This window comes from Pleurodeles waltl, chromosome 2_1, assembly GCF_031143425.1.
Source record: "Pleurodeles waltl isolate 20211129_DDA chromosome 2_1, aPleWal1.hap1.20221129, whole genome shotgun sequence".
NCBI classification, from domain to species: Eukaryota; Metazoa; Chordata; class Amphibia; order Caudata; family Salamandridae; genus Pleurodeles; species Pleurodeles waltl.
The window spans coordinates 110,993,363-111,059,788 of record NC_090438.1 but is presented as its reverse complement, the minus strand read 5'-3'; the positions used below and the strand labels follow the sequence as shown (position 1 = coordinate 111,059,788).

The window sequence follows — 66,426 nt, the reverse complement described above, 5'->3', positions numbered from 1 at the left end:
GATCCGAGGGAGATACAGATGTAATACTCAACAATAAGTCTTTAGGTTACTTAAGAGTAATAGGGGGAAATCGGAGAGCAAAACATGATCAGCAAAGGTGGTACCACTTACCAGAGGAAAACTGAATTTAGAGCATATGTGAAGGATTTTATCTCAGAAATAGTGTGCTAATCTATCACAAAGTTCTTGTGATGAATTAACTGTACATTGAATAGGTGGTGTTAGAAATGGGGTCTCCAGTTGGCAGTCAGTCTGCACTCTGTCCAAGTAGTGACCCTCACTGTAGTCAGGGTAATGCACAGCTCAGATAACCCCTGCTCACGCCCTTGGTAGCTTGGCACAAGCAATCAGGCTCATCTCAGAGGCAATGTGTAAAGTATTTGCACAAACACATACAATATCATAGTGAAAATACCACAAAAGTACTCCACACAAATTTAGAAAAACAGCCAATAGGGAAGGAGCCAAGACGGACGCCTGAACATTTGCACTATCACTCCGACTGATGGCACGCATGAGACATCCCCCCCCCCACCCGGGCCCGGACGTGCCTACGCGGTTGACTGGGGTGAGCGGAGTGCTCCCTCACATTGGGCACAGACAGCGGAGACCCCCGCCCTATGGGTCAGCTGAGAGTGAGCGCTGACTTCATCTGCAATAACAGGGCCCCGAGGGCACGGCCAGCCCGGGAGGACAAGCAGGAAAGGCCAGGTGGTGGCTGTAGAGCGCTGAGGCCAGAAACGAGGTGAGCGATCCGGTGGAGCAGGCACGGTTACCGGGCCTGCGGCAGTCTCCGTGGGGGCTCGCTGGAACGCTAGGGATCGAGCGGGCTGGCGCCGACGTGGGTATCCTGCAGGACAGATCGGGAAGAAAGCGGGTGAGATCCCCGAGGCTGATGTGATGGGGGAAGGGCTTACAGCAGTGATGCAGCACTGACCCGCCCATAGATCGAGACATGGGGGGGGGGGCGACTCAAGCCCACTGGATGCTGCGGTCCCTTTGGGGGGCACTGCTTGTATTGATGATGCTGTGAGCGATGTTGGGATCGCTGCTTCTATATGAACTCCCGTTAGCAAGAGCTTGCCGGCTGGGAAGATAGCAGTCCACTGGTGCCCCCGGGTCAGAGGCGCCAGCGTGGAATTGGGGGTGCAACTACTAGCGGAATCTATATAGCTCATGGACTGTGATGATCAGGGATTGTGAAACTGATGCTGCATGCTGCCCATGTATGGATTGGACTGTTTCAGCGCAGAGAGGCCGGAGTGGTTCCCCACGGCTGCGCCGCTGGGTGAGGATAAATTGGTCTGTTCCCAGTAAGTTAGAAGTGATATTGCAAGACTCTAATGCGCCCAAGCCTAGGGTAGGCCACGGCATCATCGCCAAGCAACGCCACACTATTGAGGAAGGCCTGGCCAGGATGTCCCAAAGCACAAACCCTGGTGAGGAGCAGGTCATGGCTGACATCACAACACTCTCATTGCTTGAACTTAAAACACTGATATTGGAAGGCAATAAGGCTATTACCAAGAAAATCGATGGGGTGGCCATGACAGTGGTGCTGATGCGACAAGAGCTGGCTAAGATGAGGGAAAAGGTGAAAGACTTGGGCACCAGGACAACTGGGTTGAAGGACAATGTGACTGCGCACACCTCCCAGCTGACCGATTATGAGCGCTGACTACAGATGCAGGAAGCTAAACACGCGGATTTGGAAGACAGGTCGCGGCGTAATAATATATATATTCTGGGACTGCCGGAAGGGACTGAGACAACGCCGATTAAGCAATTCCTGGAGTCCTGGCTACCAGAGGTACTCCAAAGCCTTGGAGGGGAGAGTTTTGCAGCTGAATAGGGCACACAGAACACCAGGCGGTAAGCCAAAACCGGGTGCCTCGACGTGAATGCTCATAGCCCGACTGCTTAGATACAAGGACAAGCTACGTATCTTAAATGCGGTGCACATACAAGATGTGGAATACAATGGCACTAGGATATCCTTTTATCCTGATTGTGGTACAGCAACACAGAAGAAATGGAGGTCCTATGTGGAGGTTAAAAAGAAGCTACGGGAACGTGGTCTGGCATATGCGTTACTACCGCCGGGCCAACTCCGAGTGGATGTGAGAGGGAAAAGACATTTATTTGATCAACTGGAGGAAGCTATGCAATTTATTGAGAATAACTGAAATACTATTAAGGAAGTAGTGCAAACCACCATGACCACACACACTGGCAGGAAAGGGACACTATGAATGTTTTTCTATACCGAGGGAGGGGGTGCGTACCAATGGACAGAGAGCAGGACGAACATCAAATCTGCAACATGTAACGTAGACAGGGAAGAGATCCATGTGCGTATGAAGAATGGTAATGCTGCTAAGAATGCTTACCCAATTTCGGGGCACACATGACCAGCACACTGTGTTGGGAATGTTTGTTGTGTTCTATTTTTGGGGAGAGGGGTGTACACTACATGTGTCAATTGTGGAGGCCAGGTTGGGGAGGGCCACATTAGTTCAGTTTCAGAAGCATGGGTTGAGGAATGTACAAACTGAACAAAGCAGTCACTACTCTTCGATGGGAAGGGACCAGATTGCAGTACACATGGTACACTTCACATGGAATGTGAAGAGGATACAGAACCCAATCAAACGGCAAGATGTATGGTCATATTTGTAAGCAGCATGCAAAGATAGTAATATTGCAGGAAACACGTCTTGTACCACTTGAGAATGAAAAGATCAGAACTAAATAGGGGGGAGAGAGGGGAACAAATGTGGTATGCTAGTTTTACCTCCTCAGCGTGAGGGGTATTGCTATGGGTAGCTGCTAATATCCCTTCTAGGCCGGACATGACCCTGAAGGCAGTGGAAGGGCACTATATTGTGATGGTGGGTGTGTAGGGTGCACAGTATTGTTCGCTACATACGCACCAAATATAGACACCCCAGATTTCCACAAAGAAGTGACATGAGTGTTTGCACCCTATGCAGATTACGATATGAAATATGGATGAGGGACTGCAATTTTGTGCTAAATAGAGACTTAGATATTTCCAGACCTACGGCACAACCACTGGGTAGGTCATCACGAGCTCTGCTAGAGGGGGTGGACACATTAGACTTGGTGGAGCTGTGGCTGGTGCACCACGGACAAACACTGGTTTACTCATTCTAATCCCCACAAGGAACATTTTCTATGATAGAGCTCATGGTTGTACATCCAGGGCAGTCATCACAGTTTGGAGACAGCCAATACCTGGATCGTACTGTCGGACCACATCCCACGGGTGGTGGACTTGCACAGCCAGGCATTTGCAGTACCAGTGCCGCAATGTCAGTAATAACCTGCTACTCAAGCAGTTGTCAGAGCATTACTTGGTTACTAGTACTCTGCAAAAGGCAGGATTAGTCACAAAACATACATAGGTTACTGGTTACCCTGCAACACAAGCGGTAGTCAGGTAAACATTGTCATTGGAAGACATGTATCATAGTAACACATGGTCATAGTTGCCAAAACATCATTATGGATGAGCAGAACAGGACACCTCACCAAGAATGCACGTGGCCCAATAGGCACATAATCATAGAACAAGACAGTATCATAAAAGCACTAAAAAGGCATGTGAATACCACTATACCCTTTTTCTCACCTGAAATGGTGAGTCCAATCTGCCACTCACCCCAGGCGCCACAGCCAGAAATTATGGGAGCGAAAACAGGGACGTTTGTTTCCCAAGCTCAGAGCTCCTGCAGTCCGATTCCTGTAACAATACAGGGTTACCGTCGGCAGGACCGGGGTTCTCCGTCTAGGGTCGCCACCCGTGGCCTGCTATGGCTGCTCCAACCCCCAGTAGGGGGCCCAACAGGAACAAGGGACCAAGAAGGTTGCCCCCACCCCATCTGCGAGCCACAACAGGTAGGGGGCCCGGCGGGAACTCAAATGAGGTTCCCTCTCAGCCACTCCTCTGCTGGCCAGACACACCCGTACCCAACCTAGTGCGCGAGCCTCTAACTCCTGGGGCAGTGGCAGGGAACGCACCTACATAGGGCACTCCTCACTGGACTCCAGTGCCCCGAGGGCACCTTAACGGGCGTGCTTCGCTCGCGCTGCCTCCACAGCTCCTGATATGGGGGACAGCTGCACAGCCGTCTCTCACAGTGGCACCCTTTAGGCATTCGGGGCCAGGGGTCCAGGCAGCCCTTCTCACGCGCTCAACCAGGCCACCATAGAGCGCTCTTTTGGCGCTCCCTCCTGAAATAAAGCAATTTTCCTGGTGCAAATAAATGGGGAAGCGCTCCTTTGCGTAGTGAAGCGCTACAAGGGACAGGAGGGGGGCACACCACTCAGCCTTGGAGATGGCAGAAGGGAGCACTGGGCAGCAGGGCCCCAGCAATCAGGCCAGCACCAGGTCCCAGAAGCAGTGGCAGTCCTCTCAATGACCTAGCAGGTCATAAGTCAGCACAACAGCAGCAGTCCCAATGTGGTTCCTGGAGAGTCCTGCCAGCAGCATCCAGTGTCCAGGTCAGTCCATGAGTGTCTCTCAACATGGGGGAAAACCCCCTTTTACTTATACTCATTTTGTGCAGTCTATACAAAAGGGGGAGAATAGGTTTTAACCAGTTCTAACTGGTTCTAGAAGTGTCCCCTCTCTCCTCCAGCACAGGCTCCAGACATCAGTGTGGGATAAACGAACCCTTTGTGTGAGGTCAGGGCACAGCCTTTACAAATGCAGGTGTGCCCGCCTCTCCTCTCAGCCCTGGAGGACCATTCAATCTGTAAATGCCTCTCTGTGACACCTCCACCCTTCCGGTGTATAGGCTTTCTCAAAAGTATGCACAAAAGCCCAACTATCACTCTGCCCCAGATGTGGAATGGAGTCAAGCTGCAAAATACCAGAAGCATAAGCACAGAGAAGTGCTCACTTTCTAGAAGTGGAATTTCTATAATGGTAATAAATAAAATCCTCCTTCACCAGTACGCAGCATTTCTCACTATCATTACAATCATACCAAACATGCCTACACTACCCCTCATAGATCAGACAATACCACCTAGACATAAGGTAGGGCATTTCCAATGCAATCCTATGGAAAGGCAACACTCACAGCAGTGAGAAACCAAATATGTTGTTTGTCACAACAAGGACAGGTCACACAACCAGGCCTATGTTCTGCCTTTTATATACATAGCACCCTGCCAATTGGGCTAGCTAGTGCCTACTTAGGGGTGAAAGGGGAGTTCCAAGTCTGGCAAGTAAATTTAGATGCCAGTTCCCTATGGCAGTAAAATGAGCACGCAGGCCCTGCGCTAGCAGCCTGAAACAGGTTTGAAAGCCTACTTCTGTGGGTGGCGCAAGCTACGCTACAGGCCCACTAGTAGCATTTCATTTAGAGGCCCTGGGTCTAGGGATACCACTGTACAAGGGACTTACGATAAATGTGCCAATCAGGTGTAAGCCAATCATATAAAGTTTAGAAGGGAGAGCACGTGCACTTTAGCACTGATCAGCAGTGATAAAGTGCCCAGAGTCCTAACGTCAACAAAAAGTCAGGAAAAAAAAAAAAAAATAGGAGGAAGGCAGGCAAAAAAGTTTGGGGGATGATTCAGTGTTTTGCGGGCCTCATCCAGTTCAGCTCTGTTAGACCTGGCCCTTTTTACAAAGGAAGCATGATTATCATACGTATCTAGAAACACAGCATGAACAGGGTGACACTGCAGGAGGGCTGCTGGCTTGGCTGGTTAATAGAAAGTGGGGGATGGGGGGGAAATGCAGTGGTAGCCCTTAAGTCTGCCAACAGGGACCTATTCGACATCCCAAGATGCGATTTTGCACAGCTTTGCTGAATTTTACATGGCATTCTATGCGAGATAAGACAGGTGAATCGGAGGCAGCTACAGAGTTGCCTCTGGTGGATGAGGAGTTGAGATCCCTGATCAATGCGTCACTGGAAGAAACTGATATAAAGGTGGGCCATAGCACACATGAATACTGGGAAAGCGCCGGCAATGATGGCCTGACCATTGAATTTTATCAAGCATATGTGGATCTTCTCTGTGCGCCACTGCTGGCAATGTACAGAGAAGCTTTTGCGACGGGAGTGTGGCCTGCATCGCTAAGGGAAGCACACATAGTAACTTTACCTAAAGAGGGGAGGGACCTGGAAGATTGTGAATCATACCGACCTCTGTAGATTATTACGGGGGACACAAAGCTCCTAGGGAAAATCCTAGCCCACAGGCTGGCAAAGGTAGCTGAAAGAGTGGTGCATACGGACCAGGCAGGATTTGTAAGGGGATGCAATACTACCACAAACATTTGAAAAGCTTTCCTCATTACAGAGCAGTCGGAGCAGGCATGTGGTCTAGCTAGTCTGGACGCCCATAAGGCATTCAACACGGTTGATTAGTTGTTCATGGACAGAACGCTACACAGATATCGCCTGGGAGAGGGTTACTTCCCATAGGTGAAACTGTTGTATAGGGATAGTAAAGCTAGAGTGAAGGTGGGACACAGATTGTCAGAGGTTTGGCCAATAGAGGGAGACCCAACAGGGATGCCCCCTCTCTCCCTTGATATTTGCTATGCTCATAGAACCCCTGCTGCAGATCATACAAAGAAGACACTCCGAGGATGGTATTTCGATAGGGGGTAAGAGGGAAACTCTCATATGCTTATGATGTTTTACTGGCTCCAAGAAATCCAGTGACTAGTTGGCCAAAACTTAGAGACTATAAAGGAAGTGGGGATTAATTTGGGATTTACCCTGAATGCAGGCAAATCTGGGTTGTACAAAATCACAAAGGGAATAGGGGCAGTGGAGGACACAAACACTATAATAGCACTGACTGCACCGGTTAAATATCTAGGTACATACCTGAGCGCCGACAAGTCAAACCTATGAGGTGAATGGTGGTGGAGGGGTGGGGGGCTGCAGTTCCCCATGTCTTTAATGAGGCGCATAGCTATAAGTAAAATGATCTCTTTGCCCAGGGTACTCTATTTGTACAACATATGCCAATCTGCGTACCGGATGCCTGCTTTCATAGACTGGATGAGCTTCTGAGGCTACTTTACTGGGGGAAGTGCGGGTGAGGATATGCTTAGATAATTTTGAACGTTAGCCATGGGCGATTATTATGAAGATGGTCGACTAGTCAGCTACAGAACCTTTTGTACTGAATGGAGAGTGGGAGGGGATGGTTTCCTGGCATATGCTGGCATGGCAGCACCAGTACGTAAGGCATAGAAAGGGTTTCCTCAGGAGCCAAAGACCCATGCATTAAACCAAACAGTCCCAGATCTGGGAGATAGCAACAGACATCTCACAAATATATGGTTTACTTGTGCCTAACATGGTTACCTGCATGGGTAAGTTAAAAACCCAATGGGAAGATGATTTAGGGACGGAGATAGGGGACAGAGTGGCTAACGATGCTAGGTAACTGCCAAAAAGTTATGAGAAATGCTTGTATGAGGCTGATGCATTATAAATGCGTGCATAGGTACTACAGTACACCACAATGGCTACACAAGCTTGACTCCACAAAATCAGACCAGTGCCCTTAATGTAAGATACCATGAGGAACATTCCTACATATGTGATGGACACGGCCAGGGGTGGGCAACTTTTGGAAAGAAGTGATTGATAAACTGAGGGACTTGACATAGTTGGTGATCCAACAGGCTGCCAAACTAGGTCTACTGGGGCTGGTAAGGCGCTCAAAACAAACTAAATGAATGGTGAAAGTGTTTGAACTGAGATTGACAGTAGCTAAGAAATGTATTGCACTGAATTGGATGTCCCATAAGGTTCCCACCAGGAAACAATGGCTGTAGGAACTAGCAAACTAGACACAGGCGGAGTGCGGGGTTCAACATAAGCTGGTATATTACAGTAGGACCAGAGGGGACTTGCTGAGGGGGTTATGGTGAAGGTGCGGCTGCAGGGCGAACTGGAAGATACTGCATTAACAGGAAAACAACCGATAGGTTGATCGATGGTTTGATTGGGATGGGGAACTTAGATGATTCACAATGCTTCGGTTTTGTGAGGGTAGGAAAGGTAAAATCTGTTGTCGCGTGGGCTCTCATTATTCTAAATGAGACTACTGGATTTCTAGGTAGCAGGATCTATAACGGTGTGGGGGACTGAGTCCGACCCACGTGTAAAGAACTCTGTCACCCTAAATCCGGTTTTTGCTCCGGCTAACTAGCAGTGCCTCATTTCTCCCATGTGGAAGGAATGATTTGGCAGCCGAGCGCATGACATCTTTGGAACTTCTCAGGGAAGTCGTGGTTACTCAGATCCAAACCAACTCTCTTATTTCCAATATGATCTCATATACAAATGACAAAGACAGTATAAGTTTTATATAATGTTTTAATAAAACGACTGTATTTTAGATATTAAGGCGTGAGCCGCAATAACCAGAACGATACAACACAGTAGGATTGAAATAGTCACCAGAAGAATAAAACATAAAAACAAAGCTATCATATTGTCTAACAGTTTCTACTCTCCCTCTGCTTGTTCTATTTAGAGCACAGCATGTTAAGCTTCTAGCTTGCCTATTAGAATCACTGTGGAGACATCAGCCCTCATACCTGAGCAAAGACCTGTGATCTTGGTTCAGCATCTGCAACGAGGCAGTCAGCGTCTAGTTGTGGTTCCCTGGTCGGAATCTCCCTCTTGCGTGTATTGGGACAAGGAAGTGATTTTATAACTAACATGTCATCGTGATCACAAAATGTCCCTACGCAGGAATGCCAAGTCTAAACTCTTACCACGTCTATCGGCAATGTACCAGACTGTATCCTTGACTGAAGCACAGAGTAAATATGTTATGGAGAACTCCAGTGCTGAAGTAGGCAAAACAGTGTGATATGAATAAAAAAACAACACCGTAGAACTGGCTATTTGAAAAATAACAGTACAAAGCCTAATAAAAAGCATGTAGAGCAAAGTGCACAGAGGCTCCAAGCTGTCAGCAAAGGAATAAAATATATTCAGGGCAAAATGCACAAAGGCCTGAAGCTAAAGCGCAATGAATACGTAAAACTAACCACACTACACCCTCCCCTTGTCGGTAGCAAGTGGTTCCAATAATATAAAAGGATGCCCCAAATATAAACAATACCTAAAACAATTATTTCGACAAAGAGAGAAGACAACAAAGTCATAAATTTAGGTAACACGTGACCATAAAGCCAAATTCAATATAGTGTCAATTTCGTAAAAATCCAATCGTCAGATAGAAGCAATAGAACGCAGGAGTTCCTCCACTTCGATATATGTCAATATCGGAAGATCCACGCCACAAAGCACCATGGAGCAGGTGTGATCCAAAGCCCCAAAACCATTCAGGGCGGCACCCCGTGCAGGGCCTATGAAAGAGACAATACCATCTTCCTCCAGGAAGGGAATCTCATAAACTGCCTCACGAAGCAAGCGCATCCGTAGTGCACAAGTCTGGGAATGAGCCCTAATCGGGAACATCAACAGATCAGTATCGACCATTGGAGGACGCTGCAATGAGAGACAGAGAGCCAGTGCATGTTCAAACGAGCACCAAAGGCACCGAAACACGGGTTGCACACAATCCAAAACCGGTCTGAATGACAGAGACCAGTCACACTCCAAATGTCCCAGGAGTGTCGCTCCAAAATGCTGCATCATGCGTTCACGACACAGCTGCGCTGACGGGAGCAGCAATACAGGATCTCGTTGTGACGGGACAGCCATTGCGAAAAAATAGCAACAACAGCAAGACTCCGGCCAATAAAGCCAAAGTCATCGGGAAACCCCCAAAAATGCTTCAGAAAATAGAATGTATAGCCGAAGGTATCAAACCGAATATGGAAGAGAAGGTGTGAGCGAAACCAACACCAACGACTTTGAAAAAATGTGCAATACCAGCAGTGCTGGATGCATTAAATATATGTCCCACAAGTTCACCGAAGTGATTTGGAAAGTTAGTATTCAAAAGGGACTGTATCTCCGCCGATGACCTTGCCACCTAAAGTGCGTAGGTCTCGCTAGCAGATGTAAGGGCCACATGCTTTTGAAACAAAGCTTTTAGCCGACTCAATTTGTCAAAATCAACCTTGGAAGTAGCAATATGAGGCCAGATGTCCGCTACCTCCCTAATTTGAGTGGGGGGAAACAACACATTCCTGCAGCACGTAACGGCCTTGTTGACAACGACGATGTAAACTATTCCGGCACGCATGCCACAGCAGCGTTCGCTGTTAAGGACAATGTAACTGCCGTTAGAAAGCACCTGGAAAGTGTTTTTAATAACCGGGACTGGAACTCCCTTCAGATAACAAGCTAAGTTAGCAATCGAAGCGTTACACGCCCCGTGCAAGGACAGCTGTTTACAAACCATTGAATGGCTGACAGAAGCTTCGCATTCGCTGCTGCTAAGAAAAACCTCCTTCAAACCATTAACACCTCTGTACTGAAAGGGAAGGTCCCACACCTCGTGTATGTAACTGTCTCCCAATAGTTCATATCTTCCCACCGGAATGTGTTTCAAACACGAAGTAAATTGCAAAGTAGAGATAGGCAAATTAATAACCCCATGAATCAACCATTCAGCTGACGGAATCTCAGCTACCGTGAAAGGCAGTTTCTCTAATTTCTCAATATTTAACATAACATATGTCGCTTCCTTTTTATCCATCAGTTGTTGTTGACGAGTCAAATTAAAAGAGATAAAGATCTCTCTGGCACGAACGTGCTGCCATGGAACGCGACCCGTCTTCAAGGTCTGAAGAGTCCAACCCAGCTGCATGATGGACCGCGTCTGACTCTGCCCATGATATAAAGAAGACATGTCCGATTTAATAATGTCAATGGCAGAGGAAACAATGCTGTCAATCGTGTAAACACGGTCAGAAAGGGTATGCATGCCATTATCAACAACAGACAAAGTCTGCATCAGATTTTCTTGATCAATCTGCCTCAACCGGGCTGCAGCCTCCAGTTGTTAAAGCTTCCAAATCTCATTATAAACCTCGTATAAGAACCTTTTCTTTCGTGGTACTTTGGGACCCGACAAAAAATCTTGTAAATCAGTATCATTAGACAGTAACGTGAGATGTGACTTAACTGCATCCAGCGTGGATGACTTCAACCATTGCTGACAAAGCTTCCCCACACTGTATGTAGTTATAATATCAGCATGTTCTGGTGAAACGTAACGAGGGTCTGCCCTACTAGTCCTGAACCCCCCTGAAGAGGTGACAAAACGTTGATGACACATATTAGTGTCCACAGGCCATAATAACCACCCGCCTGGATGTAACGATTAAGTGTTAAGCGTACCATTCTGGACCCAATGTGTAAAGTCACTAAAAGTAGCATTCACATAGTGCTGCCAATTTTTTAATTTAGAAGGGACAGGTATACTAGGCAAAGTCAACTCCCTAATTGTCGCTAAGCCCAAACAGCTAGTCTGTTGTACTGTGTCATTGAGGAAAATCATCTGCACAGGGATAATGCATGCTCTAAATAGCGTGTCCCTGCCTTGCATGTGCCAATTTTTCGAACCCCAAACACTTTAAGTCAACCGTTTTAAACCAGTATTCATATCCCTCGACGGAAAGTTTAGATACAAACAAATTGGAATACAGTAATTTAGTATCGGTCAATAACATTTGCTTATTAGAATACGGTGCAACTTTAAAATAGTAGGACTTAGCATTTCGTTGATCATGCCCAGAAAAATATGCAAATTTATCATAATACGTTTTCGAACTCCCTTGTGGAGGAGTCGAGCAATGTTCCCATTGCACATAATTAAACATGGGCTTAGGGCTACTAGCTTTATGAATAAAGTGGTGTCCATAATAGTTGTAACAAAACATGTCACCATGATTATCTCTAAACTGGTAAGCATCTTTATCGTCATAGACAGTATAATATTGCAAATCTGTGAGCATAGAATCTACTGTCTTCACATCCCAATCATCAGAAACAATACCAGGTATAACAATATCATTCATTGATAATTTGAGGACATACGGTATTTGAATCAATTCAGTGGGACCATATATCAAACATTACTTTATCCCACACAATTCCATCCGGAACTGGTATAGCAGAAATGTTTACTGTGGACAAGTCTCTTCGAACCATATGAGACGAAAAATGCGGTTTTAACACAGTCTCTACGTGCTCAATGTCAGATCGATCAGGAAGAAAATGACCATGTATGATCAGAAAAAAAGTAACCACAAATCCCAACCATAATAAAATAGTCATCACGGCCAAAAACAGCCAAAAATAGTTCCAAGGAAACACAAAATATGTGCGTTTAAGCCAACCCAGCAGCCGTCGTGGACCGTGGACAGAAGACATCGAGGACGAGGAGCCGGACCCATCATTATCAGCGTCGTTGAAGCAGCCAGAAGCAGTTCTAGCAAAAGGTGCAACTGTGAACGAAGAAGCAGATGGAGGCTCTCGCCGTGGCACGCTATAAACCACATGTTCAGAAACGTCAGTAGAACGTACAGCAATTTGATCACAAGATTCCATATTAATCGCCGTCGGTGGAACAATCGCAAGATCATCACCCACCCTCCCCAAGCTCGGAGAGGAAACAGTGTCGGTGAAAATCACCTGCAGCGGGACTTCTTCCCCAGTAGTGAGAGGGATACCGGAACTACTGGGTGTCCCTCTTGGTCTGCTGTGCAGAATCGGCCACATGTTGTAACTTGACATTATCAATGGAAACAAAGCGATTTCCTTTGGCCCCTCGCAGCGGCGGTAAAATCACAGTTCTCATGCCGCTCATCCCCAACACAGGGACAGGTTCTCGATAAGAAGGACCAAATTCTTTTTTAACTGCGACCTTTTCACGCACTAGATCCCCAATCCTGGGTATCCAACCAGTAGGTGTTACTGGCTCATCCTTAATTCCTGAGGAGGCAGCACTGGCAGAAGAGTTATCTTCACGGAATTGTTGTAAATCCTGTAAAACAGTGACACGATCATTTATGTCAAAGGGCGTATCTGCCGCCTCCACACCAGGACCATCTAGATCAGGAACATACATTTGTGTTCCAAACAGGCACTCATATGAAGTACGACCCCCCAGTGACCTTCTAGGCAAGTTATTAAGTGCTCTCTGTACTCCATATAGGTGGGCTAGTCAACCACGACCCGTACCTATAACTCTGGCCGTTAAGGACTGCTTTAAATCACGATTTAAACGCTCCACGACAGAATTTCCCTCGGGATGAAATGGAGACGAGAATTGGAGTTGAACCCCCAACGAAGCCATGGTGTCCCTGAATGCCTTAGAGGCAAAAGCAGGGCCCTGGTCCGAATGAAAAGCCACAACTGCAAATATATCGACAAAGATGCGCAAATCTTTAATAACAGTTCGAGCGTCAGCCGAGCGTTGTGGCCATACCCATACAAATCTGGAGCACGAATCTACAGCAACCAATATATATTTGTATGCACTATCTGGTGTCAGCGGACCACAATGATCCAAGTACACACACTGTAATGGTTTATTTGAAATCAGAAGGGGCATCTGCTGCGGGCGTCTAGCCGACGATGCTTTAATTTGTTGACAAACGTCACAACAAAGGACATATTGCTTCGGCTCTTTATAGAGACCAGGCCACCAGTAATGAGCCTGTAAAAGTGAAATCGTGGCAGCCACCCCAGCATGTGCAGAAGCCACCCCCTGCAGAACCCCTGCCACCCCTGTGCTGCAGAAATCAATCGAGGTCTCTCAATTTTATTGGGAATTCCACGTACACCAATGCCTGGAATTGTAACAGTAGCATTCAGCGCACCATTCAAGTAACTATATTTTGAAGGAAATCCTTTAGGAAAGGGCGTGCCAGCAGCCGTAGCCTTTATGGCAGCCGAAATTTCTGTGTCTGGTTTGGAACTCGAACGAGTCACTGCGGCCACAGTGGCGACAGCCACTGCCGATTTCGCGGCTTCATCAGCCAAAGTATTCCCAGCAACGTGAATTCCAACGCGCTGGTGTCCAAGTGTATGCACAACATGGACGTTAGGAAGCGTTTCCTTCAGATCCGCAACCTTACCCCACAACATTTTATGTTTAATGGTGTTGCCTTTAGAATCTCTGAACCCATTCATCTTCCAATAGTGTAGATATTCGTTGAAAGACTGCACACAGATAGTAGGAGTCACAGACCAGCAAGGTTAAAAGCGCCGGATCCGTGTGCTCCAACGCTAACAATAGAGTTTTGAGCTCAGCCAGCTGTGCCGTGCAATCTCCCAAGGTTTTAGTATAAGTATGTCGGGGGCAGAACACTTCCCCCTCCATAGTGCCGCTCACCACCGCACATGCAGCAGAATACTGTTTAGTTCCAACCGCTGGTTGCACAGAGCCATCGGTATACATGACCACTTGATATTGGTCAATAGGCAACGTACCAGCAGGAACAGGGTATTCCATTTCATATTGAAGAAATTCTTGAGTCTGCAGTTTAGGGTCAAATACATAATCTACATCAGTGGCTGTCAAAGACGTAGCCCATTGTATCCATCGCGGGTGTAAAGCTTTCGAATTAGGAACACTCGCTTTTGTAACAGCCTCTAAGGCCGGAATCGGGGAAACGACAACGATGCGTTGACCCTGGGCCAGCGGTCTTTCTTTAATAACAGCCATCTGTACTGCAGTGAGAATTTTCTCAGTTTGTGCAAAACGTTGCTCTGCAGCAGAATACAAGTGAGACTTGTATGCAATCGGGACTGTCTCCCCTTCATTAAAGGTGACATAAGTAAACCCAACAGCCCCAGGTATCACCCTGATGACTAAATGTGTCTTATTGTCCCGTGTGTGTAAGTGTTTAACTGCTAAGAGATCACTCTGTAACTCTCGCAGTATGTGTGTGTGTTCAATCGTCCAAAATCTACTCGAAAAATTCGGGCGAATCAACTCGTATAAGGGCTTTATACGCGTCGCATATTCAGGAATGTAAGTTCTGCCAAAATTCAGAAACCCCAACAATGACTGGAGCTTCCGAACTGTATTAGGAGGCTGCAATAAAGCACATTTCTCCAAAAAATGTGGCGCTAGGCTCTTGCCCTCACTCGACAACTCATATCCCAGGAAAATGACGCTGAGGAAGGCAATCTTTGATTTCTTAAAATTAAACTTATAGCCAATATCAGCAAACCCCACAACAATGCGCGATACACGCCACCGATGTTGCAGAATCTCATCATCTGTCAGATATATGTCATCAACATATGATAATGCTTCAGGGTCGAACTCATGCAGCATTTCAGTAACACGAGCCGAAAACAGTCCTGGGCTATTCTTATACCCCTGAGGCAAACAACAACATTTTTTCTGAGAGCCAAACGCACTGAAACAGGTATAGTCCCGACTCTCGGGCGCTATATTCTGGCAGAAAAATCCATTCGAGATATCCAATGTTGTCTTGTATTTTTTACGCACTATATTATTCATAAGCGCTGCGCTGTGTGAATTTTGTATTGCATATGTGCGTGTATGACTATTCTAATGTCGGTAATCCACCACTATCCTATAGGAATGGTCTGGTTTAGCAACCGGAAACAAGGGATTATTCATCGGCGAGACACAGGGCTCAATTACACCCTGGTACTCCAATTGTGTAAGAATTTTCCTAACCAATGCCCTTGCTTCAAATTTGATAGGATACTGCGGTTGTGGCTGAGGTTCGCCCTTTATTGGAATTACATGATAAGGTGATTGTCTGTCCCACCCCACATTATTTCTATACAAGGCGGGAGCTTGTGCTAGAGCCCATGATTTACTATAGGACTGCGCTAGTTCTCTCGGAACAAGTGGTGAGAAGGAAGGTGTAATAACCTCCTCCCCAACTGGACAGTCGCGAACAAAGTCAGGTGGCCAATCTTGTTCGGCCAGCAGAACATCATATGATTTTACCACATGGTCCCAAAAAATGGCGTTTATAATACGGTCAATGTCCCCTTCCAATCGTAGAGTCACTTCATATACTCTATCAGGATCAGAGACTCGCATATCCGCCGTCTCGACTTGTATGAAGTCATCAGTTGCTTTCACCTCCAGATGCTCTAGAAGACTCCGGCGAACTATTGTGACCTCTGCCGCGCTGTCTAATAGTGCTAACGCCCATGTCTTGTTCGTCAAGAGAACTCTCTTCTTGAGCGGCATGTCTGACTGAGACAGCCGCCACTTTCTTCTTTTAAAATTGCTGTTTCTGTTGCAGCGGTTTCTCTTCTTGTTTAATAGAAACCTCCGCTGAGCGTTGTGAATCCTGTCTCGGTTTCACGTACTCCGTCCTTCGCTCTGACCGCCCACCTCTCTCACTTCTCTTTTCCAAGGAGTCCTGAAAGGAACGAGATTGGCGTGTATCAGTATATTGATATCTATCGGGCGTCTTCAAAGTATCCCTATTCCTGAGATTATACTTATTCTGTGGGGTCTCCGGTTGCGGAGACTGCCCACCATCTTTCTTAGGTGTTTGCTGTTTCTTCTCCCAGCGCTTTTTTGAACCCTCAGGTTGTTGCTGTTTAGCATTATCTTTATTATTTTTACCCTGTAACTGGGGTTTTTGTGGCCTAGCCCCCAGGCTATCACGACCAATACTAGAATATGTTTCCGCTATTATTCTCGGAAGTTCTCGCTCCTGATTAAGCAGCGGAACATCCCGAAGACGCATTCGCACTGCTAGTGCTACTGCCTCTCCCTTGAGATTACTCAAAATAATAGAAGAAAGTGTGGCAAAATTGCCCAGCAACTGCATGCCCAAATCCAAGGCAGGGGCAGCCCCATATTCATCCTGAATCTGTTTAAGTACGTCCGGTAAATTAGCTAATGTCGGTGTACCGTGTGCCGTAGTGTAGAGCGCGGCAAACTCCGTGCCCCAGGTATTACAAAGGTCCACCGGAGGAACCATCCCGTACGGCAAACACATCGTCAAAATTCTATGTTTATCCTGAGGTCCCGTATGGGGAAATACTGCTTCCAGCGTATTAATTTTTTGCGCCAGCCAAAATGGAGTCTCCTCTCGTTTAGCCGGTACTTTACCCATAACCGAGTGCACAGTGGCCGGATTAATACCCGGAACCACAGCCTGTGGGTGCGCTGGAGCAGCACGCGCTGCATTCGTATTTAGTGTCTGCATGACAAACTGAACTAATCGTCTATATGTAGCCGTTAATTCCGTGTATAAACGACGAACTTCAACCACTGCCAATTGAGCAACCGCAGGATGTGGCGTATATGTAGCCAATAAAGGCCAGGTAGGACCATCATTACTCAGTGGACCTAACCTGTGCTACTGTGTGTGGGAGGGCGCCATCAAGCCAATTATGGTGTTCCTGATAAGATAGAGGTATTTCTAAATAAGTGTAAGCCCTGTATTGTCCAGGGACATTCGCAACAGTGTATTCGTGAAAAGTATTTGTTCCCCCATCCACTGCTGGAAATCCGACCCAAGAATAAAATAGTTCTGTTCTATAGGCTGCATGGGCGTCCACCACAAAAGTGACTGGACCCCTCTGGACTGTCAGTCCATGTGTCAACAGATGTCCAGTGAGCGGGTGGCGCATATTAATTGCTATATTCACTACATTAGGATTCGCCATTATATATAAAAAATAGCTTCAGGTCAGAGAAGGCACACCAATATCGGGGTTTTCCTTTTCAAAGTTCAAGCTTGAACAACCAACCACTAAGCAACAGGAAGCACCTATGCCGTGGCGGCGGAAACCCTCTGCCCCACGGACGTCTCCGTAAACGGAACCGAGGAGTCAAAATATATATGAGACCAAGAGAGTCAGTCGGACCTAATCATTAGAGCCAGACCAAACGTTGGCGGCGCCATGTCGCGTGGGCTCTCATTATTCTAAATGAGACTACTGGATTTCTAGGTAGCAGGATCTATAACGGTGTGGGGGACTGAGTCCGACCCACGTGTAAAGAACTCTGTCACCCTAAATCCGTTTTTTGCTCCGGCTAACTAGCAGTGCCTCATTTCTCCCATGTGGAAGGAATGATTTGGCAGCCGAGCGCATGACATCTTTGGAACTTCTCAGGGAAGTCGTGGTTACTCAGATACAAACCAACTCTCTTATTTCCAATATGATCTCATATACAAATGACAAAGACAGTATAAGTTTTATATAATGTTTTAATAAAACGACTGTATTTTAGATATTAAGGCGTGAGCCGCTCTAACAGTTTCTACTCTCCCTCTGCTTGTTCTATTTAGAGCACAGCATGTTAAGCTTCTAGCTTGCCTATTAGAATCACTGTGGATACATCAGCCCTCATACCTGAGCAAAGACCTGTGATCTTGGTTCAGCATCTGCAACGAGGCAGTCAGCGTCTAGTTGTGGTTCCCTGGTCGGAATCTCCCTCTTGCGTGTATTGGGACAAGAACGTGATTTTATAACTAACATGTCATCGTGATCACAAAATGTCCCTACGCAGGAATGCCAAGTCTAAACTCTTACCACGTCTATCGGCAATGTACCAGACTGTATCCTTGACTGAAGCACAGAGTAAATGTGTTATGGAGAACTCCAGTGCTGAAGTAGGCAAAACAGTGTGATATGAATAAAAAAACAACACCGTAGAACTGGCTATTTGAAAAATAACAGTACGAAGCCTAATAAAAAGCATGTAGAGCAAAGTGCACAGAGGCTCCAAGCTGTCAGCAAAGGAATAAAATATATTCAGGGCAAAATGCACAAAGGCCTAAAGCCTGAAGCTAAAGCGCAATGAATACGTAAAACTAACCACACTACACCGTGTACCACTACGCTAAGTAATATGTGATATTGATCAGTAGCTGCTAAAATTTGCTCCTGAATAGGGGGTGGGAGGGGCTTGATTTGCTGTAAATGTATATTACTTATGTTTGAAATTAATGAAAAGTTAAAAAAAAAAAAAAAAAAGCCAATATTTATCTAAATCAAACAAGACCAAAATGACAAAAATCCAACATACACAAGTAAAGATATCAAATGTTAAAGAGTCTTAATCCATAAGAACCAATGGATGAGGAGTTGTTTTAGCACAAAGTACCTGGTATGCCTAAAAAATGAAGCTGCAAAGAGGGCGTGGGGGGCGGTGAAGGTGTGTCAGAAAAATCAAGCAGTGTCTCTATTCCTTACTCGCAAATGATGCCATGCGTGGATTCTTTCCTCGCCGGGTATGCATTGTGCCAATTCTTTCCTTGCAGGGAAGGGATGTGTTGACTACCGGGCAAGCAGCCTCGGGTCAATGTGGTGATGTTGAAGAGTTGAAGCCCACGGAGCATGCGCGGAAAATCCTGAAGCACAGCAATGATGAATCCGCGCGGAGCTCATGTGTTTATTTCTGCAGCTGCGAGGCAGGCGTGGTGTCGATTTTACAGCCATGAGGTGGTGCGGTGTCTATTTTTTTGCCACTCTGCTCTGGTTTTCACTCAGGTTCTGCCAGCTTCTTCTTCCAGGGACTGGATTTGGCATCACTTGGCAAGTCAGGGGTCTCGGCAAGCAAGCCCCTGTGCTTTCAGGTGAAGTCTTTGAAGTCTGTGAGACTTCTTAACAGAAGGCACGCTTATTCCAAGCCCTTGGAGAAACTTCACAAGCAGGATACACAGCAAAGTCCAGTCTTAGTCCTTTTTAAGGCAGAAGCAGCAACTGCAGGTGAACCCAGCAAAGCACACACAGCAAAGGGGCACTACTCCGCCTCACTCCACTTTTCCATGGCTAAGGTTCCTCTTGATCCAGAAGTGTTCTAAAAGTCTGGGAGTTTGGATCCACTACTTCTACTCAATTCTGTCTTTGAAGTAGGCAAACTTCAAAAGGAAAGTCTTTGTAGTGCACAAGACTGCCTCTTCATTGCCCTGGCCCAGACACAGCCTGGGGGGTGGAGACTGTATTGTTAGAGGACAGGCACAGCCCTTTAAAGTGCAGGTGCCTGCTTCTCCCTCCTACTCTAGCTCAGGAAGACTCATCAGGATATGCAGGACAACTCAGCTCCCTTTGTGTCACTGTCTAGAGTAAACACTCCCAAACAGTCCAACTGTCAGTCCGACCCACATGTGTATTCAGCAGCCAAGCAGAGGCACAGAATGGTTAAGCAAGAAAATGCCCACTTTCTACAAGTGGCATTTTCAAACAGACAATCTAAAAAACAACTTTACCAAAAGATGTATTTTTAAACTGTGGGTTCAGAGACCCCAAACTCCACATCTCTAGCTTCCCCCAACGGGAAACTGCACTTAAAAGATATACAATCCTCATGTTAACCCATTAGAGAGATAAGCCTTGCAATAGTGAAAAACAAATTCGGCAGTATTTCAGTACCAGGACATGTAAAACACACCAGTACATGTCCTGCCTTTTAAAAACACTGCACCATGCCCATAGGGCTGCCTTGGGCCTACCTTAGGGGTGACATATGTAGTAAAAGGGAAGGTTTATGCTTTAGCTTCACCTATGGCCTGATCCTAGCAGGATAAAAGGGCTTTATGCTTCTCTTTTTCTGCATGAGCCAAATTTGCCCATTATTTCTGCTCGTCTGCAGCACTGCTGTCTTAAGCACTTATGGTACTCTGAGAACCAAGGAGCCGTACATTTACTTTTAGTTAAGACATTAACTTTCAAAGGGACTATAATATCTAGAGGTGCATTAATCCATTCCTGAAAGCCTTCTGCTGTGTGTCCAAAAGAACAGTGAGAGCTAGACTTATGTAAGACAGGACTCAACCTTACAGCTAATTGCAGAGCGTAAACCTGAAAAGAAACCACATAATGATCTACCCAGCTAAGACGAACTAAGTTATCAATAACCAGATCATAATTAGTATTTAAAAAAAAACAAATCTAATGCGAAATAATATATTGCTGAACTTGGAAAATGTGTTGACAAAACCCACAAGCACATTTTATTTAAAAGTTTACCAACTGCCAGCTAATTTCAGAGTGATGGAACGAAATTAATAGAATAAATCCGAACCAAAAATGTCAATTAAATTATTTTCAGTGATACAGTAAAACTGACATTTTTAGGGCCTGGAAAGAAACACCTATGGCTACAGAAATGTTTCTAGTGGGAGAGAAAAAAAGGATATTAAAAACCTTATACAAACAGAAAATGTTTTGCTCAAATTGAAACGTTTTAATCTAATTCAGAAAGAATTTCTATATCTATATCACAATGTATGACTGACATTTTAGAAAACCCATCTGTAGCATACTTGTAACGCAATATAGTTTGATGTTATTCAATAAAGGAATCAACAGGGAGTATTTATGGAATTGTAGTACCTTATGTTCTACTAATACTTTAAATGAGGTATGATATGGGTTTTTGTTTAATTAGTTCATGTGCATCCCTTCGAATCGCTGACCAATATGTTATTTTTTTATTATGCCTTTTACATGAACGGGAGATAGTAATATTCTAATTTTACAATTACAAGCACAAAAATATATTTGTATGAGAAACCTAAAGCACTCTTGTACAGTCTGCAGCAAGCCAAATTAAATCTGGGAAGGGATTTTCTTATCTTTAAAGTCTAAATACAGCAATCTACGGGTGAAATGTAGGTAGAAATCATCTGCCACGTCAGAAACTGTATTTCACTTTGTATTAAAAAGTTATGTTTGCCCCTTTTATGATACTAGTAATATTTGTTTCAGTTCAAATATGGTGAATCTACAGTAGTGGGTGATCTAATTAGAAGTGCACTGAATGTAAAAAAAGTAAGATTCCAGCAGTTCTGATTATGGTACTAGAGGGGAAGTAGATGAAGGGAATATGAAAAAGGAAGGGATTTATGAAGCAGCATCATGGATCATATGCTAACAGTTACACACATGGAACTGCATTGCCAATAACGTACTGTACAAACCAGGATCTCAAATTTGAAGAATAAAAAGGCACGACTGAATAAAACAAACGGAAATGAAATTTTGCGTTATACATTTATTACATATAATATGCCATATCAATAATGGCTAGAATCAGAACGGATCATGCCTGGGTGAGGCATAAGCAAGTTCAAAAAGGCGGCAATCAAGACAGTTCCAATTTGATAGCAGTGAAGATGTCAATCATTGGTCATTCCACGCCTTTGGGGTAATTCGGCCGACAGGTGAAAAATTCCATGTAATCCCAGTCTGTGTTAATACCTGTATATTTAAAAAAAAAAAAAAAAGTTAATCTCTGGTTTTAGAAAAGTGAATCAGTAAAGTCTACAAGGAGTATAACATGATTAAAAACCTGCCATGCATAAAATAATTTTTTTAAAAAAAGACTTAATACTTTATTACAGAAAGGATCACTCCTGCCACAAACCACATCCCTTCGCACTGAAATCAGTGCCGTAACTGCCCACATTACTACTGATTTCCCAGCTTTGTAATCAAAAGTTTCCACATGCCCAATGTTTGGGGGAACAGTTTTTTTTTAAATTTCGGGGGTGTTAAAACCGATTTTCTGGGTTAACAATTCAGCTTGCAGCATACAACGAAGAATGCAGGGGATAAAAGAGGTAGAATGATGCAACAGTTTGGATGTGTGCGTTTGTGCAAAAGTCATTATAGCCTTCGGAGCTTCCAAGTAAGCGGGTGTTCAAACAGTTGGAACAGCCAGGGGGCTAGGAAATCCAAAAAGGGACTACTGGTTTAACAGCTCCACAACTATTAACTATGCCAACAGACAAGTCACAATACAAATGATGTTCCTCGTTTAAGGATACAGTCGGAGGGTTGTTTTTGAATATTAAGAAAGTACCTAGGATGGAGTGTCAAAATTAGGTTTAAGTAACGGTCTTCTCCATTACAGGATTGTCTCCTTTTTGGGTAGGTTGTTGTTATTCAAATCCCATACTACAAATACACATTAAACCCCCACATCTGGAAGGTGTAAAGAACCAGATCCGGATGAAGACGCCACTCGTGGTCGACCGAAATGCGTCGACTGGGAACATCCACATGTACATTCAGAACCCCGGCCAAATGACTTGCTACCAAGCAAATCTGGTGATCCTGAAGCCAGGACCAGAGTCGAAGAGCTTCTCTGCAGAGAAGATACGACCCCACTCCTCCCTGCTTGTTTATATACCACATCGCGGTAGTGTTGTCCGTCAGAACCTGGACTGACTGACCGCGAAGGGAAGGGAGAAAGGCCTTGAGTGCCAGACGTACAGCCCGCAACTCCAACAGATTGATGTGAAACCTCTGTTCTACTGGAGACCAAAGGCCTTTGATCTCCAGGTCCCCCAGATGAGCTCCCCACCCTAGAGTGGAAGCATCCGTTACAACCGTGGCCACTGGAGGAGGCAGCAAGAACGGCCTTCTTTGCGACAGGTTGCCGACCGCAGCCCACCACTGAAGATCCACTGCAGTGGATCTGGAGATCCTGATCGAATCCTCAAGATCTCCTTTGTGCTGAAACCACTGCCTGCGGACGCACCACTGAAGAGCCCTCATGTGCCAGCGTGCATGAGTGACGAGCAGTACGCAGGAAGCAAAAAGACCGAGCAGACGTAGGACCTTTAGGACTGGAACTACCGCTCCATTTCGAAACATTGAAATCAACGCCTGAATGTCCTGAACCCACTGGGGGCGGAGGAAAGGCCCGATTCAATGTTGTGTCCAGTACTGCCCCTATGAACAGGAGGCGATGCAAGGGCTCCAGGTGAGATTTGGGCACATTGATCGAAAATCCCAGGTCGAACAACAACTGAGTTGTCGACTGCAGGTGAAGCCGCACGAGGCCTGGAGTCTTGGCTTTGATCAACCAATCGTCCAGATAGGGAAACACCGTTATCCCTCTTCTTCTGAGCTCTGCCACAACCACCGCCATCACCTTTGTGAAGACTCGAGGTGCTGAAGTAAGACCAAACGGGAGGACCGCAAACTGATAATGCTGCGACCCCACCACAAACCGGAGATACTTCCTGTGCGATTTGAGGATCGGAATATGGAAGTACGCATCCTGCAAATAGACAGACACCATCCAATCTCCTTCGTTCAACACCAAAAGAACCTGTGATAGGGTCAGCATCTTGAACTTTTCCTGCTTGAGGAACCAATTCAAAATCCTCAAGTCCAAGATTGGTCTCAACCGACCATTTTTTGGGGGGGATCAGGAAGTATCTTGAATAACAGCCCTGACCCCTCTCCTGCTCCGGGACCAATTCCACTGCACCCTTTGACAATAGGGATAACACCTCCTGTTGCAGTAACAGAAGATGGTCTTCCGAACAGAAGGATGGGCGCGGAGGGAAGGTAGGAGGGAACTCTCAAAAAGGGAAGAGCATACCCCTTCTTCACAATGTCGATGACCCAGGAGTCTGTTATAAACTCCCACATGGGAAGAAATTGGGCAAGTCTCCCCCCTACCGGAGACACGTGAACAGGGAGTGGTGGAGGACTAAGGCTGCTTTCCTTGCTGCACCCCTCCTGAGGAAGTGGCAGAGTGCTGCTGGGTAGCCCCTCTCGTACGTAGTACTCTACCCCTGCCCCTGAAGGATCTGTAAGGCAGGGATCCTGCAGATTGCTGTGGCGTCTGGAACCTGCCACAAAAGGGGGAGCCACGTCCAAAACCCCTAAACTTCCTATAGGATCTGAAAGTAGAGGAAGTGGCTGCCTGAAGTCCCAACGACCTCGCTGTGGCTCTGCTCTCTGAAACACTCAAGGGCAGAATCTGCTTTTGTCCCAAAGAGCTTTTCTCCGTCAAAAGGGAGGTCCAGGAGAGTAGCTTGCAGATCCGAGGAGAAACCTGATGAACGCAGCCAAGCCTGACGCCTTGACACTATGGATGTACCCATAGCTCTTGCCACGGAGTCCGAGGTGTCCAACCCAGACTGTATCACCTGGGTAGCCACTGCCTGAGCATCCGTTAATAGATGCAACACCTCTTGTGGCAATTCAGGATGACCCTTTGCCTCCTGCATTAGGGCATGAATGTAACGCCCCAAAATGCAAGTTGCATTGGTCGATTTCAAGGCCATGCTGCACGAAGAAAAGGCCTTCTTTGCTGCCTGGTCCAGTTTCTTAGACTCCCTGTCCGCAGGGGTCCCGCTGTTAGCCTTGAAGAAAAACCGTTACTCGAAGGCATGGAAAAAAGGGAACTGGCGTCTGCACGTCGAAGAGGGCTTCTTATTGCCTGGATGGTGTCATACGGCGTCGCATGGAGTCGGGCAATTGTGGCGTCATCGTCGAAGTGCAGAGCTAGAAGAAAATTTCCGTTGAAGCTGGCGCGAGGGGGGGAATTCTTTAGGTGAGGAATCCACAGGTAGGTGTATCCATCAGAACGTGCTTTACTTCTTCTTGGGGCACTTGAGTGGACAACCAAAATTCTCAAATAGAGATTTTTTTATCCATATATTGCTCAAGGTGTGATGTTATTTGAACATCACTGGGATTTTCCTTGTGTCTATTGTTCTTTTGATATATATTTATATATTTTTTTTATTTTCACTAGATTTCTCTCATTTCTCTTCATATCTTTTCTTTATGTATTTTTTAGTATTGCTGGTTTCTATCTTGGTTCCGTTTTCCCCATATTTATGGTGACTCTGATGGTGTCAATAAATCTTGAATAGGACCGGTTATTTGGTGGTGGTGAATTTTTTTGGGAATTGAGTCAGTGGTATCATACGCACTATGGTGGCCATTTAAATTCATTTGTTAATCTGTATTCTCATCGATATCTCACTCATCGATTTGGAGGCAGAGTTCAAATTGTGTTATTTTGCAACCCCAAGGAGCGTTGTGGCTTGTTTTCAAATATCTTGTCCTGGAAGGTACAAGAGTTATTGTCCGGTAATCAGTGTGAACGACTATCGCTGTGTTCCATAAGAAATTATATGACTTGTGGTCCTACTTTTAGGTTTTGTAGTTTTGTCCGTTCTCGATCTCTGTGACTTTCATGGCATTTATAGTGACTTCCGGGTACTGAAATCGCGGTCAGCGTACACGCAGCTGTGGCGTTGTGAATAGAATATGCCGGGAACTATATATATATATATATATATATATATATATTGGTGAGTTGCTGATTCCAACTGTGTGTTTAGAAAATGGATAGCCATTTTTCTACTAGTGTGGATTATTTCTGTAGGGCATTTGGTCACTTATAACAGATTCATTGGGGATTTTCTTTTGTAGTTCTCGGGTCAGTGACTGAGGAACTTGAAAATATTAGGAGTTCACGGAGATATTATTTGAACCTCATGAAACTTGATTAAGGTATTACGGACCATACATTTATTGTATTGACTTAATGATGTTTTGTCTTTATTAGACACTTATAATGGTTGAGTGTTTGTAATAGTTGACACCACCATCATTCACGCTTATGTGTTTACTCTTTCATCAGACTTGGACCGTGTTGTTCAGGATTAACGGACAATAATGGAACAACATGTACACAGATATTGATACACGAGTGTGTTGTACTCTCGTTGTAAATAAGGTATTCTAATCAGTTTCGGGAAATCACGCGGGTGGCGAGTACGGTTTGTTCACATGGTGCTTTGTATGGTCGACTCATTTCTTCATAAGTATGGACACCCTATAATCTTCAATGTGGCATTAATAATCTCTCTGGTTTAGATGTAACAGTATTTGATTTGTTCACGTTTTTTCATGGGATATTTGGCATCATTATGGTGATTTGCATAAATCTAGTGGTTCCAGAAAGGGATTACGTTTTTTTGGCAGTAAAACAACTTCTTTTGGTTGGTGTTGCCTTTGTGCGTTATAGTGCACTATGATTAGTTTGTATGGATAGTTTTTTCACTTGTGAGGCGTTCAGGTGTGTTTCTTGGTGGTGAATACTTTCTCTTTTCTTACTTTATCCATGTTCTTGGATCTTACATGGTAAATATGGGTCTTTTATACCCAGTTTATTATTTGAGCATTTTGGTTTCTAACTCAAGTGTAGGAAGTTGTCTCTGTATGTGCTATTTCAAAGTAAGGAATAGCATGCACAGAGTGCAAGGGTTCCCCTTAGAGGTAAAATAGTGGTAAAAAGAGATAATACTAATGCTCTATTTTGTGGTAGTGTGGTCGAGCAGTAGGCTTATCCAAGGAGTAGTGTTAAGCATTTGTTGTACATACACATAGACAATAAATGAGGTACACACACTCAGAGACAAATCCAGCCAATAGGTTTTGTTATAGAAAAATATCTTTTCTTAGTTTAAGAACCACAGGTTCAAATTTAACATGTAATATCTTGTTTGAGAGGTATTGTAGGTAAGTACATTAGGAACTTTGAATCATTTCAATTGCATGTATACTTTTCAAGTTATTCACAAATAGCTACTTTAAAAGTGGACACTTAGTGCAATTTTCACAGTTCCTGGGGGAGGTAAGTTTTTGTTAGTTTTACCAGGTAAGTAGGACACTTACAGGGTTCAGTTCTTGGTCCAAGGTAGCCCACCGTTGGGGGTTCAGAGCAACCCCAAAGTTACCACACCAGCAGCTCAGGGCCGGTCAGGTGCAGAGTTCAAAGTGGTGCCCAAAACGCATAGGCTAGAATGGAGAGAAGGGGGTGCCCCGGTTCCGGTCTGCTTGCAGTTAAGTACCCGCGTCTTCGGAGGGCAGACCCGGGGGGTTTTGTAGGGCACCGGGGGGGGGGGGGGGGGGGGGGACACAAGCCCACACAGAAATTTCACCCTCAGCGGCGCGGGGGCGGCCGGGTGCAGTGTTAGAACAAGCGTCGGGTTCGCAATGTAAGTCAATGGGAGATCAAGGGATCTCTTCAGCGCTGCAGGCAGGCAAGGGGGGGCTTCCTCGGGGAAACCTCCACTTGGGCAAGGGAGAGGGACTCCTGGGGGTCACTTCTGCAGTGAAAGTCCGGTCCTTCAGGTCCTGGGGGCTGCGGGTGCAGGGTCTTTTCCAGGCGTCGGGACTTAGGTTTCAGAGAGTCGCGGTCAGGGGAAGCCTCGGGATTCCCTGTGCAGGCGGCGCTGTGGGGGCTCAGGGGGGACAGGTTTTGGTACTCACAGTCGTAGAGTAGTCCGGGGGTCCTCCCTGAGGTGTTGGTTCTCCACCAGCCGAGTCGGGCTCGCCGGGTGCAGTGTTGCAAGTCTCACGCTTCTTGCGGGGAGTTGCAGGGTTCTTTAAAGCTGCTTCTTGAAACAAAGTTGCAGTCTTTTTGGAGCAGGTCCGCTGTCCTCTGGAGTTTCTTGTCGTCGTCGAAGCAGGGCAGTCCTCAGAGGATTCAGAGGTCGCTGGTCCCTTTGGAAGGCGTCGCTGGAGCAGAGTTCTTTGGAAGGCAGGAGACAGGCCGGTGAGTTTCTGGAGCCAAGGCAGTTGTTGTCTTCTGGTCTTCCTCTGCAGGGGTTTTCAGCTGGGCAGTCCTTCTTGTAGTTGCAGGAATCTAATTTTCTAGGGTTCAGGGTAGCCCTTAAATACTAAATTTAAGGGCGTGTTTAGGTCTGGGGGGTTAGTAGCCAATGGCTACTAGCCCTGAGGGTGGGTACACCCTCTTTGTGCCTCCTCCCAAGGGGAGGGGGTCACAATCCTAACCCTATTGGGGGAATCCTCCTTCTACAAGATGGAGGATTTCTAAAAGTTAGAGTCACCTCAGCTCAGGACACCTTAGGGGTTGTCCTGACTGGCCAGTGACTCCTCCTTGTTATTCTCATTATTTTCTCCGGCCTTGCCGCCAAAAGTGGGAGCCGGGGCCGGAGGGGGCAGGCAACTCCACTAGCTGGAGTGTCCTGCGGTGCTGTGACAAAGGGGTGAGCCTTTGAGGCTCACCGCCAGGTGTTACAGCTCCTGCCTGGGGGAGGTGTTAGCATCTCCACCCAGTGCAGGCTTTGTTACTGGCCTCAGAGTGACAAAGGCACTCTCCCCATGGGGCCAGCAACATGTCTCTAGTGTGGCAGGCTGCTGGAACTAGTCAGCCTACACAGATGGTCGGTTAAGTTTCAGGGGGCACCTCTAAGGTGCCCTCTGTGGTGTATTTTACAATAAAATGTACACTGGCATCAGTGTGCATTTATTGTGCTGAGAAGTTTGATACCAAACTTCCCAGTTTTCAGTGTAGCCATTATGGTGCTGTGGAGTTCGTGTAAAACAGACTCCCAGACCATATACTCTTATGGCTACCCTGCACTTACAATGTCTAAGGTTTTGCTTAGACACTGTAGGGGTACAGTGCTCATGCACTGGTACCCTCACCTATGGTATAGTGCACCCTGCCTTAGGGCTGTAAGGCCTGCTAGAGGGGTGTCTTACCTATACTGCATAGGCAGTGAGAGGCTGGCATGGCACCCTGAGGGGAGTGCCATGTCGACTTACTCGTTTTGTCCTCACTAGCACACACAAGCTGGCAAACAGCGTGTCTGTGCTGAGTGAGAGGTCTCCAGGGTGGCATAAGACATGCTGCAGCCCTTAGAGACCTTCCTTGGCATCAGGGCCCTTGGTACTAGAAGTACCAGTTACAAGGGACTTATCTGGATGCCAGGGTCTGCCAATTGTGGATACAAAAGTACAGGTTAGGGAAAGAACACTGGTGCTGGGGCCTGGTTAGCAGGCCTCAGCACACTTTCAATTGTAAACATAGCATCAGCAAAGGCAAAAAGTCAGGGGGAAACCATGCCAAGGAGGCATTTCCTTACATCAAGTGATTTACTTATAATTTCCAGCCCTGAAGAAGTCATTTCCCTATGACGAAACACGTGTTGCCTTGGAATACTGGGTGTTTTTTCCAATGAATGGACTTTTGGACGACTTTCCTCAATAAATCACGTGGACTGGATCACATATCAAGAACTGTTCTGACTTGGATTGAAAATCCTTTTGTATAATATTTCTTTATAACTGCGAGGATGTATACTTCATCTATATACAAAAATATATTGAGTGCCTCACGTAAGTGTGTTTTACTTAACTATCATAGTCCGAGTCAGAACGCAAGCAATAATGATGGTAAAAAAGTGTTAAGACCTCTAGGTGTGACCTCTGAAAAGCTCACCAAGAAAGGCAGCTGTGATAACTGTAGCAGTGATCACTTTACCTCCAGTGAAACAAGCCTTAAATTTACCTGTAAGGTTTTCAATACATTTATGGTGGGTCTCTGGTCTTAATATTTTTGCGCACTACCTACGTCAAGTCTGTGAAATAACCTCTCAGTTCAAGGGTGTAGGTTGGAAGTGCAACAAATTAGTCTAAATTTAAACCCAAATTGGTCTTTGGAACAAAAGAGATGCGTTCACAACGAAAACTTGGGATTAATCAATACAGTACACATATACACACACAAATAAAACGAAATTGCATGTAATTACACAAACGAAAAGGTGGGGAGCTCGGAACCTTCCAATGATGGCACCAGGGAGTGAAAAAACATGATGGAAACATTTGGCTGACTTGTTTTAGGATAATCTAGTATGAGTATCTCCATGTGCATACTCTGCTGTACTGTTTAATTGTAATGATTGTGCCAAAACGACTTTTTTTTTTAAACACATGCTTGCACTTGCTGCAATTTAGCTATCTAGTATTAGCGGAGTGGCTTAGCTCCAGGGAGAGTATTTTGTACAACTGATGGGGCACGTCCCAGCACTAATATGGATAAGGTGATTTTAGATTGGGTCACATTGGATACGATTAGTGACTTCCTGCAGGCCATTTTCAGTAGATGCATATGTATACTTTACAGCATGGATACTCAAAGTACGGCCTGCAGGCCTCATGCGGCCCCTCTGACCTTTACATGCGGCCCTTCGAGAAACAGGAGCACTGGGCAGCTGCATGCTCGACTCTGCACTAACAATAAAAATATAAAATACACGCACAATGATTTATTTCAAGCTCAATTGGTCTTAAAGAAAGGAAGTAACTAGGGACTCCTGCGCTTAACTTTAGAAACGCCTTATTTTTTAAAGAGATCTTGCAACACAAGTGTAAAACTAAGACAGCCTCTTCAAAATTAAAAATGTGTATTTAGTTAACATGCAGAACCTTTTCACCTAAGTAGAATTTATTTTATCAGTGCATTGAGATGTATCCATTTAAAAGTGATAGTTTTCAAAAATAAATTTGGAAACAGAAATTTGGAAACATGAATTATTTCCTTTACCCTGAGAACACCACCAATATTAAATTAAAGAGACAAGTCACTTGGTATGTGCGCTTTATGGGTGGCCTGTGTTCCTATCATACATGAACAACATTACACTTTAATAAATTAAACATAGAAGCAGGTTTTGTGCAGCGCACACCATGAATCATGTATTTCGAGGTCATCTTAAATGTGATAATGCAGAAAAAGGAGGGAAAGTGAGACTAAACAATTGCCTAGGATCACACAATTTGGAAAAGTGGGTAAGCCGGGATTAGTTCCAGGTTTTCTGGTTTCCCATTGTTTATTTCAGCCATTAGATGTGTATAATTTGCTTCTCCTACAACTTGCCACCAATCCCCCCAGCCACCACACCGACCGCCACTGCCCTGGCATCAGTGCAGCCCCCAGGCACGTCACAGACCAAACATTTTGGCCCCAGAGAAAATGTTTGCGAGTACCCATGCTTTACAGCTTTGGGAAAATAAGAACTAGCTGCTCTTACTGCTGCAGAAGAGCTCTGGGGGGACTTAGCCTGCACTGGTAGCAGAAGCTGGACAACACCAAAACAAAGTATGTCTGGTGGCTCAGGTCACAAATGTTTTCAAAGGTTCAAATCATGGCAGGTCCACTTATCTTTTTGAAGTCAATAAAAGTAGTATCACTGAGATGACATCTGTTATTCAGAGCCAATGTGGTCTTTGGATTTTGGGTAAGAGTGCACTATAAATACAAATGTGTCATACATAACTATCCTCTCCCAAGTGACATCTTGCAGCTATAGGAGAAATAGAGAGGGGGCACAGAACCAAAGGACTTGGAAAGATTACCTTGTAAGGCCTTAAACACAAACAGGTACTTACTCATAGCAGTCCTGCCTCCCTTGGCAGGAGCAAAATATATAGAATGCTAAGTTGTGTATTTGTATAGAAGTGTCTTGATGGTAAACATCACAGTAACCTACACTAAACAAGCATATACCTGAAACATTTAATTAAAGTTTTAAGCTGGTTCCTGAAAGGTTGACAGGAGGAGAGTGGGCGTGGTGTTAACGGAAGGCTGGTCCAACCTTTTGCTGCCAGGAAGGAAGAGGATCCTCTACCTGTTCACGTATGGGCGATACTGCGAGCAGACGCTACCTCAGACCGAGACTGTGTAAGTAATATGGCCCCAGATTATGGAATGTCTTGAGTAATCAGAGTCCTGAACAAAGCGCTCTTCTGTATTGATGGTGAATGGTGGTCAATGCAGATTCCTTAACTGATTGGAGCGGAGGCCGGGAAATTCAGCGCAAGGCTGAATTTGAAAAGATTTGAGTCTATGAAGCAAAAAGTGTTGCCATAGTTCAAAGATGGTGCAACTTATATGTGAATGACCGTTTTATGAATGTTACTCAGTAGCCATGGAAATAACTTCCTTAACATCTTCAGGATAGAAAAACAGGTGCCTATTAGTCGATTCATTTGAGGAACCGTGGAAACAACCTAGTCAATTAGAGCTTGGTTGGTCAAAGGACAGGTCTAGCGCCATCAGCCATCATTGTGAGGACAAAGTTTGCCAAACGCGACTATTTCTGTTTTATTACTATTTTATGTCAGACACTCATCTTGCATCCAGGAATAATGAACCTCAAACACGTGCAGAAACTGGTTTGGGTCTTAGCAACACTATTGCATACGGAGACAATAACATGCCTATCACCTACATATGATACAATGTTCAATTCATAGATTAATATTTGCCACCTTTTGGTTCAAGTTGTAAACAAGTATTGGCAAAGCCAATAGGTCTCGCCTATGCAAGAGCTATTGGCTTTGCCAATGTATTTTAGCCGTGTTGTACACCAGCGTGGTTGCTGTTCAGCATGGGTAAAAGTTAGTGGCGTAGAAAAGAGCAGGGTAAAGTGTCGAAGAGAGGAGTGGAGCAGAGGGGCGGAGAGTGGACTAGAGCATCAGAGTGGAATGGTGAAAAGTAGTGTTGTGGAGTGGCAGAGTGTCTTGTTTTGCAGTGGTAGCGTAGAGTGGATTGGTGTAGACTGCATTGGTGTTAAGTGTTGAAGAGTATGGTGGCACTGAGTGCAGTGGCATTTAATTCTGTGGCATATAATGAAGTGGTGTAGATTACATTAGTGCACAGTAGAGGGCAGTGGTGAAGAGTGCAGAGTAGAGTCTCATACAATGAAGCAGCATAGAGTGGAACACTGCAGAGTAGAGTGGCATAAAATTCAGTGGCAGAAGGCAGTATTGCAGAGTACAATGTCAGAGTGGAGTGGTATACAGTAGAGTGGCGTTGAGAGCAGTGGCAGAGTACAGTGATACAGAGTGCAGTGGTACAGAGTGCACTGTCAGAGTACAGTGGTTATGAGTAGAGTGGCATAGAGTACAGTGGCGTTGAGTGGCACAGAGAAGATTATTTTAGAGTGAAGCAGCCTAGAGTGCAGTGGCATAGTGTGTAATGGTGTAAAGTGGTGTAGAGTGCAGTGGTGCTGAGTAGATTAGAGTGGCATTGAGTGAATTGGCAGAGTGCAGGGGCATAGAGTTGGTGTTGCAGAGTAAAGTGGAGTGGTGTAGAGTGGACTGGCAAAGAGCGGCACAGACTGGCGCGGAGTGGCTAGAATGGAGTGGCATACAGTTGAGTTGTGCAGAGTAGATTGGTGTGGCATAGACTGGAGTGGTGTAGAGTGCAGTGGCAAAAAGTGCAAAGGTGTAGGGTGGTAGAGAGTAGAGAAGCGTGAAGTGCCATCGAGTGCAGTGGTGTGGAGAGGTTTAAAGTAGAGTGGTGGAGAGCTGAGTGCAGTGGTGTAGAGTGGCATATTAATCTTGTGGAAGCACACTGTCATTACAGACAACACATTTTCAAATGAAACTACCATAACATTTGAAGACATAGTTTTACTAATAAAACTATTCAGTGCACAGACATAAATATGTGGAAATTGCATTGCCTAGTGTAATTATTTCTTTGATCATAATAAAGTATTTGTTTCCAACACTTCAGATATAAAAAATGTGCTGCATTTGCGTTTCTAATTCGGATATCTTCTGAAAAAAAAAAAAGTACAGTTCATTTAAATATTGTGTGCAGCAAAAAAAAAAAAAAAAAAAAATACTCTTTGCTCCATCCAGCAGACTGTCAGATATATCCCTTCACTTTGAAGTCAGAGAAAGAAAACTAAATAAGCGCCCTTGGAAGACAGAGCCTAACATTTGACCTCCGTCTCTGAATGCACAGCAAATAAGACGAGATAACAAGATTTACAGGCCTGTTTACAGAAAGGAGGGACTCTGTGGATACTGTAATTAAGGTTTTGGCAGGGTAAGGGACAAATTCATGCTGGACAGCCTAAAACAAATAGTCTTGCTTTCCATTTGTTGGCTTTGAGTTACAAGCCACAGAGCCAATGGCAAGCAACGGGCAGAATGCATTCCTAGGTCAATTTTCTGGATGTCCAAGATGTCTTTAGCAAACCAGACAGCTGTGCGGTCTGGTAGGCTGCGACCTGAAAAGGGCTGGACTCAAAGATAATACCTGTGGTACACCACATCATAGTTTGATGGCTTTGGACTGACAGAGGCACGGGTTCTGCCAGTAGTAAGAGTGCAGCCAGATGAAAGTTCACCGGCAGACACCCTAGTTATAAAGACACTCACGAAGAATGGCTTCAGAAATTATGTAAAAAGCTATCCAGGTCAAGACTGATCGGGTTTGCTGATCGACCCTGATCCAGCATGAGACAAAGTTAGTCTGTGACATTCAATGGTACAGTTTGTGCTATGGGCCGACCGAAACGTAACCTGAGAGGGGTCCAATTAACTGCTAGATTAAATGTAGTGCTAAACTTGTGGATGAATTAATTTTTCAAGATTTTTCACTGGATAGTGTAGGTGATATAAAGGTTTGTAGTTTGTTAAATCATTCGGATCCACTGAGGAGAAAGATTGACCATAAAGAACTGTAAAAGGTGGCCTAAGATCAGACCCCTTGTGAGAATGTGCAAGGATGGATAGAGGTGTATCGGCAGTGAGACCTTAAGTAATCTTTGCAGGTGCATGCTGACTATATGGACCAGAGGTCCTGGCACTGGGCTTGGTTCAGGAACAGACCAGACACAACAGCATCAACATCATAGCCCACCTGATGAGGAATGTAATAGCTGGGTATTTGAAGCAGAACCTGTTCAACTGAGGCACTTGTACTTGCTAGTACTTGATGAAAATTATCATCTGGTATTTTGGGGGACTATTCCTTAAAAATGAAAACTGATATTGTGAAGGCAAAAGTTAGGTTTTAACAGAAAACGCGTGGTTTCTTCTGGACAGCTAAGTTTGTGTGTCCAAAATGGATCTTGGATATTTTAGAGAAAATATATTTTTATTTCCAGAAACAGATATGCTGAGGAAGACAAAAGGTTGCAATTTTAAAACACATTTCAAGTTAATAGATGAATAATAATTTTGTTTGTGGAGGGGGGAACCTACTGCTGTGCTTATGTCATTTGTGCAAGAGGGTATGTAATGTTTTGGCAGTTATTTTATTAGTAAGATGTAAGCACTTAATATTGTAAAACGATTTTATGGAGTTTATGCTGCTAACCTCAACTGAAATGTTTTGAGGTGATTACTGATAAATCCTGTTTATGGTGTTCACTTTGAACATGTAGTCAATATTTTAATGTGATAAAATTTACTAGTAGCTCTGGAGGACTTTCCTTGATCAAAGATAGCTCTCACTAAGAAAACGGTTGGCGACCCCTTCCATAGACTAAGGCTGTGTGGTGCCTGGCCCCAGTTTTATTGCAACTAAATACAAGAAAATAAAGAGGTATGGAGGGCTACAAGATTGTCCTAAGTTGCTGAATAGTCTTGTTCAGTCAATCTGCAGCACCGATCTAAAAAACTACAGACTTAAAGCACAACTGTACCATGGGCCATTTTTGCTGTCATGTTTTATCAGGTTGGCCACTGAAGCGCCTCACGATAGGAGGTGAAAATTCTATCTTTTGCTAACATATCTCACAGAAGCTTAGCACTAGTCTTGGGGCGTGGGGGTGTGTTCCCATTTTCCACAGCACTGTAGCCAACCGAATAAGGGCTTTGCAGCAAAAGACTGAGAAAGCACTCATTTGGCAGTACTCATCGTCCTATCTAACAAACGTATCAAGGCTTTAAGGTTTGGAAGCTAGGGTAGGAGAGTGCCCATCACTACTTCGGACAGGATTGGAGCCTCAGAACTATTAAATATTCACCTTCAAGAGCAGGAATTAACTTGAGAGCTAGCTAGGCAGATCTCTCATAATGTTTGAGCTGTTAGTCTAACACAATGGTCGTCAAACTTTGTAAATCCGACTCCCTGGGGAAAAAAATAATCTGGCCTCCCTCCAATTTTTTCCCAGTTATTCTAATAAATTGGCAACGTTTAATTGTGTCTAGGCTCAAACATTGCAGTTATGTTTTGTTAGCGTTTTGAAAATGGAATCAAATACATGATGCCAAACATACTACTCTGGTAAGGCAGGCCTTACTAGCACGTAAAAGTATGCACAGCTTGATTATTAGAAGTGAGGGAGGGTTGGGAATTTTGAATAATATTTGGAGTCCTATTCCTTTTGACATATACGACCAGCTTGGATATAGATGACTAAACATGATAGTGAAGGCCGATTACAGAGCAGCTTACTGAGGTTCGTTTATTTCAGCTTAAAACCGAGCCATGTTATGAGGCGCCTCCCTGGGATCATCAGAGGTACCGCTAAGGCATTCTCTCCCTCTCCCCACTCGTTTGAAGACCCTTCGTTTAACATTTCTAGTGAACTAATGTTAAGCATAAGCACAAGCACATGGGCATTCTCCCGCCAGCCTAATGCCCAGCAATTAATAACAATATTATTAGTGTAACCTGTTTCTAGGCAGTGCCACCTTCAGCAGAAAGAACTGAGATTGTCTTTGACAATTAGTTGACATCAGGATAATCCCAGCCTCATCCACAGTGGAAATGGACCTCACAAACTTCTGATCAGTGAGTAATCCCACATCTCCTTCAACGACCAATAGGCTAATGCTGTGAAGTGATTACAAGGGGACAAGCTATCACTATAAATAACAACAGAGGAAATAAGCTTATGTAATAAAAGGCCTATTTACACCCATCATTCTTAAATATAAACACTGAGTAAGGGAGCCACCATGTTTTAGTATGTGGTGTAAACAACTACTCAATATATATTGTGTGTCTAAATATATATATTTTTTTTAACTATCATTTTATCCAGCACAGATTTAATCTTTGCATATATGATTGTAGCCTTGCCTACTGTAAAAGAGTAGTCTTTATTACATGCTGTGCATATTACTCTGCATCATGGTGCTATGCTGCACCATAAAAACATGTCTTACACCTTAATTAGGTGACGCTTTCAGCTACAGTATAAATAAAGACTTCTACTTGCCAGTCTTTCCATCTTCAGCTGCTCCATCCAAGCTGAAAAAGTTATAGGTTTCATTCTGCAAACTCCAGTCAATCACATTCAATGATTATCTTTGGACGACTCCTCAATCATTCCCCTAGTCTGCCACTGTATGCATCACCCATGACCACTGCAGAGTATCATCCAACACCTTATCATCCACCCTAACCATTCTCATTCTAAGTTCCTTTGCCAGAGACCATTCCAGTAAACCCCTTTCGCAATAAGCTACCATCAGGACTCCTGGTCAGATACAATGAATTGATATTTAAAACAGAAGAAAAACATCAGCACCAACCCCTTTCCTAAAATACCTTCTAAGAATAAACCAACCCAGCATCTACAGTCCTTGAAACAAATATCCCAAGGTGAATTTATGGATTTGGTCCAAGTAAGCAGACCTTCAGGTTGCCCTTCTGACCCTTGTCCACCACACATCTTCAAGAACATTCTTTTATCTAATTCTGCTGCCATACCTGTAAGAAGAATCATCAACAACTCTAACTACAGGAACTTCCTGTAGACCTGAAAAAGGCATACATATGACCGTTATTAAAGAAAACAAACCTAGACCCGAAAGACCCCAACAACTACAGACCAATCACAAATGGACCTTTCCTTGGCAAACTGATAGAAAGAGCAGAATTCGCCCAGATGTCACAATTCATTAAAGAATTCTATACTTTCAGACTTCCAAACTGGATTCCGCCCAGGAAGAGGCACTGAATCTGCACTCATAGCAATCTGAAATTATCTTAAAAAAACACAGTTAACCGCAATGGAGTTGCTGCACTACTTCTCTTGGACCTCTCGGCTGCCTTTGATACGGTTGACCATGACACCCTAAAATAAAGACTCCACGAAGCCGGCATAGAAGTGACATCCTACCTTCAAAAAAGATCTAATATCATCTCTCCTCCCCCCTTCTCGTCCAAACCCTACCTCACAAAAGCAGGGGTCCCCCAACGATCAATCATCTCACCTTTGCTTTTCAACATCTACATGATATATTTACCAGAACTGATCAATGATTTTCATCTCACATGTGTTATGTTTATTATTAAACGCGTTCCACAGTTGCTACGCGCTGTGTGGAACGCGTTGTGAGAAACGAACGGGAAAGCAGTTGAAGGAGTCACTTTTCCCAGTGGCTCCAGGCAATAAAGTGTTTAACACCAAATATCTTGTGGTGTTTTCACTACAATTTGGCGACGAGCACCTGGAGCCTAGGACTACGCGTGCTGTGGCGTTAGGAGTTCTGGGATGAAGCACAGCATTCATTTTGGGCTGACCACAGAGCGATTCATCGCGTTCTGAGCTGCGCTTTGCCGATTTCCTGGTGGGCTTGACGTTTTGAGCTGCGCAATGCAGATTTCCTGCTGGGTTTCACTGAGTGTTTTTACTGTCGTTTTTTCACTCGACTGCATAACGGAGTTGTGTTGGTTGTGAGCAACAGTAGCTTGACGCGACGTTCGCGCGCCAATGTTGTCATGACAACTTGAATGCCGGCTATGTATTTCGTACTGCGGCCATTTTGAAGGATCAGAAAGCATTCTTGAGTTTCGTAGCAACAAGTAATTTCTGGATGTGAACCTTTTGAGGATATCCTGCCATTTGTAACTATTCTTTGTGCTTCAAAACGTGCTGGAATTCATACATTCAACTTAACAAGTGTGCTTAGCGGTCATCTTTATTTGTTTGGAAATCTCCAGGGAAACCACGGATTACTAGCTGCATTTGGACTTTACCTCATAATATTATTTTTATTTTTGGCTTTCAATTTAATTTGAGAGTAGTTATTTATAATGGCAATGCAGAATTTCAGCATTTCTCCACCACAAGCATTTTGGCCAACAGGTTCTGAACCATCTATTAAGTGGTTAGAGTGGAAGGAGTACTTTATAAATTACATTGATGCAGTGGGTGATTCAGGCAACATGTCAGCAGACCAAAAAAAACGTATTTTGTTACATTCTTTGGGTCCTTATGGGTTAAGAGTGTACAACCAAATGTTAAAAGCTCCAGTTGTTGGGGATCAGAACGTTTTTGAGGCAGCATTGAAAGATCTTGACACTTATTTTGCACCGAAGGTTTGTATAGGTATTACTAGATATAAATTTTTCCAACGTAAGCAAAATGAGAATGAGTCAGTATATAATTATGTTGCGGAACTTAAAAAATTAGCCATTGATTGCAAATTTGGAGCATTACAAACCGACTTAATTAGGGACCAATTAGTTATGCATGTTCATAATCAGAGTATTCAAGAACGTTTGTGGGTGAATGGTGATTCATCACTTGAGGAGGTTATGAACATTGTGCGTAAAGCAGAGATGTCTGGTAGATGTGCCAAGGAATTATTGTCAAAAGTTAAGGAGTCTGAGTTTGTCTGTAAAATAAACTCCAAACCTGCCAGTAAGTCTTATAATGCCACCCAAACTTCCAGTAAGTCTTTCAATGCCCAATCAAAATCGTTTTCTAAAGAAAAAAATAGATGCTATAGGTGTGGTAGTAAGGATCACCTAGCGTATAGCAAGACATGTCCAGCTATCCAAAGGAAGTGTGGAAATTGTGGTTTAATTGGTCATTTTGCGAAGGTTTGCAGGAAAAAAGATAACGTCAAGTGTGTGTTGGAAAATTCTGAACAGGATGATGAAGAGGATGGAAAGGGTCATGGGTTTGGTAACGATAGTGTTATATGCTCTACAACAAATTTGATTCTGAATGTCAATGGGAAGCCAGGGAAAAACAAGCCTGAGTGTCAAATAAGCATTGGTGGAGTTATAATGAAAATTTTTGCTGATTCTGGATCACCTTATACCATTGTGAATGAAGAGGCATGGAGAGATAAATTCATAGGGAAATTTGGTATGGAGTTATGTGAACCTGATATACAACCACAAGGGTACAGTGGTGATAAAATTGATATGTTAGGTTATAGATGGTTAACCTTTAGATTTAAAAACAGATCCACTCGTGCTAAGCTGTATATAAGTAAGAAAGGACCACCAGTTCTTGGCTGGATTGATCAGGGTAAATTGCACATTGTCCTGGATCCAAACAGTGAAGAACAAGTGAAGGTGGTGGATGAAGAGTTGGACTTTGCAAGGGATCTGTTACGAAAATTTCCTTCAGTGTTTGACACAAACCTGGGAAATTTAAGGGGTTTTTAACACCGCATAATTTTGAAAGCAAATGCAGTCCCGAAGGTACACAAGGTTAGGAATGTTCCTATATTGATTAGAGACGAAGTTTCAAAGGAACTGGAAAGATTGGTGACTTTGGGAGTAATACAACCTATCGAAGCGTCAGAATGGATTTCTCCATTGGTGGTTACCAGACGCAGAAATGGAAAGATTCGGTTATGTGTGGACCTACGCCATTTGAACAATAATATTGTTATCAATCGTTTTCCTTTACCTAGGATTAATGAAATGGTTCTCTCTTTAAAGGATGCAAAATATTCTCCACTATAGATTTATCTGCTGCGTATCATCAGATTTCCCTTACGACTGATTCCAGAAAGTACACAGCATTTATTACACCTTTTGGCTGTTTCCAATTTAACAGGATGCCTTTTGGTTTAGCGTCTGCTGCTGCAGTGTTCCAAAGACTTATGTTTCAGTTATTTGGAAATAAATCTGGTGTAAAATTCTTCCAGGATGACATTCTAATCTATGGGAAGAACAGCATTGAACAGGATTCAAGATTGAAGGAGGTAATGAACATATTGGTGAAAAGTGGTTTAACTGTGGAACTTTCAAAATGTAAATTTGCAAGGGACAGTGTCACTTATTTGGGTCATGACATTGGAGCCCAAGGTGTCAGACCAAAAGAGTCTCTTGTGAATGCTATCAAAGATGCTTTGCTTCCAAGTTCTAAGGATGATGTTAGATCTTTTTTAGGTCTAGTTGAATACTGTGCTAAATTTATTCCACAATTTGCTGACAAAAGTTTCCATTTGAGACAACTATTGAAAAACAAAGTCAAATTTGAATGGTCTAAGGAATGCCAGGAAGAATTCAATTGCATGACTTCTGAAATTGATAAAGTCCAAAGCTTATACTGTTTTGATCCTAACCTGGATAACTGTATCTCAACGGATGCCAGTGGTAAAGGTTTGGGTGCGGTATTAAGCCAGAAGGATAAGGATGGGAAGGAATTTATAATATCCTTTGCCTCTAGAGCCTTGTCGCCAACAGAAGAAAAGTATCCCACAATTGAGAGGGAAGCTTTGGCATGTGCGTGGGCTCTGGATCACTTCAGGGTTTTTGTGTGGGGAAAACCTGTAACAATTTTATCTGATCACAAGCCGTTGGTGAAATTATTGACAACGGGGGGAACTGTTAATGCTTCTGCGAGGATTGCAAGATTGTCAATAAGAATGCAGGATTATGTTTATAAACTTGTATATTTACCGGGCAAGGATAATTTAGTAGCGGACTTCTTATCAAGAATGCCTACTAAATTGGAAGAGTGTGTGGATGAATGTTGGCATAATTTCCAAGTAGCTTTTGTTCATGCAGATGGTAGTCATGCTGTGTGCAGGGAAGAGTGGATATCTGAATATGATAAGGATACAGTACTAGTTGATGTAAAGACATTTTTGCAAGGAAATTGGCCGGATAAAAACAAATTGCAGGAAGAGGTTGGGCCTTTTTGGGAAGTGAGATCGCAGTTGTCCGTGGAGAATGGTACAATCATGAGGGGTGAGCGGATTATTCCTCCCAGAGCTCGAGGGAAGTAATTGTGGATCTATGTCACCAAGGACATTTTGGCATTGTAAAAACAAAGGGTGTGGAAAGAAGTTTATTTTGGTGGCCTAATGTGGATGTTGAGGTTGAAAGATTTGTGAGGAATTGTTCCAAGTGTTCAAATGCCGACAAGACGTTACAAACATTAAGACCGCCAATGAATTAACATTTTTTGCCGAAACAACCATGGGAATGTGTGGCAATTGACTTTGCGGGACCGTTTGGTGATGAACAAAAATACGTAATAGTGTTGATGGGTCTCTTTTCTAGGTGGCCTGTTGTAGAAATTGTTGAGAGGGTAGACACAAGATGTATTTTGGAATTTTTAGATAAAGTTTTTGTGTCTGAAGGTTTACCTACAGTGGTGCTAAGCGACAATGGTGTTCAGTTCTTGTCCAAGGCATCGAAAGATTACTTCAAAAGAATTGGCGTAAAACATAAAACTACTTCCCTTTATAATCCTAGTTGCAATGGCATGGTGGAAAGGTTCAACAGGGTGGTTAAGGGAGTTATTCAAGCAGCCTGTGCTTGTGGTACGGATTGGGAGGTACAGTTGCACAAGGCTGTTTGGGCATACAGGGTGATGAAGAATGAGGTAACAGAATTATCGCCTTTTGTAATAATGAGAGGGCGGGAGCCTAGGACCAAATACAGTTTAAACTGGTTGCATCAGCGTAATGTGGTACAATGGTCTTTAGAATCAGTTCAGAATAGGATGAAGGAAAAACATGCTGTTCTGAAAAAACGTTACGATGAGCAGCATGGTACAAAACCAGTTGACATTGTGGTTGGCGATTGGGTTCGTGTTAAGAAACCGTTTAAGGTCAGGAAAGGATATAGTCAGTTTTATGAACCAGAAGAAGTTGTAGAGGTTTTGAACAATGCAGTCAGGTTGAGCAATGGAAAGGTATGGAATCTTAAACGGGTGGCCAAGGTGCGTAGGGAAGCTAGGAGTCACAATAGTCACAATTCCTCTACGTCTAATTTTAGATGGTTGGAAGAGGAAGAAGGTGATACTGTAAGTAGTGAAGGACTATGTATGGAGAGTGTTGAATGTGAGAATAATGCAGAGGTTTGTACGGGTGGAAGTGAGAATAGTGCTGAGATGAATGAGGAGATTGGTGGATATGAGGCTAGTGCTGAAGCGAACAAGGATGTAGAAGGCGTGGTTAGTGAGGCTTTGGATGGAGGGAAAGGAAGAGTGAGGAAACCACCCGATTGGCTTAAGGATTTTGTGTGGGGGGGAAAAGGTTGTTGAGTTCATTAAGTAACTTATAGGAATTGTATGTACTCATAGGAGTTGTATGTATATAGTATATTTTTAGTACAGCTGCTAGAACTTCTTTAGCACTTCTGTTAAATTTCAATGTTTGGTTTATGTTCATTTCAATCATTTATTTTCTTATTTGTATTCATTATTTTTTTTTTCTTTTCTCTGTATTGAAAGGAAGGGGATGTGTTATGTTTATTATTGAACACGTTCCACAGTTGCTATGCGCTGTGTGGAACGCGTTGTGAGAAACGAACGGGAAAGCAGTTGAAGGAGTCACTTTTCCCAGTGGCTCCAGGCAATAAAGTGTTTAACACCAAATATCTTGTGGTGTTTTCACTACAACATGCTACAACTATGCAGATGACACAAATACTACTTAAATTAGAATGCCCCAAAAACATTGAAAACTCACAAATCTTTAGTCGCCTCAGAGCCGTTAATCAGTGGATGACCTGGAGCCATCTCAAACTAAATGCCCCCTAAACAGAAATACTCACATGTGGTGACTGGAAACGTTATGGCCCACTGTGCGCCTGGCCTGACAATCTCGGACCACCTCCTCCATTATCCAAGGAAGTTAAAAACCTTAGAATAACCATGGACTTCAAGTTAACTATGAATGCCCAAGTGGACAAATTAGCACGAACAAGCTTCATCAACTTGAAGACTCTACGACGCATCTTGCCCCACCACGGATTTCCAAACAAGGTGCAAGCTACTATCTCGCTTGTACTATCCAAACTTGATTATGCCAATGGCTTCTACCATGGATCTACTACAACGTATTAAAAACTCCATAGCCAGGCTACTATTACATGTGAAGCCACAAGCCCACATCTCCCCTGCCTTGAGAGCACTACACTGGTTACCAGACGCCAGAAGGTGCACTTTCAAGCTGCTTTGTATCACCCACAAAGCTATACATGGAACAGGACCGCTTTTTGATCAAACAAAATAACCAAATACATTCAACAAAGAAACCTCTGATCAAGATTGACACCCCGTCTTAGAACACCACCATACAAGAAAAAGACTATAGGTGGTACATCCTTCTCCGTTCAAGCAGCCAATCTATGGAATTCATTACCCCCAACTTCAGAAAACTACTCAAAAGTTGGCTCTTTCCTTCATAACCACCATATTCAAACAGCTATGGACTGCATATGCCTATGTTGATAAATATTTTTCTGATTATGTGTATATTCTAGTTATATATAGTTCTTTAGAAAATATGTATCGCTACTATGTCATAACAATAAACTACACACATACTCTTTAAACCTGTTTAATGTATAGTCACTCATGGTTTAAATATATAAATGTATGTACATATAGGTGTGCGTATGTGTGTGTATTCATGTGTGTGCGTATATATATGTGTGTGTGTTATTCTATGCTTAACATGTTCATAGGTCACTGCATAACTCCTAGATATGTTATACTAGATATTTATGAATCTCTGCTCTCATCTTATATCACACTTATCTACCCATCACGTCATGTCTCATTTATCTCACCCTGCTACTATGATCTCCCTAACCCTTTCCACAGACTCTTCCCTCCTCCACCCCTCTTTACTCACCCCAAGCCTAAATCCTATTACCATAAACTCCCAATTAACACTTCTGGATTCTTCCCTCCTCCACCCCTCCATTACTCCAGTCAAACTAACAAACTCACATATCCGCGGCTCAAATTAACTCATAACAATACTAAAAGTGTACTCATATTTCCCTATACTAATCCACCAATTCCTTTTGGGTTCCGGAGTAGCATGCTACTCGCAGAAAAGCGATTCGACGCCTCAGAGGTAGTAAGCGCTATATAAATACTATTACAATACGAATCTTTTTGCCAGTACTAACGCCAGCAGAGCAACTTTATGTTCAATTTTAATGCCTTTGAGTTTATGTATGATCTTTAACGTACAACATTTTATCAATGTCTTTATGGTTATATGTTATTGTTGTCAGCCTGTTTGTTGCCGCTAGGCTGTATTTGCTGACCTTGCATGCCCATGCCCCTAGATTGTATGACATTACTATGTCTGGCGGGGGGGGTTAGGGGGGACCAAAAAAAACAAAAAACACTTGTTCCATAAAGTACATGCTGTTATAAAATTCTCTCCACAACATAAGCTTTGTTTTGAGTGGATTCATTTTCATATGGGTGTTCTATAGCAGGGATCTTGTGTTTAGTGTTTCACCAACTAGCTTAAGCACATTTGGACAGTTGCATCAGTATTCTGGTCATACGAAACAAAGAACATCCAATTTGATTCTATATAAGGTTAGCAACCAGCTCCAGGTGTACACATTCCTTGCATTTTAGGAAGTAGCCTTGGACAGGAAACGGATTACACACCTGTACCTTTTTAGTCTGGTCACTAATAAGCAAAGTAGTAGAAGGTCCTTTTATTTAAAAATTACTAATCATGCAATTCCCCCCATACAATCCGACACATTGGGAGCATATTTCCTAACGTGATAAGGAAGTTCCCTACAACAAACATGGAACTATGCAACGGATAGTCATATATAATAAGTAACAAGCATCTTCAATCCTGGGGGGCAGTTGTACAAGAATGGCCTTACCAAGAGGCCAATGTCTAGTTAGGGATGTCCAAGCTCACAAACCATAGATCTAACACTCAGCCACATTTGATGGATGCATAGTCTTTGCACCACAAGTGCCCTTGGTTCAGACAGCAAGTCAATGGAGCATCATTAAAACATCGTACTTAAAATAGGGGAGGTAATCCTAAATACAATAAAAATTGCTCAATACCCTTTTTAAGAATGCTGCTACATCTCATACTGAAGTGTTAAAATGTCTACCAACAAAAATAATTTCATCAAAAGAGAAAGACATAATCGTGCAAAACATTTACACCACCAGCAACTTTACATTTTCACTTCACCGTGGCATGCCTCTGCTTTTCACACCATATAATCATGAAATACCACACTGAGCTTCGAAAAAAAATACATCTGCAACAAGGACAATCCCACATGCATAACAAAAAGCATCCTTTCTTACTTCCTAGAAGTGGGTCAAACAAAATCTCTGATGAAGGAAGGCATGGCAAGCTACACAACTGCCACTCCATTACCCTCCTCATCTTAGGAAACTCACTCGACCCCCCCAAAAATACAATCCACCGTTTACTTCCTGTGTCACCTGCATGCCAATCAAATTCAATCAACCAGGTAATTTACTATGGAAGATCCACATAAACGGCGACAGACACACAAAACCTTGCTCTTCTAATTTAATACTGAAATTTCAAAATACAAACAACTTATTAAAAGTAGGCTCTCAGTGCTGTCCCAAGACCTTGGAGCCATCTTTAACACCTCAGATCATCCTTGACTGTCCATACACTTACTACCATCATCACAGAAACATCCACCCTAGAACTACTCACCATTTCCACTCCAATGCGTGTTTTCCTTCTCTCCCAGGATACGTATGTGCTGCGACATGCATTCTGCAACCTCACAAGACACACACAGTTGTTTTGTTTTTTTATACTTTAAATGCTCTTTTCTCTATTGAGATCAGGCCAGGCCTCTCCTTGAGGGGAAAAAAATCCTAAAAACAGACATGCATGCGTTAAATCGAGGGGAGCTGGCTTAATTAAACTAAACGATACTTAAAAATTACTTACATAACTCCATATGGAGACACAGAACACCAGTCCAGAGGCCAGGACAGCATTGCCATATTTATCATGGAAATCGGGTCCAGCTTTATGATGGCTCTGTCTTGCTGCAATCCTCTGAACGCCACGAGCTAAAATATGTGGAAAACGATTTATCTACAATTTTGAAGGTGTAAATATCTTCTCAAAGCAAAAATATTAGAGCAAAACAAGTGTATAAATGCATCCATATTCAGCATTTTGATTTTATGGCAAGAACAGAAGCAAACATAACTTATTTCCTTCTAATGCTTACGGCTAACATTTATAATAAAGCCTGCAGATATCCCGGTGTGTGCAAAACTTAGAAATCCATGGGTGGCAGAAACAAACCTATCCTCCTTTGTTGCTCCTCTTTCAAATTATTTTTTTCATCCTCAATTTAAGTTTAACTCTTCACTTTAACAAGGTCTCTATCATTGTTCTTCCTTGTGAATAAAAAGGATTTGCGTTTACATACCTTGTCGTACATTCAGAGTTCATAACGAAGGTTATACCCGATATAAGAATTCTCTTTCTTGACAGAAGTCACTATCTGTTAACTGTTTCCTAGTACCTTTCTCTTAAACAAGAACACTAACCCTGCTAAGTAAAGCCAATGATGGCATCTCATGCTCTGAGCCTCTGACCTGCACCCAGCACATTAAACGTTGCCTCATTACAAGCACTCATTATAAGTTAATTAACGTTATGCAGGGAGCTAATCCTATGGAGGGCTATAAGAGTATGGTATCCAACACAATAGTAGTACTAATCAGTGGTCATCTTCAACATTTGAAGCATTTTCACTTCACACAAGGCAGTCTACTCCAGCACTAGAGGAGTAAAATCTGACACGATATAGGAGGTGATTCAGGATTGCAGATATACAGTCATGGCACTAATGACAGGAAACGGGTAGGTTGACAAACGGGCTGGCTAATGTGAAATGTGGGGTATAATCTTTTATACAAGCTATAAAACTTATGTTTTCTTCTCATTGACCTGGTTAGTACGAGGACTCGCTATTGGCGTTTTGCAGCCCAACTATACTAATATAGTTCTTCTAAAATGACCGAAAGTTCATTAAAATACTTTAAAAGAACACCAAGGCCTCATTTAAGATCGAAGCAATTTAAGGGCTAGTGTTTGATCTTCAGCCTCTGTACAACTGGAGTAAAGGGCCAGAAAGAAATCTGAAGTAGACGTATATTGTCTGGGGCAGTTTGTCAATCAAACCGATTACTGACCTTTTATGTCTATGTATGATTCAACTAATGCCAGCCTAGGAGACCCCTCCTGAAGGGAGGAAGTCTAAGTGCCCAAGTCCCCAAATGACAGCCTATAAACTACATCTCTGAATGCATTAACACGTGGATTTATAGTTTAAAATAAATATCACTTTTACTAGAAAAACAATGAAAGACCAAATATTACACAGTGATTATAGGTAAATCTTCCTTTAACACCAAACGACATTGGTTGCCATGATGTAAATTTCTGTAAATGTAGCAAACGTGACCAAAGAAAATGAACGAGAGAAACATTTTTAGCAAGGCTGCAAATCATAAATTCATCGAGTGCTCGGGATAACAACAGCGACAAAGATGACTGAGGAACAGCAGTGTACAAGTTCCAAACAAGCACTGGAAAGCCAATACGTTTGGTGCTGGCTGCAGATTCTGCAAAACGTTATAATTGGTGAGGAAAGAAGTCGGGCCCTCCTTAACAAAAATAATAATAATAATAAATTAAATCAATCACGCTTCAAGCAAAACTATTTTTGGTAATTTGATTTCACAAAATATCACATTTTGCCATTGCAGCTGCTGGCACTTAAGGAACTACGTTGTGCGAGGATGATTTTCACAGCCATTGGCTGAAATGGGATAACCCACTTGTCTCTGTTGTGCTGAAATAGGGGGAGGAATAATGTGAATAACAAACCAACGGGTGAAGAGGATGGTTGAAAGTCCCTTAATATGAGATTATACATATAATAAAAAATGGGGGTGGAGAGAATGCAGGTGAGACCCAGAGCACAGCTAAGGATGAAACTACCCAAAGTGTGGTAATGTGGACCGGTCCATAAAGCTAAAGGTGAGACGGGCCTACAGTTGAAGTGTCCAGAGAGCAGAGCCTGTTTTATTTTATCCAAGTGAAGATCGGAAAAGAAGTTCCTGAGTGGGGCGAGGGGGGTGGGAGGGGAAAAGGTAGAGCAAGGCAAAAGGGGGCAGACATGCAGAATGTGACTTCTGTCCCCGGAATGGTCCTGGCACTGAATTTGCCAAAAGAAACCTAATGTGCATGAAAGCAATACTTAATAATAAGTCCACAACTACATTCGCTAAAGACTACATTCGCTGAAGGCTGAAATTAAAATGATCAATAGAATTATGAACATCAAAAACATTAGAGGGAATATAACCTTCCAATGTAGCATACATAGAGTTCATCTAACCAGACATGCCCAATATCAATATAAAATCACATCACCTATTAACAACAATGATGCTCTGCTGAAAGGTGGTGAGGCTTGGGCCCTGGTAATATGGGTTGCAACTTGAGCCACTGCATTTCATCTGAAATTGTCATCCTGGTAAGACTGCTTCAAATCCCTGGGCCCAAATAAAACACACAAAAAATTCTACACATCCATGGTTACGAACACCACTTTGGTTTATTTACAAATATTTGGAATTCTTAGAGAAATCCAGGAGTACTCCGCAGAACCTGAGAAGGTTGCAACCTTTAAGAAGTACTCACGCGGACAAGACATGACACATACATAATTACAAATGGCGAACAATTACAAATATGAAGTATTTGTGATTCAGAGCCTTCTCTTCATAGGTAAAAAATTATTCCTAGTAGAGAAAATCCTCAAACCGTCTGGGAATATCAACAAACTTTTAAGTCTGTGCATGTTTGCTAAATTTCCAAGGCATTCCGTCCCTGAACACCCACTCCGGCCAGACACACCCACAATGGGTTTGTAAACAAGACTACATGCGCCTAAAATTGTAAATATGTAATTCTAATGGTGAAACCACAACTTTGCACACACATTGTTAGACCGTCTCCAAAACCAGCTATTAAGTTAATGTACAGCATTCTTTTGCTCCACAACTAGATTCAAGTCCACAGTAGTAATACCATATTATCTTGTTGGGTCCATTAAAGATTTCAGTAATTTAAAACAGAGCTCAATCCAAATAGTATGGCACAGAGCAGAGAGGCTTAACTTAAAACGTGTAAAGCATTTAGAAGAACCAAAACAGTTAAAAAGTGCCAAAAAAATAGTAAACACTAATGCACGTCAACTGGTCACAGTAGATGAGGCCCTAGGTGTATGATTTGAGGTCAACCGGAATGAAGTGCAGGACAGATACATCAACCAGGTTTGATCCAGTCAGAGACTTTACCTTCAGACTTAGTCTTGAATTGGAAATTATAGTCTTTCGGAGGGGCAAGTCAGTAGGCTGTATCTGAGACTGGCTGAAAAATCCAAAATGTGTGTCCATGGAAGTTCTCTCACTAGTTGGGATACTCTTAGCACCTTTGCACGGTCAAATCTTCTACGTTCGGACTTAGTTCCTTTTTTGGAGGTAGGAATTGTTCAGAAGGGCAAGTATGCAGCCTTCACAAGGTCAGATACATTCTCTGCAAGATACCAATGAGACAGATGTGCTGCAGACAAAATTCTGAGCAGAAGAAATCTGAACCTTCAGCCCAGAGGAAATGCAACTTTGTCAAACAGACTTGACCGGTATGTTGTGGTCCAAAGTTGCAAAGTCCCTGGTTTTTCAGGCTGTTAACAGGAATACATTTAGACAAAGCCAATGGCTCCAGGATCTCAGAAACCACAGTTGGGGGGGTCAAGACTCGCCCAAGCAGGTTCCAGGGCAGCCCCAGTTGGAATGGGTCAGGCTGGGCTGTTAAGGTTGAATGCTTCTGGTGTGACCCAATAGCTTAATAGATCAACCACTTGACACTTGGAGTGAACATCTCTGTCCTGGGTACAAGTGAGAGCAGGTTCAGCCTTAATGGTCTCAAACACCAGGTGACAATCCTCCTGTTCTTCCACAGTTGCGGAGTGTTCCTAAGGAGGAAAGTGCACAGTGGCACACATTTAGGCCTGGTACTAGCTTGTGGGTACAGGTCACCCGGGCCCCCCACCCCCAAACTAAATACAGTCAAAGTTCCCATTTCCCTACTCAGATCTGCAGCAGGTCCTGTGAGCCCTACTGCAAACAATTCCACACTGCCCCTCATTCCGTAATTCCAAGATAATGAACCTCATCGCTTTGCGCAGAGCTTGAGTGCCCACCCAAAGGCGTGGCCACAGTAATTTGCAACCCCTCCTTTGCGGTAATTTCAAACTAGTTATGGGACAGCTCCTTCCGCACTGGGATTGAATCTTGCCTGACTGGGGGGGCACAAGGAGAAGAGCCAGTGCAGGTATTATATGAAACCTTAGCAACACAAAAGGATGATGGACGGAGTGCTGACAATGCAAACACTCACCCCCAGTCACAGATCTGGGTTTAATCCACTGTTCTTTTGCTCACCATGCCACCCCAGTTTGGACACAGCCATATGCAAATCAGTCTTGACTCATGGGAACAGTCCAGCCCTTTTGTTTTACTAAAGTTGCCCTTAGTGGGAAGGGTATGCCCAGACGTGGGTCCCTTGCTCACTGTGCCACTGGATTCAAGCTAGCCTGGCTGATGAAGGGTGAAACCCTGAAACCGGTCCCAGGATGCTTGTTTCCGGTCCAGTGAGGACCTGGCTTGGCAGTCCGGGCTGGACTGTTCCCATGAGGAACAGGGTCAAGACTGATTTGCATATGGCTGGGTCCAAACTGGGGTGGCATGGTGAGCAGAAGAACGATGGATTAAACCCAGATCTGTGACTGGGGGGGTGAGTGTTTGCATTGTTCAGCACTCCGTCCATCATCCTTTTGTTTTATTATATGAAACCTGTCTGTTACAGGAGAGGCCCCTTTGAAGTTAATTAATAATTTCCTGGGCACTGTCAAAGTGTTCATCTTGCCAGACGAAGAGAAACACCTCCCCAACACCCAGCGGTGGAGCAGTTTTCACACCTCACTCAGGCACTAAGAGAGCTGGAGAGTAAGGCAAATTAGTATTCAGGGGCTCTAGAAAGGAAAAAGGCAACTTTCTAAAAGCACTGTATCCTTAATATGTAATTAACTTTCTGCACGTCACTTTTAAATAAAATGTATCCTGTCCTATGGGCTATAAGGCCTACTTAGAGGTGACATTATTATTTAAGAGAAAGGTTTAGACTTTTGGAAAGGGATTATTTGGCAGGATAAATTGCAATTTTTATACAGCCACAGTCAGACTACAATGGTAGACATGCAGCAGTGGTTACACTTACAGTGGACGGCACAATGGATGCAACAGTCCAAGTTTGGCATTTAACTTACAGGCCCTGGGTACACTTTGCACCATATATTAGGGAATTGGGTAAAATGAATATGCCAATAATTTAGGATAATAACCCATTTCAAATTGTTTTAGGGGTCAGAGCACATTCTCTTGACAGCAGTGTCCCATTGTGTGGATTCTTAAAAAAAAAAAAAAAACAGCAATAAACTTCAGCAACAAAAATGAGGGTGACCACACAAAAAGGGCTTTTGCTCAACAATAACATACGTAAAACCCTTAACAAGTATGGACCCCCTTCGGTCAATGAGACATGATGAATATGGGCCTGATTACGATCTTGGCAGATGGGGTTATATCGAATATCTGTCACATTTGTAACTGAACATTCCAACTGCCAAGATCGTAATCAGGCCCTATACGACAGCTAACAAACATCTAAAAAAATATTTAGAGGCATGGAAATTGGACATGTATCCATTTGGGTCCCACTGACATACAATAATGTGTGCTACATTCTGATGTGATCATGCCCTGTGAAAATAAAGCTTTTCGTTTAAACTCTAGACTACCAAACTCTGAAAAAACATCCTTTCTTTGGTCCACTGTTTTGGAGAAAAAAATGAACATCCCATCATATCTGCCCATCTCGTTAACAGGTATTACTCTTTTTGTCCGGTGTGATGATGCCACCAGGGCACTCTGTTACCGGGTAACATGGACTGCAAGTGAATGCAATTATCTTTTTAAGTGGAATTCTCTTCATGTCCTCTTTTAAAGTGACTTTTGGCAATACGTTTTGATGCAGTTCACAAGTAATACTGAATTCCTAATGTATTCATTGTTTCAGGTTTCTTAAAGTCATCACAATCAGTAAAATCTGAGTGCTACAATAGAAAGATAGCAAGGAATCCCATAAGATAAAAAAATAGAAATCAAGAAATATTATAGTTCATAAAAATACAACAAGCCATGGTCTCTTAAACTAAGGCCTTCTTTGCTGTCACTGTGTTCCAATGTTACATTCCTCTATTCACAAAAATGTTTACCACTGAATATTCAGGTATTGTTATTCACGGAATATTCAAATGTAACAGTGTCTATGAAAGTGTACTTCCTCTTCTGGTTTCTGCTTCAAATTGATAGTTGTTTCGATGTTTGGGTAAGTTATTGTTTATTAAACGATTAAAAACGATACTCATATTTGCAAATCGAGCTCTCTCAGACGTAATGCGGGTATTCAAGCAAAAAAAATGAAAACCTCTGAGAAAGTGACTATCCCTTTTTAACTTTTTCAAACATTGGTTTAAGAATAGTTTGGCGTGCTAACGTGAATTCTGGGCAATGGTAGAGTAGGTGGGAAACAGACTATCTTCTATAATTGCAGAATATAAAATGAGGAGTTGCAATGGCATTGTTCCTCCACCCTTAAGTACTGTGAAGCAACATGGATCGGTAAGTTAAACACCTGCCACCGACTTCCATCCTTCAGGTGTCGATACAAAGATTACCTTTAAACGGGAGAAGCAACAGAGATATGGGGCGTTTACACATGGCAGAAGTACATTACGTATCGCTATAATAAATAAATCAGGCATTAGATACGAGTCATTGTTACATCTCAGCGGGGGGGGAGGCACATCAGAACTTGCCAAATGTTTGAAAATAGAAGTTAAAAGCATGCCTTGGTGCATTTAAGGAGTTGGAGTGATAGTTGACACACTACATTTTTCGTTAGTAAAGTCAACTTGGTGCTCAAGGGCGCGACTTTCCTCTGGCAAATGACATTACAGGTTTAACAGGCCGCAGGATTTGAAAGACCTTTTTGGGATCACTGTAACGTAGGATTAGTCTTTGCGTAACAAGGGTATCTTTAATTGACTACAGGGACACATTTTATTGTCAACAGATCAGAAATGTCAGGAGAGTTTTCCAAGCGGTGGGGTTGGTGCAGAAAAGGACTGTACGCTTATCTTTTAGACTGGTCAGCTGTCTAACAAAAACTAGGTCTACACTAGGAAGCAAGGTTGGACTACATCGTTACTACGCGGATAAAACAATACATTTGTAACATTTGAAAACTGCAGTTATGCAAACGTACCCTTCTTCCATTAACCTATTTGCATAAATTATAGTCCGTCAGTGAGAGCACGAAGAACATGCACAGAGGAAGGCTAGTGCCCTCTTACACTGACAGAACGAACCCCCGAAAGCCCATCACTCATGTTGGAAGAGACAAAATACCAGCCACGCTGTGGATTTCAAACACCACAGCGAGCCCGTCACCAGAATATCGCCCGGTCCTTACCAGACAGCGAGAGCGCAGTTCTAGCCAGAGGAAACATGACTGCACGGAGAGCAGGACACCGGGTGCACTTCCCACTACAGTACCCTTGAAAGGAGTGAAAAACAAAATGGCCACTTATCCTCCACCGGAACTTCCGGCGAAGGCAATAAAGGCCGCGGTGGAAAGCGGAGGGTCCTGCCTACGAATCCGGCGGCCATGTTGGAAACAGGGAGGAACTGGTCTTTCTAATAGCGGCGTGGAGATAATCAGATTTATTGTAAAAGTAATTTGCAACTATGATGTAAATATTTAATATTCTGTAAAAACAATTCATTTCGCATTTGTTTTAGTAATTTAACTTGCATCACTCAAGTTTGACTACGTTTTAAGTTGAGCAGAATTGTTATCCATACATAGAGGCGGTCGAATATCTTAGACAGGAGAATAGTTTATTGGGGTTAGAAGTGAATTAATTGAAGTATTACACGTATTCCTAGCCCCCATGTATTTTGAGAACAACGGATCTTTAACAATAATGCCAAGATCCGAGCGTCCTCGGGTACACGTGTTCTGGGAAATGTAGTTTCTCTGACGCTGTGACACTACTGCTTCACCGAGTATGTTGTCTATAATAAGTATATATTAGATTTTACCCTTAAGATTAATCATGTTGTATGTACATCGTGTTGTACACTCCGACACTGTGATACACGCATGAAGACAATCCCAAAAATGGAAGGCAATCAATAATTTTTTTCGCTCCATAAATTATCGGCAGGCGACATGGAAGACCACCTATACAGCGATCGGTGATCATTCACAAAAAACACGAGATTCCATTACCACAAAGTGCACACATGTTCATTCAGTCTTTAATTAGATACATTTCCCCATTGGCGTCAGAGTGTCAGGATGGCCGAGTGGTCTAAGGCGCCAGACTCAAGAGTAAAATCTTCCCCCGATGGGTGTTCTGGTCTCCAACTGGAGGCGTGGGTTCGAATCCCACTTCTGACACAGTCAAATTTTTGCAATGTGATGGTGAAATATTTTTTCTTAATAATTAACAGCTTTCTTTTCCATCTAATTTCATATCACATAAATATTTTAATTTCAGTAACACGTTCTGAGTAGTTTATTCAATAAATACCATGTTTTTCCTAAATGCAGCACATAATTGACTACTTGTTGTAAGTCCAGCACACATTCAGCTGTACTATGAGTTTCTCAGACTTCCGAACTGCCCCCTGTCCTCTAAACTGTGATCAGCCTCAGTCGGCAACATGGGTAAAACTAGAAACAAATGTAGCTGCCTTTTTCTAGTTATTCACATGTGAAATCGAATCTGAAAGTTGGTGCTAGTATAGTTTTTCTCACACTAAGAAATCATGACAATGCTTCCAAAAATACACTCTTCATATGTGACGACGAGCGGCTAAACCATGCATGCCAACATTTTAGAAGAGGCAAGTGGGAGATTAAAAAACATAACCTGGAGAATGGATTCCCCCCATATGGAAGCAGAGGTAATTTCAGGCGGGAGACACCCAAAATAAAGCCTTTTTTTGGCATAACAATCGTGAGTCTTCCGCCTTAATCGTGTCTATTGGCATGTATGGGCCAAACACACCCATTTAGTTCAGTGATAAAATTACAATGAGTTATTGACTTTGTGGCCCTCGCATAATCATTACAGGAAACCTGGGCCCCAATGAATCTTTATTGGAGTCCAGGGATCTCTCAGTCATTACTGAAAGCCTGAGAACATAGCCTAAGCATTTTCGATGATTTGTACTGCAAAACACTACGCAAATAATACAAAAATAAGCATAATCAAACAAATACATTTTTTAAATTCAGAAATAAATATTAAAAAACTAATTTTTTTTATTTTAATAGGAAGGTCGGAGCTTTTCTGAATGCAATTTAGGCAACTCATCGTCCATAGGGTGACCACCTGGCATTGAGGCAAATTCTGGACAGGACTGGAAAAAATTGAGGACAAAGAGTCAAAATTCAGGACAAAAATTCAGGACGAAGGGTCAAAATTCATGACAAAAATTCAAGAACAAACGTCAGGTTTACAGACACACCCAAGAAAGGCCATACCCCATTACGTCACCAGTGCATTTATTTACTCTTTTTTAACATAGCACTATTTATTCACTGTGGCCTTTTTGTGATTGCCTCCTAGTATGCTACATTCAGGTGTCACATTACGTCCTTGTTCAGTAGTAAATTAATATCCTACAGCACTGTGTCAGGGCCATCACCTCTACCCAAATCTACACAATCTTTCAAAAAGAGAAAGTAACAACAACATTTTGATTATCTTTCTGAACATTTTAAAACCCCTGGCAAACAGTTTGGGAAACATTAAGGTAATTAACCTTTAGCTAGTATAAACAAATTGAACAAAAACATCTGACTCACCCCAACCGCCCATGTACTTTCAACCTAAAAAAGAATAAATGAGGCAGGGCAGTTGGTGTGGGTAACAGTCTCACACCTAATGTCAGGATGTGAGGTACGGACAACTTGTCTGTAGTCTCACAGCACTAGAGTGTATGCCTGGGACTCTACATTTATCTCAGAACTGGGAGCCGGACTACCAATGAAAGACAATAAAAGAGGAAAACTCTTCTGGTGCAATGGTCCGCTGTTCGTGCTTGTGAAGGGTAAGCAGGGGCCAGACTCATAAAAGGTTGTGCAAGGCAATTGCACGCTTTGTCCATGTGTAGGAAGTTGGCTCTGTATGCACTATTTCAAAGTAAGGAATAGTATGCACAGAGTCCAAGGGTTCCCCTTATTGGTAAGATAGTGGCAAAAAGAGATAATACTAATGCTCTATTTTGTGGTAGTGTGGTCGAGCAGTAGGCTTATCAAAGGAGCAGTGTTAAGCATTTGTTGTACATACACACAGGCAATAAATGAGGAACACACACTCAGAGACAAATCCAGCCAATAGGTTTTGTTATAGAAAAATATCTTTTCTTAGTTTATTTTAAGAACCACAGGTTCAAATTCTACATGTAATATCTCATTTGAAAGGTATTGCAGGTAAGTACTTTAGGAACTTTGAATCATTACATTAGCATGTATACTTTTCACATAAAACACAATAAGCTGTTTTAAAAGTGGACACTGCAATTTTCACAGTTCCTGGGGGAGGTAAGTTTTTGTTAGTTTTGTCAGGTAAGTAAATCACTTACAAGTCTCAGGTTTGGGTCCAAGGTAGCCTACCGTTGGGGGTTCAGAGCAACCCCAAAGTTACCACACCAGCAGCTCAGGGCCGGTCAGGTGCAGAGGTCAAAGAGGTGCCCAAAACACATAGGCTTCAATGGAGAGAAGGGGGTGCCCCGGTTCCGGTCTGCCAGCAGGTAAGTACCCGCGTCTTCGGAGGGCAGACCAGGGGGGTTTTGTAGGGCACCGGGGGGGGACACAAGTCAGCAGAAAAAGTACACCCTCAGCAGCGCGGGGGCGGCCGGGTGTAGTGTGCAAACACGCGTCGGGTTTACAATGGTTTTCAATGAGAGATCAAGGGATCTCTTCAGCGTCGCAGGCAGGCAAGGGGGGGGGCTCCTCGGGGTAGCCACCACCTGGGCAAGGGAGAGGGCCTCCTGGGGGTCACTCCTGCACAGGAGTTCCGTTCCTTTAGGTGCTGGGGGCTGCGGGTGCAGTGTCTTTTCCAGCCATCGGGAAATGGAGTTCAGGCAGTCGCGGTCAGGGGGAGCCTCGGGATTCCCTCTGCAGGCGTCGCTGTGGGGGCTCAGGGGGGACAGCTTTGGTTACTCACGGTCTCGGAGTCGCCGGAGGGTCCTCCCTGAGGTGTTGGTTCTCCACCAGTCGAGTCGGGGTCGCCGGGTGCAGTGTTGCAAGTCTCACGCTTGTTGCGGGGAGTTGCAGGGGTCTTTAAGTCTGCTCCTTGAAACAAAGTTGCAGTTCTTTTGGAGCAGTGCCGCTGTCCTCGGGAGTTTCTTGTCTTTCTTGAAGTCGGGCAGTCCTCAGAGGATTCAGAGGTCGCTGGTCCCTTGGAAAGCGTCGCTGGAGCAGGTTTCTTTGGAAGGCAGGAGACTGGCTGGTAAGTCTGGGGCCAAAGCAGTTGGTGTCTTCTGTTCTTCCTCTGCAGGGGTTTTTCAGCTCAGCAGTCTTCTTCTTCTTGTAGTTTCAGGAATCTAAATTCTTAGGTTCAGGGGAGCCCTTAAATACTAAATTTAAGGGCGTGTTTAGGTCTGGGGGGTTAGTAGCCAATGGCTACTAGCCCTGAGGGTGGGTACACCCTCTTTGTGCCTCCTCCCAAGGGGAGGGGGTCACATCCCTAATCCTATTGGGGGAATCCTCCATCTGTAAGATGGAGGATTTCTAAAAGTCAGAGTCACCTCAGCTCAGGACACCTTAGGGGCTGTCCTGACTGGCCAGTGACTCCTCCTTGTTATTCTCATTATTTCCTCCGGCCTTGCCGCCAAAAGTGGGGGCCGTGGCCGGAGGGGGCGGGCAACTCCACTAGCTGGAGTGTCCTGCGGTGCTGGAACAAAGGGGTGAGCCTTTGAGGCTCACTGCCAGGTGTTACAGCTCCTGCCTGGGGGAGGTGTTAGCATCTCCACCCAGTGCAGGCTTTGTTACTGGCCTCAGAGTGACAAAGGCACTCTCCCCATGGGGCCAGCAACATGTCTCTAGTGTGGCAGGCTGCTGGAACCAGTCAGCCTACACAGATAGTTGGATACAGTTTCAGGGGGCACCTCTAAGGTGCCCTCTGGGGTGTGTTTCACAATAAAATGTACACTGGCATCAGTGTGCATTTATTGTGCTGAGAAGTTTGATACCAAACTTCCCAGTTTTCAGTGTAGCCATTATGGTGCTGTGGAGTTCGTGTTTGACAAACTCCCAGACCATATACTCTTATGGCTACCCTGCACTTACAATGTTTAAGGTTTGGCTTAGACACTGTAGGGGCACAGTGCTCATGCACTGGTGCCCTCACCTATGGTATAGTGCACCCTGCCTTAGGGCTGTAAGGCCTGCTAGAGGGGTGACTTATCTATACTTGCATAGGCAGTGAGAGGCTGGCATGGCACCCTGAGGAGAGTGCCATGTCGACTTACTCATTTTGTTCTCACCAGCACACACAAGCTGGCAAGCAGTGTGTCTGTGCTGAGTGAGGGGTCTCCAGGGTGGCATAAGACATGCTGCAGCCCTTAGAGACCTTCCCTGGCATCAGGGCCCTTGGTACCAGAGGTACCAGTTACAAGGGACTTACCTGGATGCCAGGGTGTGCCAATTGTGGATACAAAAGTACAGGTTAGGGAAAGAACACTGGTGCTGGGGCCTGGTTAGCAGGCCTCAGCACACTTTCAATTCAAAACATAGCATCAGCAAAGGCAAAAAGTCAGGGGGTAACCATGCCAAGGAGGCATTTCCTTACACAACCCCCCCCCAAACGAAAGAGGATGAGACTAACCTTTCCCAAGAGAGACTTCATTTTCTAAGTGGAAGAACCTGGAAAGGCCATCTGCATTGGCATGGGCAGTCCCAGGTCTGTGTTCCACTATAAAGTCTATTCCCTGTAGGGAGATGGACCACCTCAACAGTTTTGGATTTTCACCTTTCATTTGCATCAGCCATCTGAGAGGTCTGTGGTCAGTTTGAACTACAAAGTGAGTACCAAAGAGGTATGGTCTCAGCTTCTTCAGGGACCAAACCACAGAAAAGGCCTCCCTCTCAATGGCACTCCAACGCTGCTCCCTGGGGAGTAACCTCCTGCTAATGAAAGCAACAGGCTGGTCAAGGCCATCATCATTTGTTTGGGACAAAACTGCCCCTATCCCATGTTCAGAGGCATCTGTCTGCACAATGAACTGCTTGGAGTAATCTGGAGCTTTTAGAACTGGTGCTGTGCACATAGCTTGTTTCAGGGTGTCAAAGGCCTGTTGGCATTCTACAGTCCAGTTTACTTTCTTGGGCATTTTCTTGGAGGTCAGTTCTGTGAGGGCTGTCACAATGGATCCATATCCCTTCACAAACCTCCTATAGTACCCAGTCAAGCCAAGGAATGCCCTGACTGGAGTCTGGGTTTTTGGAGCTGCCCAGTCCAGAATAGTCTGGATCTTAGGCTGGAGTGGCTGAACTTGGCCTCCACCTACAAGGTGTCACAAGTAAACCACAGTTCCCTGCCCCATCTGGCATTTGGATGCCTTGATAGAGAGTCCTGCAGATTGCAGAGCCTTCAAAACCTTCTTCAGGTGGACCAGGTGATCCTGCCAGTTGGAGCTAAAGACAGCAATATCGTCAAGATAAGCTGCACTGAAGGACTCCAAGCCAGCAAGGACTTGATTCACCAACCTTTGGAAGGTGGCAGGGGCATTCTTTAAACCAAAGGGCATAACAGTGAACTGATAATGCCCATCAGGTGTGGAGAATGCTGTCTTTTCTTTTGCTCCAGGGGCCATTTTGATTTGCCAGTACCCTGCTGTTAAGTCAAAGGTACTTAAGAATTTGGCAGCCCCTAATTTATCAATCAGCTCATCAGCTCTAGGAATGGGATGGGCATCTGTCTTGGTGACAGAGTTAAGTCCTCTGTAGTCCACACAAAACCTCATCTCTCTCTTTCCTTCTTTGGTGTGAGGTTTGGGGACTAAGACCACTGGGCTAGCCCAGGGGCTGTCAGAGTACTCAATTACTCCCAATTCCAGCATCTTGTGGACTTCCACCTTGATGCTTTCCTTAACTTGATCAGACTGTCGGAATATTTTGTTTTTGACAGGCATGCTGTCTCCTGTGTCCACATCATGGGTACACAGGTGTGTCTGACCAGGGGTTAGGGAAAAGAGCTCAGCAAACTGTTGCAGGACCTTCCTACAGTCAGCTTGCTGTTGGCCAGAGAGGGTGTCTGAATAGATCACTCCATCTACTGAGCCATCTTTAGGGTCTGATGACAGAAGATCAGGGAGAGGCTCACTCTCAGCTTCCTGATCCTCATCTGTTACCATTAACAGATTTACATCAGCCCTGTCATAGAAGAGCTTAAGGCGGTTCACATGGATCACCCTCTTGGGGCTCCTGCTTGTGCCCAGGTCTACCAGATAGGTGACCTGACTCTTCCTCTCTAGCACTGGGTAAGGGCCACTCCATTTGTCCTGAAGTGCCCTGGGAGCCACAGGCTCCAAAACCCAGACTTTCTGCCCTGGTTGAAATTCAACCAGTGCAGCCTTTTGGTCATACCAACACTTCTGGAGCTGTTGGCTGGCCTCAAGGTTTTTGTTTGCCTTTTCCATGTACTCTGCCATCCTTGAGCGAAGGCCAAGTACATAGTCCACTATGTCTTGTTTAGGCTCATGAAGAGGTCTCTCTCAGCCTTCTTTCACAAGAGCTAGTGGTCCCCTTACAGGGTGGCCAAACAGAAGTTCAAAGGGTGAGAACCCTACTCCCTTCTGAGGCACCTCTCTGTAAGCAAAAAGCAGACATGGCAGGAGGACATCCCATCTCCTTTTGAGTTTTTCTGGGAGCCCCATGATCATGCCCTTTAATGTCTTGTTGAATCTCTCAACAAGGCCATTAGTTTGTGGATGATATGGTGTAGTGAATTTATAAGTCACTCCAAACTCATTCCACATGTGTTTTAGGTATGCTGACATGAAGTTGGTACCTCTGTCAGACACCACCTCCTTAGGGAAGCCCACTCTGGTAAAGATACCAATGAGGGCCTTGGCTACTGCAGGGGCAGTAGTCGACCTAAGGGGAATAGCTTCAGGATACCTAGTAGCATGATCCACTACTACTAGGATGTACATATTTCCTGAGGCTGTGGGAGGTTCCAGTGGACCCACTATGTCCACACCCACTCTTTCAAAGGGGACCCCCACCACTGGAAGTGGAATGAGGGGGGGCTTTGGATGTCCACCTGTCTTACCACTGGCTTGACAGGTGGGACAGGAGGTGCAAAACTCCTTAACCTTCTGGGACATGTTGGGCCAGTAGAAGTGGTTGACTAACCTCTCCCACGTCTTGGTTTGTCCCAAATGCCCAGCAAGGGGAATATCATGGGCTAAGGTCAGAATAAACTCTCTGAACCCCTGAGGCACTACCACTCTCCTAGTGGCACCAGGTTTGGGATCTCTTGCCTCAGTGTACAGGAGTCCATCTTCCCAATAGACCCTATGTGTTCCATTTTTCTTGCCTTTGGACTCTTCAGCAGCTTGCTGCCTAAGGCCTTCAAGAGAGGGACAGGTTTCTTGTCCCTTACACAACTCTTCCCTTGAGGGTCCCCCTGGGCCCAAGAGCTCAACCTGATAAGGTTCCAGCTCCATAGGCTCAGTTCCCTCAGAGGGCAGACCTTCTTCCTGAGAAGAGAGGTTCTCTTTTTCTTGTTGTGTTGCAGCTGGTTTCCCAGCTGACTTTCCTTTTCTCTTGGTAGGCTGGGCCTTTCTTCCAGACTCCAGCTCTACTTTTTCACCCTGTGCCTTGCACTGTGCCCTTGTCTTGACACACACCAGTTCAGGGATACCCAGCATGGCTGCATGGGTTTTCAGTTCTACCTCAGCCCATGCTGAGGACTCCAGGTCATTTCCAAGCAAACAGTCTACTGGGATATTTGAGGAGACCACCACCTGTTTCAGGCCATTGACCCCTCCCCACTCTAAAGTTACCATAGCCATGGGATGTACTTTAGTCTAATTGTCAGTGTTGGTGACTGGATAAGTTTGTCCAGTCAGGTATTGGCCAGGGGAAACCAGTTTCTCTGTCACCATAGTGACACTGGCACCTGTATCCCTCAGGCCCTCTACACTTGTCCCATTAATTAAGAGCTGCTGCCTGTATTTTTGCATGTTAGGGGGCCAGGCAGCCAGTGTGGCTAAATCCACCCCACCCTCAGAGACTAATGTAGCTTCAGTGTGACACCTGATTTGCTCTGGGCACACTGTTGATCCCACTTGGAGACTGGCCATTCCAGTTTTAGCTGGAGTGGAGTTAGAAGTGGTATCTTTCTTGGGACAGGCCTTGTCTCCAGTTTGGTGTCCAGACTGACTACAGCTACGACACCAGGCCTTTTTGGGATCAAAGTTTTTACCCTTGTACCCAGAATTGTTTTGTGAAGAGGCTCTGGGCCCACCCTCCTGTGCAGGTTTTTGGGGGCCTGTAGAAGACTCTTTACTATTTTTGTTTTTGGCTGTCTCACCACCCTTCCCCTGGGGAGGTTTTGTGACCCCTTTCTTTTGGTCACCCCCTGTGGAAGTTGTGGACACCCTAGTCTTGACCCAATGGTCCGCCTTCTTTCCCAATTCTTGGGGAGAAATTGGTCCTAGGTCTACCAGATGCTGATGCAGTTTGTCATTGAAACAATTACTTAACAGGTGTTCTTTCACAAATAAATTGTACAGCCCATCATAATTACTTACACCACTGCCTTGAATCCAACCATCTAGTGTTTTTACTGAGTAGTCTACAAAGTCAACCCAGGTCTGGCTCGAGGATTTTTGAGCCCCCCTGAATCTAATCCTATACTCCTCAGTGGAGAATCCAAAGCCCTCAATCAGGGTACCCTTCATGAGGTCATAGGATTCTGCATCTTTTCCAGAGAGTGTGAGGAGTCTATCCCTACACTTTCCTGTGAACATTTCCCAAAGGAGAGCACCCCAGTGAGATTTGTTCACTTTTCTGGTTACACAAGCCCTCTCAAAAGCTGTGAACCATTTGGTGATGTCATCACCATCTTCATATTTAGTTACAATCCCTTTAGGGATTTTCAACATGTCAGGAGAATCTCTGACCCTATTTATGTTGCTGCCACCATTGATGGGTCCTAGGCCCATCTCTTGTCTTTCCCTTTCTATGGCTAGGATCTGTCTTCCCAAAGCCAATCTTTTGGCCATCCTGGCTAACTGGATGTCCTCTTCACTGGAGTTATCCTCAGTGATTTCAGAGAGGTTGGTCCCTCCTGTGAGGGAGCCAGCATCTCTGACTATTATGCTTGGAGTCAGGGCTTGAGGGGCCCTGTCTTCCCTAGATAGGACTGGTAGGGGGGAATCACCCTCCAAGTCACTATCATCATCCTCTGTGTTGCCATCCTCAGAGGTGTTGGCTCTTTCAAACTCTGCCAACAGCTCCTGGAGCTGTAGTTTGGAATGTCTACTTTACCTCTCTGTAGATGGAGGTAAGGTGTGGTGTCGAGTTCCACCACATTCACATCTGTATTAGACATTATGCTTCTAAAAGTTGGAATACTTTTTAAGAAACTAAAACTAGTTCTAGGTTCTAATTCCAACTTTTACCAAACTTTTAAACTCTAAAAGGAAATGCTAACAGGGACTAACACAAGGCCCTAGCAGGACTTTTAAGAATTTAGAAAAATTTCAAATTGCAAAAATCAAGTTCTAATGACAATTTTTGGAATTTGTCGTGTGATCAGGTATTGGCTGAGTAGTCCAGCAAATGCAAAGTCTTGTACCCCACCGCTGATCCACCAATGTAGGAAGTTGGCTCTGTATGCACTATTTCAAAGTAAGGAATAGTATGCACAGAGTCCAAGGGTTCCCCTTATTGGTAAGATAGTGGCAAAAAGAGATAATACTAATGCTCTATTTTGTGGTAGTGTGGTCGAGCAGTAGGCTTATCAAATGAGTAGTGTTAAGCATTTGTTGTACATACACACAGGCAATAAATGAGGAACACACACTCAGAGACAAATCCAGCCAATAGGTTTTGTTATAGAAAAATATCTTTTCTTAGTTTATTTTAAGAACCACAGGTTCAAATTCTACATGTAATATCTCATTTGAAAGGTATTGCAGGTAAGTACTTTAGGAACTTTGAATCATTACATTAGCATGTATACTTTTCACATAAAACACAATAAGCTGTTTTAAAAGTGGACACAGTGCAATTTTCACAGTTCCTGGGGGAGGTAAGTTTTTGTTAGTTTTGTCAGGTAAGTAAATCACTTACAAGTCTCAGGTTTGGGTCCAAGGTAGCCCACCGTTGGGGGTTCAGAGCAACCCCAAAGTTACCACACCAGCAGCTCAGGGCCGGTCAGGTGCAGAGGTCAAAGAGGTGCCCAAAACACATAGGCTTCAATGGAGAGAAGGGGGTGCCCCGGTTCCGGTCTGCCAGCAGGTAAGTACCCGCGTCTTCGGAGGGCAGACCAGGGGGGTTTTGTAGGGCACCGGGGGGGACACAAGTCAGCACAAAAAGTACACCCTCAGCAGCACGGGGGCGGCCGGGTGCAGTGTGCAAACACGCGTCGGGTTTACAATGGTTTTCAATGAGAGATCAAGGGATCTCTTCAGCGTCGCAGGCAGGCAAGGGGGGGGCTCCTCGGGGTAGCCACCACCTGGGCAAGGGAGAGGGCCTCCTGGGGGTCACTCCTGCACAGGAGTTCCGTTCCTTTAGGTGCTGGGGGCTGCGGGTGCAGTGTCTTTTCCAGCCGTTGGGAAATGGAGTTCAGGCAGTCGCGGTCAGGGGGAGCCTCGGGATTCCCTCTGCAGGCGTCGCTGTGGGG

At 44.1% G+C, this 66,426-nt stretch overlaps 1 protein-coding gene and 1 non-coding gene across 2 annotated transcripts; one reads left to right on the top strand and one right to left on the bottom strand.

Moving 5' to 3' along the window:
* Nucleotides 1–21,945: 21,945 nt before the first annotated feature.
* COX7B (cytochrome c oxidase subunit 7B) lies at nt 21,946–55,084 on the bottom strand. Its single transcript, XM_069211085.1, has 3 exons — nt 54,960–55,084; nt 47,226–47,350; nt 21,946–22,166 (listed from the first exon to the last, which is right to left on the bottom strand). Exons 1-3 carry the CDS (start codon nt 54,994–54,996, stop codon nt 22,089–22,091), a joined length of 240 nt encoding a protein of 79 aa, XP_069067186.1. The 5' UTR covers nt 54,997–55,084; the 3' UTR covers nt 21,946–22,088.
* Nucleotides 55,085–55,844: 760 nt separating this feature from the next.
* On the top strand, nt 55,845–55,952 carry TRNAL-CAA (transfer RNA leucine (anticodon CAA)). Its single transcript has 2 exons — nt 55,845–55,882; nt 55,907–55,952. It is a non-coding gene; the product is annotated as a tRNA-Leu (tRNA).
* Nucleotides 55,953–66,426: the final 10,474 nt, after the last annotated feature.

Bases quoted from the DNA above. Each gene is read 5' to 3' on its own strand.
- COX7B (XM_069211085.1), bottom strand. From the start codon at position 54,996: ATGTTTCCTCTGGCTAGAACTGCGCTCTCGCTGTCTG. The intron at 47,351-54,959 runs GTAAGGACCGGG...CACATATTTTAG, and splicing joins AACTGCGCTCTCGCTGTCTG to CTCGTGGCGTTCAGAGGATT. The intron at 22,167-47,225 runs GTAAGTAATTTT...TTAAATATACAG, and splicing joins GTGTCTCCATATGGAGTTAT to GTATTAACACAGACTGGGAT.